Source organism: Cydia strobilella, chromosome 10 (assembly GCF_947568885.1).
Source record: "Cydia strobilella chromosome 10, ilCydStro3.1, whole genome shotgun sequence".
NCBI classification, from domain to species: Eukaryota; Metazoa; Arthropoda; class Insecta; order Lepidoptera; family Tortricidae; genus Cydia; species Cydia strobilella.
The window spans coordinates 9,722,861-9,794,949 of NC_086050.1; the positions used below are offsets into that span (position 1 = coordinate 9,722,861).

General features: G+C 35.8%; 1 protein-coding gene and 2 long non-coding RNA genes across 4 annotated transcripts; 2 read left to right on the plus strand and 1 right to left on the minus strand.

Annotated features, from left to right (window-relative positions):
• Window positions 1-23,416: 23,416 nt before the first annotated feature.
• Window positions 23,417-24,372, minus strand: LOC134744763 (histidine-rich glycoprotein-like). Of its 2 annotated transcripts, none has more exons than XR_010128114.1 (2): window positions 24,275-24,372; window positions 23,417-23,842 (listed from the first exon to the last, which is right to left on the minus strand). XR_010128114.1 is itself a non-coding variant. In XM_063678677.1 (2 exons), the coding sequence occupies exons 1-2, from the start codon at window positions 23,975-23,977 to the stop codon at window positions 23,601-23,603; spliced, it is 261 nt and encodes an 86-aa protein (XP_063534747.1). In that variant the 5' UTR covers window positions 23,978-24,060; the 3' UTR covers window positions 23,513-23,600. The 2 variants fall into 2 exon arrangements, 1 of the variants encoding a protein (XP_063534747.1); XM_063678677.1 differs by lacking the exon at window positions 24,275-24,372 and adding an exon at window positions 23,959-24,060 and having other exon boundaries at window positions 23,513-23,842.
• A 762-nt stretch (window positions 24,373-25,134) lies between these two features.
• On the plus strand, window positions 25,135-25,326 carry LOC134744770 (uncharacterized). Its single transcript, XR_010128118.1, has 2 exons — window positions 25,135-25,224; window positions 25,264-25,326. It is a non-coding gene; the product is annotated as an uncharacterized LOC134744770 (long non-coding RNA).
• Window positions 25,327-37,165: 11,839 nt separating this feature from the next.
• On the plus strand, window positions 37,166-37,947 carry LOC134744764 (uncharacterized). The gene is made up of 2 exons (XR_010128115.1): window positions 37,166-37,233; window positions 37,353-37,947. It is a non-coding gene; the product is annotated as an uncharacterized LOC134744764 (long non-coding RNA).
• The last annotated feature ends 34,142 nt before the right edge of the window (window positions 37,948-72,089 follow it).

Below are 72,089 nucleotides of genomic sequence, written 5' to 3' on the forward strand. Positions count from 1 at the left end.
TTGACGTGAATGTGAGTTGTTCAAGTGTATGTAGTGAGAGCCATAAGTTTGTTTTATTTTCGATACCTAACATTCTTCAACAAGTTCAATAATTATGTTTAACTATACGTGTTTTTAAAGTATACTTATATTAACTGATACCTCATTTTGTGCCAATATTTAGGCTCTAATGACGGAATCGATGAACTTTTCAACTTTTTATGCAACTAGGGCTTTTCTATAAATATGTAAACTTCCAACTCACATCAGTCTTACAATAAAATTTCATGGGTTTCACTTAACTTATCGTACAGAATATCTTGCCATATACCGGATTACCGTATAAAGGCTTTTAACGAAAATGTCTTTAGAAAGTAAATTTACATGATTGCTGGTTTTTGTATTAAGGATGGACTACCAATTAAGTAAACAATATCCGTGAGTGGTTAGTAAAATTTGATTGTGGGTTTCACCCACAAATCCTTTGTACAGCCGAGTTCTAAGAACAGGAATAGCAGCAGAGTGCTTAGCTGCGAAGTTATAGAAACAGGCTATAACCCAGCCATAAAACGACGCGCCGTAGGAGGCTTTTACTGTGATATATCCTGCTGTTTCCCGCACCTAACATATTAAATATTAAGGCGTAAGAGGAGTATCACTCCAAACTTCATTCATCACACAGACATCTCCCGGAATAAATACCGAGTTTATTCGAGTATTTTAATGATGTCGACGGATTGAAAGTAAGGTCATTAAATAAATATCTCTGGGCTAAAACTTCTTCAAACTTTATACGGAGATACATGCAAAAGAATACATGAAAGGTGGACTTTTTGTAAGATTGTCGCTTATTACAAAATCGATTTAATTCTAAACTTCACTTTGATATCTTTGATATTCTGAACTTAGAATTTCTTTCCTTCCCTTTTCAATTTTCTTTGCTAGTTAATTGGTCATATTTAGATACTAATAGGTAAATAAATTTATTTAAAGAATATTTAATTTTTAACTCCACAAGATTTTATTGTATTTTCAATATTTTATTGAATATACCTGTATTACCTACAAGTTGTTAGTTCTGCAGCCGTAGAATTTAAAGTTTTAAACAGACGTACTAAAATATTTAATCATTAAAAAAAACTTCTAATCTAATATAACTATTATTATTTCTGTGTGAAATATATGGTATTTTCTAACTAACTACTTACTTTAATTATTTTTTCGAAATTCATGATTCATTCGTGGATGATTGACTCGCAAAATGCTATTGAAACACAAATTCCAAGTCTAAATTGATTCCACGTTCTAAAACCAACTACTAAAATGGAGCTTTCCCAAATCCACAGCAAGTCAATTACTACAGCAATCGAGCGCTACCTGTATAGCTACAGAAGGTTATAACACCCTAGAATTTGCTGGTAAGATAGTACCTATTGGTGGTGGATAGTGGAGCTAGCTATCAGCTGGCTAATTAGTCTCCAAAATAACCTGTGCTATTAAACATTCACTCGGCAAAGTGCAGATCGGTGTCGCGAGTGCAGCTAAAATCGGCTGCAGGCTGTCACGGGCGTCACGGCTGCCCCGTATGTCTGGCCCTAGAATAGACTGCGCCTTAGACCAGGAGCTTTGTTGGACTAATAGAGTATGGTTTAATGTTAACATATAAGTCCTCTCTGTCTAGCCCTGGCTATAGCTTTACGAGGTGTTGTTATACGAATAACGTTTGGAGGTAAGATATTAAAAGTAAAAAAGTAGCTCGTACTTCAACTAGTCTAAAAAAAGGCCAATGCGACATAAGAAATTTGAACCAAAAAATTGATTTCGAGAAATTTTCCGTGCTTTATTTTACCAACTAACCTAGATACGTAAACAGATCTGCAATAAACTGGTATTTTCTACCGAAAAAAATAAAAAATAGGATTTTTACAACCAGAAAAATAAGTATACTTACTAATTACTACGGTGACGCCTGGCCGAAGTGAGTCCTGGCACTCCTGGCCTCCGACACCAAATCATGCCATGCCTCTCGGTCTTGCGATAACTCTCGCCAGTAGCCATGGCCGAGGTTGAGCAGGCAAAAATAAGTATACCAATTTAAAATCCTAAAAACACTTAAGTAATGTAACATCTTTACTACCATAATTACATACTACCTCCCGCACTAATTTCGAGACAATACAGACTAAACTGAAAATAGCGGGCTGTAAACGTGAAAATTGATTTTGACACATCATGCTATATCCGTGACTGAGCGCAGACCCGTTTGGATAATGCAAAACCTATTTCCGGATTTCAACCGTCTAGCTTTCCGGAACTTATGACAATTGAAATATTACTTTCGTGTTGTGGGCAGGTTGACATTTTGACATGAGATTTAAGTGGCTGCGGAGTTCAAAATAGACGCCATCGCGCCATTTGTTGAGCCACTTTACACCGTTTTAAATTAAGAAAAGAGCACTGAAATTTCATTTTATAATTTCATACTTTCTAATTTGTATCAAGCAGAAAAGTCTGCGAGTGATACTACATTTTTATCATAAAGGAAAAATGGAAAAATTCACCACCTCCGGCAAGACTCGAACTTGCAACCTTTCGGAACACCGGTCCGATCGCTGCTACCAACCTTCATTTCCTTCCTTTCCTTTATAATAAAAATAAATACTTTTACCGGAAAATGTAACGGAAGATATTCTGAAAGTGGCCCATTAGGTGTCCAAAGATTCAGCCTTAATCGAGAGTTGTGACACGAAGGGTTGAGTTGAGTGCCCTCTATGGATTAGCACTGGGAACAACTCAAGCGCAACAAATGACTTGTGCAGGTAATATTGCCGTGACTTTTAGAATTGTGTGTAAAGTCAGCAATACTATTAGCTTAGCACCTACAACTTCTATGATCTATGATATTCAAATATGATGTTGAATGAAATATTCGTTACAGTTTGTCATTTTATGTATGTTAGTAATACTTGTGATTATATGGCACCGTTTTAGCAATAAAGATAGTATTTTTTTCCAGAACTACTTTTTCCCCCGTAGGCCTTTAAGGCATCTAGTCCTCACAACGTTTATGAAGTAAGTAGAACCCAGTATTATCGACTGCTAATGGCTTCGAAGTAGGTTTTAATACCGAACTTCGCGCAAACTGCCAAGTCATTTAGTATGCATCTTAAGCCTGTCTGCCTAATGTCTCTAACTGCTTCTAAATTTAAGTATGCATCCTAAGAGTTTTGTCTATCAAGCATTAATTGTCAATAACACCGAAAAAAAACCTATTTTAGAAATGTTCAACCAACTTTTGTTTACTTTTGCCTCATCCGTTTATAATAAACGTGATAGACAAACAGTTGATGAACGGTTAAAATTGAGTAAATCTTTCATACCAAACCATTAAGTAGGTACCTACTCGTACACTTGTATCGTTGTATCTATCCGTTTACTTACTTAGTAACTTAGAGTTTTGCCTTGCCTTCAATCAAGATCAAAAACAAATGTTTTGTAAGTATGTATAGGTAGTAAAGGGCTCTATTATTAGTCATGGTCATTTTTTCAGACGACAGAAACGAATGACGATAGAAGCATGCTTAAAATCTCATTTTAGTAGCAAAGCATGTCAATCCGAAACAGCAGTGCTTAACCCTACCCCGTACCCCCCCTACCCTACCCGTACCTATGAATAACTTTGACACAAGCGTAAGGCACAACTTCCCCGCAGCTCGCAGTATTGTCCCAACTTGGGCGCTAAGAACTTAACTAGTGCCAACTCCGCGCTCGGCTGCAAACATAGCGGCAAGTCATTCGATACGCATCTAAATGAAGGCGTAATATTCACAATAATGTGGTCTACTGCTTGTACAGTCTGCGTACGACTAGAAAAAATTCAAGTAACATGTATGCAGACCGTCATTAAATGAATTGTAACGAATAAGTACAGGTACCATACAATTACCTGTTTTTGATTAAGTAATTAATCACTTATTTAAATATAGCACATATTTACTTTGTAGGTACTTATACTGACAAACATCAGGGGTAACTAATTTTCTGAGTAACCTTTTACAGTCGCGTAGATAACCGTAAGAAAACATAGCTACATATTAAATTTTTGTATGATGTACATAACTCTAGTATTTATACAGTGTTTATGTGTTGAAAAGTAAATTTAATTATTCCGCGCAATGAACAGGCTCTGCATTCCAATCGCAGACCGCGTGCAGTTGAGCATTCGCCTCACAAACAAGCATGTCAGCGTGTTATTTCAGTTTACATGTAGTTGCTACGTAACTTGAGGCTACTCTCATAGTAGTTTGTCTGAGGCAAACTCGCATATGCTTGGTGAGTAATGGGAATAAAACGCTAGTTTTTCTATATGTTTTCGCGTGGTGTAGCCGGTGTAGGTTGCGTGCGGCTTAGTTCTGTTTACGCTGATTTACATAAGTAATTAAAATGCTTTTTACGGCTGCTACGCTAGCGGTTATTTTACATTAGTAGTATAATAGTAATTAAAGTTGAAGTTTGTTTCAGTTCAGAATTCGGGGTATGTAATATATAAGGCAACCTAGCGCTGTTGTAACTTTAGTTTTTATCTTGTTTATTTATTTATTTGTTTGAACTTTATTGCACTTAAAATTATAAGTACAAATGGCGGACTTAATGCCTTAAGGCATTCTCTACCAGTCAACCACTGGGCCAAAAAGAGACGGCTGTTGTTGGTTGTTGTTGAATGTGAATTTGTGGAAAGCGACTTTCGTATGTAGAAATCAAACTTTATCTGAACAATAGTAGCTGTTAAAGCTGTAGATTACCTTCGGTAATAAATAGATAATGTCTTGGACGAGGCACTGTCTGAATTATGTGGTGCTTCTAATACTTGTGCTCGTTTTATTGAATTATTTTAAAAAGAAAACTGTTTATTTTAATAAAAACCACCGGTGCTATCTGACGATTTAATCTAAGATGAGGCACTGGCTGGAAAAAAATTAATCTGTGCTGATTCTTTTTTTAGATTTTACGGACCTATCTACTTACAAAGAAAATCGACACAAACGCCGATTTCAATTTCGCAAAATTAAAAACAACAAAACGGAATTATAATCAAACGAGGGTCACCACGCGTCGTGTAATCCCTCAGGAGCTGGCACCGCCGATAATTCATCAACGGATACCCATTGACACGTTGTACTGAATACTGACAGCGGTCGTTTCCGGACTTATCCGCATTATACCCAACAATATGTCCACCCTATTCCAAAAAATAAAACACCGATTAGGAGATTAGGTTTTAGGGGAATCTGAATAAGATTTATTATTGCGTGTGCTGTAAAAACAGCTATGGACAATCATGAAAGGTTGAATTTTAGAGGAAAAAGTAATTTATATCTTATTTAGTGGGCATAGGAATGAATTTAAAATGCAGGCGTCATAGGATTGCAGCATTCTGATATTAGAGGGCCACTATTAGACTAAGCAATTAGAAAGCATAGGTTAATTAATCTGTCAAAAGGGAGTTAATTTAGCAGGTATAGTATGTAATATGAATCTTCTCAAATGATTTTTACGCCTAAGACCCTAATCTGTTAAACAAAAGCCATTGTTTCTTTTATGTGAGCGCGTGGCCATTATGTCTCAGCGCGTGCCACAATGCGTATATCCAAAACGATACGTATAGTAGTGATTTCGTACTAAATACCTATAATTCAATTTCAGTTTTTAGGGTTCCGTACCCAAAGGGTAAAAACGGGACCTTATTAATAAGACTCCTCTGTCCGTCTGACCGTCTGTCTGTCTGTCACCAGGCTGTATCTCATGAACCGTGATAGCTAGACAGTTGAAATTTTCACAGATGGTGTATTTCTGTTGGCGCTATAACAACAAATACTAAAAAGTATGGAACCCTCGGTGGGCGAGTCCGACTGGCACCTGTCCGGTTTTTTACAAATAATGTAGCAAGCGTACCCTCCATTACATATTATACATATGTGGTCTGGCTTTTTAATGCAAGTACATACGGCTACCCCCAGTTTGACACTGATATATATACTTAAATAAACAGTACAGAAATATGGATATGGTGAATACGATAAATATCCGTGCCTAAGTATCCCTTAAACCTACCTCACGCAAACATGTCTACTTTGTTTGTTGTTAAAAGTACCGTGATGTTAAACCGACACCAAATCAATCAAGTTAACGGTACCGGTAACTTTACTACCGAAACCATCGCTAACAAGAATTGACAGCCCACTGCTTACGCGGCTCTCAAAATAGCTCGAGCTCTCCCGAAAACAGGGATGGCCGTATTGCCATTTTCCAAGCCAGAAAGAGACATATAAAATCCCCTATTACAAACTGCAAAGCCTCCCCATTGATCACAGTAACGCGTAAAGCCTTTAAAAAATCCAGCAATTTATTTAGTCGGTAACAACAGCTTACTCGGCCGGATTGTCTTGAAAATAAAAGCCATCGGTGAACCCGACCATTATTTTTCATGATAGGGAATAATTTATTTTTGTTTAGTTAGTTTCTTATTTTATGCCCATGGCTTCGTCACGTTTAAATTTATTAGGTATTTTAAATATTATTGCAAGATACATAAAAGTACAAAGTACTGATAGAGGCAGAGGGCCACCACCAGTCTCTACCAGTCAACCATGGGCTAAACCAAAAGTTTGACTTAGTACATGGTCATACAGTTAGAATAAAATTAGTAAGATTGTGACACAAAACTACATACACAATGTTATTGTGGTTATTGTGACATTTAAATAATATTAAGTGTTTAAGACCTTATATCTCTTCAAATTTAAGCGTAAGACAATAGACACCTATTCAAGTTACACTGCATGCTTAACTTGTTCACTGTATGCTTCTCTTGGGTTACATTTATCTGAGAACGCTTTAAAGATTTACGAGTAGGTATACTAAGTAAGAGGGATAATAGTGATGTGATGTTTCTGGGAAATATTTATACATTCTTGAATATTTGAATCTGACAGCTGGTTTAACAATTACACCATTTTAACCTAAAGGTGAAGGTATAAATCGTACAAAATATTCTCGGATTTGTGTAGGGCAAGCGCGTTAAATTAAAAGACCAATTCCAGTGCGCTATTTATGGTAGCCTGTACCAGGCAGTCAAATTATTCAGAACAATTGCTTATGAAAATCATGAGGGAACGACTAGAAAGAAGAAGAAATTGTAACACAGCGTAAAGGTGGTTGGAATGATATAGATAGTATTGACGCATCACTATTATGTGCAATATCAATGCAACCCCCATGTGAGGCTGCATGTGCAACTGATTTCGCCGATTCCAAGAATATCCCGTGGCCGGACCCGGGTGCGCATTCATATTATAAAGATGTGATACCAACATGATACAATCTAAGTGCATCTCTATCGCAATAATATATTCGTGTGACTGGGACGCCCTCATATTGACGTTTCCGAAATCAGGATACGCCCCCCGAGTCCTGCGCCATCGTATTTATTTTCCCCATTTTCCGTGGACAGTTAGGAAATGCCACTTGAAAAGGCGAGATTTATTTGAATGTTTGCTTCTTAAAACCCAGTTATGTACGTACCAAAAGCGCTAGTATACACTAAATAAGTACCACAATATTATTATACGCTGTGAGATATTTATAATTAATTTTTTTATAATGTGTATATATCACAAAGGCTAGCTGTTCTTTTAGTTTTAAAAATGAATATCATAAAGCAGTCGTCATATTTTTTTATATTATTTAAACAATCGAATACACGCTTTAGTTTACTAGTAAATCACTGAGTAGTATTAAAACGATCTTTGTAGAATATTATTTCATGAGGGAAAATAAAACCGGCCAAGTGCGAGTCGGACTCGCGCACGAAGGGTTCCGTACCATTACGGAAAAAACAGCAAAAAATCACGTTTGTTGTATGGGAGCCCCATTTAAATATTTATATTATTCTGTTTTTAGTATTTGTTGTTATAGCGGCAACAGAAATACATCGTCGGTGAAAATTTCAACTGTCTAGCTACCACGGTTCATGAGATACAGCCTGGTGACAGACAGACGGACAGACGGACATACGGATACTTTATACGCATACTTTGGGTACGGAACCCTAAAAAATACCTTCCTTTATTTTAGCGCCATAGGTTCTGGAAAATTAGTTAAATAATTAATTATAATTAATCCTGTTATCCTCTTGGCATGAATTCAAATGAAGTAAGTATTTATAATTAAGGAGAAGACGTAGTTAGATTATTATTTAGTTAGTTATTTTGATTTGGTTTCGGCTACCTAATATTAATAGTATTAATTAATTAACTGAATAGGAAAAGGAGTTAATCTCGGTATGAAGTTAGAAATTATCTAGTTATAGTATTTTTCACATCACCAATTCGAAAAAGGGGTTTTTCTTCCCTGCTAGGAGGGATCAAAGTAACACTTTTCTGTTCTAGGACACTATTTTTAAATTTTTAGAACATTATTTTTTTTTACCTTAAATAATATTTTTAAACATCATAATTACCTCATAGGTGATGTGAAAAGCAGTATGTGTCACATAGTAGCAAAATTATTTCCATCTTGGGCGTAACACACTTGAATCCCTCTTTACGCTCAGGATTCTACTTTAGAATCCCTCGTTACTCTCGGGATTCTATAATAAAATCCTTCGCTACGTTTAGGATTCAATGTACGCCCTCGCCGTAAATATGTCATTTTAATATAGTAGATTGTGCTACTAGGGAGCAAAATGATATATTTACGGCAAAATATTATATAAGCTAAAAAAATAATGTGCAAAAAAATGCTAAAATAGTGTCCTAGAACAGAAAAGTGTTACTTTGATCCCTCCTAGCAGGGAAGAAAAGTGCCACTTTGATCCCTCCTAGCAGGGAAGAAAAACCCCTTTTTCGAATTGGTGATGTGAAAAATATTATAAAACATACTACGTACAAATTTGCTTATGAGTAGATAGGTAAGTCAATAAATATTCTGTATCGTGCACCATAAAGAAAAATGAAATATACAGAGATTGGAATACAAGTATTAAGCTAGGTAACAACAGGCGACATCGTTAACAAACGATCACTTCCAGACAACCTTTAAGTATCAGAAGACTTAAAACATAATATATGATAAATATTGTCTACGGTACAGCCTATTTTGCATGTATAGTTAGTTTATAGTTTTAAAATAGCGTTAAAATTTAAAGCTGTTTGTTTTTGTTCAATATTTCTGTGTGTGGGTATTTGCAAATTGTAATTTTGACACAGGTGAACATAAAATTATTTTTCCTCAGTCACCCGTTGATCTGAACGCTGTAAAGGGTTCGAAACGTCGGGATGTATTTTAAATTCATTATACGCGATAGTTATAATCCGTCTAAAATTAAAACTATTTTATAATTGTTGTGACTTAGTTTTAGTTTAGTTTACTTTTTAGTTAATTTAAATGTAAATCGATGAATGCATGAAATAAATCACAAGATGTTTTAAGTTTTAACAAATTATAATGTTATTATGAAAATAAATATGTAAATTTTATAATATGTATTGATTATTTACTTATTTCTCGGAGAATACCAGCAGCATATACACACAAATATACATAATTATGTTTCTATTTAAAAAGTTCGTAAATAGGTATCAAGTGAATCCGAAATTCCATAGTTGCATCCCGCCCAGAGACCTACGCTGTCTACGCGGTCTCTTGCTTCGTATTTACCGAAATTTATGATTTCATTTCGCGTCGCATATTTCAGCGATGCGGCATTTTGCATCGAAACGACCGGCAATATCGTAATATCGTAACGTTTTGCGCTACAAGTTTAATTCCTACGCGTGTGTCACGTGGGGCTAATATTTTACCGTGGTCGATGTTTATTTTACAGGCGTGGGTTTCGTAGAATCAGTAGTGGCTCGATAGTACGACCGATCAGGAATATATTAACCTACATTCATTGAAATTATAGCTGAGTAAGAGTCATTAGATTGATTACGAAATAACCGATAAATCTTTGAAAAAAATTGGATTTTAATGCTAATATTTTACAATAAGCTTCTAAAGAAACGTACTAATCTCATAGGTCAGTCCTTTTAAGTACGATTCCCAGTGAACGGGCGGAGTCCGCGCGCATTTTTCATTTGTACGGCCGCGAGTCGGTCGGCTGCTCGCGGACGCGACCGGCTCCGGACGGACTCCATCGCTTTTGCCATACTCGTACGTAATTATAATTGTATAGGCACATTGAGAATGCGCCGACTCCAGCCGGTCGGTGGGAATCGTACATTAGCGTCATTTGTTCCACGAGGAGAATATTGATATTGATATTTGCATTGTGGACGCGTCTTTCATAGTATAATTGTAAAAAATTAAATAATCGAATTTAAACTGTTGCGAGACATAATTTCACGGGTTAGACGCGAGTGACTAAAAATAAGTGAGTCTAAACCGTAAAATTATTTAAAAATTATATACTTAGTACCTATATGGATCAACTAAACTTAATATAAAGACGAGCTTGCACGTGTCTTATAAGGACCCACCAAGAACTAAGGTTATACTAGCAAAGTGCAACATACCAACAATAATCATTAAATTCTCGAGTGTAACGTCATCAACAGTGTTAATATCAGGCACAGTGAATAAGGCTACAGTCGGCAAGTGCGAGAGTTAGCCTACGGCACGCTAACGTTGGTGAGATAAAGCCGACTGCGGGACATTTGCGTCTTCCTACTCCCACTGTAGTCTGTACCGCTGCACTGCTACCGCAGTGTAATGCTAGCATTCGGATTCAGACTACACCCGCGTTGCTGCTGCAGTAATGCGGTGAGATATTGCTGCCGACCTGCATTGCTGCCGCAAATGTCAAAGATCATCGATTTTAATATAAATGGCTTATATTAATGTGTATAAAACTACCTACTGAAACCCGTCCAGGGCTGTCTCCGACGCAAAGGTGCCCATCACGCCAGCTGAGTTGCCGCGTTGGATTGCGAAATACAATTACAATTATACTTATATTAATTATAATTAGGTACACAAAACTATGACGTTTATCTTGAAATAATAAAGAAACCATTTTTATATCTGTCTTAAAATATCCGAAGACACCACAAAGCCACCACCTGGTTAAAAAGTATGTAACGTTGAGACGGTTACCACCGCACGGCACCCCGAACCGCAAGCCGATTAGCAGTTTACTGGCTTTCTTATTTAAGTAATTATTTTTACGTTTCAACTGCCTCAATTTATGACGAATTTGTAGTATATTTTTGTTGTATTACAGCTTTTCTTGGTGTTTTAGTAGACATCCAGCAAGCGCATCACACTTTCAAAACTATGATCTGATTAACAGCAATGTCGACAACAGTGGAAAACTGCGTTAAGCGCGGCTTAGTTTACTTCTGTGAAACTTGTTAGTTCTGCCTCGCAGCTGCTTACATATTAACTTACAATGATAACATATTTTACAGAGCCTCTGTGCTTAACAGGCATACAACTTCCACATTAGCTTTGGAGAATTCATAGTTTCTTCGCCAAAGATGTTCTGTCAATGAAAAATTAGGTCCACCACATCTATATATAAACAGTAACTACAATACTTTTAATAACAAAACTTCCGTGAGACTCAGATGTATTAAATATATTGGAACGGTCACCCACGTTTCTCCTTGTCTTTATTATGAAGTCAAACATGTCGAATGTGACTGACCTGAATTTTTTGGGTACAAGTTATTGAAAAAACTTAATAACATACACACTAAAGTAAATCATGAATTATTTGGTCCATATTTACGGGGATTTACTTTCAAATTGATTATTGAACATAATACGATAGATAGTTTTCTTAACAACAGCACATTACAAATTATTGTTCACCTCTGGCTACTTTTTTTTATTTTTTTTAAACCTAACTAAAACACGAGAGGGATTTTATTATCCTCTTTTTCTTTCTAGGCTTATTCTAAATCCGTTTCCATTCCAGGAATGCAGACCACTACACCGGATAAGTATTAGAAATATATTAAAATTTAATTTGGTAGAAAGCGCAACGTAACCTAGCCAATGCTTTATTTGGAAATAAAACCAACATAATACCGATCCATCCAATACGAAACTTAGTACGTTGCGCTCACTCACATGTGGCAGTTCATTAGAGAGTGGAATTTTATGCAATTTATTTGACATAGGTCTAATCTAATACACTCTTTTAATTTGTTTCAGTATAAATATAATTTAAGTATACTTACATAACAAACATAGGTTGTCTGGAAGAGATCGCTCTTTAGCGATAAGACCGCCTGTTGTCTACCATAGTTTAAGTGCTTAATTTGTGTGTCATGTTCTTTTCCATATTGGTGAGCAATAAATAATATTTGTATTGTATTGTATAACACAAACTGTTAATATTAATAAGGCTTATGTGTAAGACATACTCGTAATAAATGTACTTACACTGTGTGTACATAGCACTGAAACTTTTAGTATACAACACAATAAATATATGAAATCGCATCTTAAGATCAGGTTCCAACTGAAAATCAGCGCCACTGATTGTCGCGGCACTGTTGAGTGGGGAATTTTTTTAGCGTCCAATGTTTTTTATGTCTGTATGTTTTTCTTTCTTTTTTTGTATGCTTTATGTTGTAGTGTTAAATAAATGTATTTTCTTTCTTTCTTCTTTTTCAAATATCAAACCTAGTGCGCCCATCAGATTGGTATCATATTTTTATTTTATACTGAATCCGCCCCAATAAGGCTTCAGCCACGAACTCGGCACGTAGAGCAACGTAGAGGCTCGTAGCAGCTCGCCCGTAGCTCTGTAGCAATGTAGCGCGTAGAAGCGTCTCTAACCACGAACACTACTCGTAAATAAAATTTATTACTGTATCTTTTCACGTATAGGTACATGTTATTTTGCTTTATTGTGGTCGATATAATCGGAGTAGATTTAGTTGGAGGTTACTGTGAATAACCTTCAATTTTTATATCGTACTGTTTTACGATATAAAAATTGAAGGTCTCCGCCACAGTCTACGCCATTTTTACTTATTCGGATGGCGACCACAATACCGTTACTTTTGTGGTGTTGCAGCACCCAAAATTATAATTCGAGTAATACAGAATTTGTGATTATTACATTATCAATACATAACCGAGAATAAGGTGCCAAACTATAACTATTGATCTAAAACACTAATTTTACGTACGTGATCTTAATACATTTACGATATGTAATAATCCACCTTACAAAGTTATTTTAATAGATATTGCAATCCAATATCCACAGTGGCTGTTCCTCTAGTCATATTAGCAGCGTCCATAGACTACCTTGCATAGACTCCACATTATGAAATCTATGCAAAGACTCGCGGTCCCCACTGTTGGTTCATTTTATAACAGATTTCTCATTGGAATGAAATCTTTAACGCGCGCAGAGGATACTAACGTAGACGCAACTGAAGCAGCCATGCTGCAGGAGAAGACTCCTTTATTATTATGGAAGCGAGAGTGATATGAGTGTTTTATAGAGAGTCTTCTCATTTGCTGTGTCTAATATGCAAGTAATCAGTTGCTGTGTCTCAATTCGATAAGCTAGTTCCATTAAGGCCGAGGAATATTCGTGGGAGTCTACTAAAACTAATATTGTCTATTCAGCAGTTACTTCAGCTTAAAGACTACTGATAAGTTTCAAGAACTGAAGTTAGAATGTAAACTAAATGTTGATAGTTATGTAAGCAACGCTGATTAAACCGAATATATTAAAAAGTACAGTTAGCATTAATAGTAGCGGGTGAGACAACGCGCCAACCTTAGAGGATTTAACCAAACGGAGACGCCTGTCTGTAATTTTCTGTACAAAAAAGTCTGCCGATTTTTGCGGGGGTGGGGAACGTCAAATGTATACGTAACGTAAAAATAGCCATGTCAGATAAACGTCATACATTGTGTATGACCATTGACCGACTATTTTCGACGCAGGGGGACGCCTGTTAATGGCTACTCTGTTATTGGTTATTATCCTCTAAGGCGCCAACAGAACTGCTACCCTGGAATACTTTTCCAAATATATATTTCTACAGTTCACGTTTGTAGGTATCTGTCATAGTTTAATTGTTCTACATAATAATATATATATCTACAAGTTATTAGACACTGAACGAATAAAATTAGAATGACGCCGAGCTCCATCAATGTATAATTAGAATAAGTATTTAAATAAGTTGTTATTAATTTAATCACAAAGTTAATTTTATGACTCATGTATGTTTACTTTATCTAGCCACTGTTATTGTTAATAAAATAAAATAAATACTTTTGACGCGTAGTGTGATCCGATACTTTTGATGCTGAATGCAGTAAAACCTATTCATGTTGACTATTGAGGACGAGAAGATGCTAAAACTATCAAACAGTTTAAAGTAAAGAGTTAATTTTTATACCGAACAACCACGTAGGTACTCTGCTAGCAGTATGGAACCTCATCGACAGAACGAGATCCTTGTTTGCTAAACGATACTAATCATTTTCTTATTCTCTTCCGACATTTAAAGAAAAATGCCAATGTCTATACTATACCAAACATCCACATATTCCTAGCAATATTGAACCTAAACGACAGATCAAAATCCTTGTTTGCTAAACGATACTAATTTAACAGCCGGTACTTAGGGGGCTTAAGGCTGCGCAAGAGAGGGGGGAGGATTTATGGCGGCATTAGATTCGCATTTGCAGCGAATACCGCGCGGAGGGCGGACGTGAGCGGAGCGGCGTAACGTTAATGTTCTAGTTTATTATTTAGTGCTTCCTGTTGGGTTTAGATTTCATAGTTACTGTACGACTTTAATTTCCTTTAATCTCGGTAACAATAATTATTTACGGCTGTCTTGTTCTTAAACATGTTAAAAAACCGATCTAGTCCCAAACTAAGTAAACTAAGACTATTTACTACTACCTAGTACCTATTTACTTTTCTTAGTCGTAGCTGCAGCTCATGAACTAGAGCGTGTCGTGAATATAAGATTTCCTCTGGCGGGATTGGTCCTTTGAAGCCAAAGATGGATTTAAGAAGTGGAGCCACCATGGTTTTAAATAATGAGGATGCTGAATTCATTTATGGTATCATATTGACAGAATTCTGAAGTACAAACATACAAAATATAAAAGTAAACTTTTTTTTTAATTTCTTATCCACGCTGAAACCGCTGAACCAATTTAGTTAAAATTTGGTACAGAGATAGTTTGAATAAATGTACATAATAAATATTTTTTGCAGTACTTAATCAAGAAAAAACTTAAACTCCTTACCCTTAAAACCATAAACGTAAATAAGTTATAGTTCTCGCATGCAAAGATGCGATTGTCTGCAACGGAATATTTTTCAGGGAAATGAACGTCACTCGGTTTAGCATAAAATAATTGCATAGCACCAGCACCGAGTGCATTTCGAGGAACGCGTGGAGTGGACTGTTTCACCTGTAGATGAATTGTTTCTGGCTCGACTCTTCATTTAATAAAATGTCACCATGCTTAACGATGTCGCGGAAAATTGAAGTAAATAAGTTTTTTTAAGTGTTTTAAGTTTTGTAGAATTTCAAATTAAGTGTTTTTCGTGTTCCGTGTCACAAAATAAAAGGTTTGATAAATAAGGCCTACCGGCACGCCTAGTTTTTTGTAGCTTTTATTTAAATAAATGTGCTAACAATCAATAATCTAAGTTGACTTTAAAATTTCGTGGTCATATTGATAATGCAAGGAAAGTTAATTTTGCTGATTCCTAACATTTTACGTCACACAGATCAAACACCTTCATGAGTTTAATAACTGGGTGTCCATGGCCTACAAAGCTAAAGAAGGTAGTCTTCTCGTTACTGTCTAAGTGTATGTAATCTAAAATGTACGTCATTAGCAATACAGGTGACAATAGTGTATATCAACTATTAGGCATTAGCTTGTAAAGGTTTGGGATGTTTATTTTAACTAAGTGGCTTTCTTTCTTCAATTTTGTCACCACAGTTATTAAACAGCTATTACTAAGTTACTGAAGAGATGAGCATCAATAAGCAGTAAGAAAAGTGTTTTTCGCGGCTGCTTAGCAGTTATAAGTGCGAGCAGTACTCGGCGCGGGTGCAGGCGCGGCGTGAAAAATGATTTTATTAAAATTTAAGAAAGCGCGAGTCTTGACAGAGGAAATTTAATAATACTTATTAGATTTCACCATTCTCCGTTTTTAAAGAAATAGTGAAAGTCATCTTAAAGATGATCATTTGGTCGCTTTCTACATATTACCTATCTACTTTGTATTTTAAGTCGGAGTTATATACAGGCGGATTTTCCAATAATCTGCAATATTTTATGATGTGAACATATGTATAGGTCATACTGAGCAATTTTACATACTGAGATTTTTTTTTCGTGATTTCAGTGTTCATCCCATAGTAAAATTTGTTCAGTATGACCTAAATATTCACATCGAAATATTGCAGGTTATTAAAAACAACATTCTGTATATCCAAACTTAATCTAACCCTATAGTATTTAGTTTTGTAACACGTTTTTCAAAGTCTGTCCTAAAAATGTACCTACCTATTTGCGAAACTGACCTCGTTGTTCTAACAATACATGCAGGACTGCGAGCTAAGGATAGTAATTTCAGTAAACTGAGCAAAAGGCTTGCGTACTTAATTAAAAACTTCACAACAGGTTGTTAGCCGGTGGGCGGTAAAAGGGAAGCTCCGCTCTCAAATAAAACCTAAACAATTTTTCTGTATTATGCGTTCACGTAAGAAAATAATATTAAAAATATATTGAACCTGCGCGGTCGCTCTCGCTATTGTAGCGCAACATACGTAAAAGTGCGACGCGCTGATATTTAAGTTAAATTGTTATAAGTATTAAATTTTGTTTCTGAATACGCCCGCTAACATGTACATCTGTACTCATATTTGTATCTGAAGTCTTACTTCCATTAACTACAGCAGCATTCCTTGTTTATAATAAAGCAAAGAAACTGACAACTTTTTATATTGTGTGTAAAAATTACTTAATCGAAAAAATTATAATTTATTACAGAAATAATCTTGAATTTGTTTCCGGATTATGTTTTATCCTTGATCTATTTTCGTACTTCGTTTATACTGAAAAAAAAAACCCTGATCATTTCCTTTTGTTGGTAAGGGATAGCAAAGGTATGCAGCCAGAATTCAGGTCTTGTTGGATTTAATTATTGATTATGTAGGATAAGTAATCCATCAATTGCCATAAATGAATTTAGAACCATAATTCCAGTTGAAACTGTATTGTAGATGCGGTGGACATAACTGTCCCAGCAGCAGTATGCGACCGCAGCCCAGTGGCTTAGCTCTGGTTATTGATCAAACAATATTATTACCACTTACTTAATTACAAATTCCGGGTATAACAGAATTAATATATTCAGTGCTATAGGAAGTCTGTTTGCATTTAATGTGAAGTGAAAACTTTTTAACTTACCTAAATTATGTGCAAACACCCAACTAGGTTGAGGAGGCAGGCCCTGCGATACGTACCTATTTCATTCATTACAAAAGTTATTGTCAATATTTATCATTTACTATCGTCGTGAGAGTATACTAGTTCTGACAAGGCTAAGATACATCACCAAATACCTAATTAAAGACATATTTCTTTAACGATTTGTGCCAATTTTTTTTATAAGTTCTAAAAAGCATTATTTAGTTTTTGCTTATAATATTAGCAGAATCACTAGTAAGTACTTCAAATTTTCTGAGAGCTGGTACCATAAAAAAATGCTACAATGAAAATTACTTAGCAGTATCTTATTTATTTACTAGCGACCCGCCCCGGCTTCGCACGGGTAGTTCAACTAATTTACACAAAACAAATTATACATATAAACCTTCCTCTTGAATCACTCTATCTATTAAAAAAACTCCGCATCAAAATCTGTTGCGTAGTTTTAAAGATCTAAGCATACATAGGGACAGACGGACAGATAGCGGAAAACGACTTTGTTTTATACTATTATGTAGTGATTTAAAAATTTAAAGCAGGCAACTAGGCCCCCATATTACAAATACCTTACATACTAACATATACATATGCTTTTGATAAACTTAAAAACTAAACACTATAAAAATATGCCAGTTAAACGAAGACTATTAAGAGGCCGTAGTCGATTTTGGAGCAAAAATGTAAAATTGATGGATTTAGTCGTTGAAATTATACACGTTTTGTTACGTAATATCTAAATAACAAGTATTGATTTCTATTAGCACGTCTTCTCATCTTGCCTCTTAATAATGAGGTCGCGAGCGTGCGTCACCGGTAATGCATGAAGAGAAGGGGCAGTTTTTTAAAATTCATCAAAAAATCATGGTGGTAAATTATACAAATTGATGTATAAGAATAGTTTCAGCAAATGTTGTAGATTGTTTAAGTATCAAAATAACGTTGAAATTAAGTCGATTTTCAGAGAAATTTTCACTTGTTTTGAAGTAATTTCTGGAGAAAATTGATTTCGTCTAACTTTCATTTACACTACTTCAAAGTCATAATAATAAAAATGTAGTCTGATAAACGTCAAGTACAGGATATGTGTAATACAACATTACCATGTTTAGCAGTCCAAACTACGAAATTTACAAATAAGAGCGACAAAATCATTGCTTTACGCGCGTTTACCTAAACGTCCATCAGAAAAGCAAACATTACTAATTTAGTGAGTCTGTTTTCAAAAAATTGATCTGATAAAAGGTAAGATAAGAACACGTGCTAATAGAAACCAGTACTTGTTATTTCAATCAGGTAACATAAGGTGTACAATTTCACGGACTAAATCTATCAATTTTACATTTTTGCGACTAAAATCGACACCGGCCTCTTAAACACAATCATTTTTTTGTTTAACAAATAACATTTTAAACGATTTCACAGTTAGTTAATTAGAATGTTGGAAACATGCGGAAAATACCACATAATTAGCCCGCGGTCAATATTTCGCTTTTCCGTTTACAAAGTTTGCACAAGATGTAATTCACTGCACCCTGGTGTAACATGCAAATTGCTTTTACCACCGTCTGATACCCATACTGCGCTTTAAGAAATTCAGACAAGCAATTTAAATTCACACTGAGAGAAATTACCTACTCGAAACTCGAAACGCGTTTTGTACATTACGGTCTAACAGTCACTTACGTAAAAGTAACTTTAAAAATCCACTCGAACAAACATCGTCGTCAACCTATACGAGTACTTCTCACATATATGTTGTATAAGTATACGAGTACAAGAGGTATGTATGGGCAGAGCTACAGTTAATATTTTTTAAGAATAAGAATAAGGTACTACCCGTCGGATTTAAATTTGCATCTCGCTCGAGTCTATTAAATAGTGAGATCGCGATGTACTCTTTGTAATATCATACTCGTATCAAAATCAAATCTATAAAGGTTTTTTAAAATCTGAATGCCACTCGTACCTCGTCTTATAAAACTGAATCGGGTAATTCTAATTATAAGTATACTTTCATAAGACTGGATTCTTTCTTAACAGCAATTATGTATTTTATCACTTTAAGATGGTCCTGTATCCTAAAAGTCTGAAAAGATATATCAGTACAACAAGATGTTGACCGTTTTGTAGAACCACGAACTGCTGTGTACCTCACGAATAAGAGAAACAAACTTGAATTAAAGTTGTGCTATCCGCTGCAGTCGCAGGTAAAGTTTAATCTTTAAACAGGGTTATCAAGATGGTACCCGTGTTGCCAACTCGCGTTTAAAAAGTAGCTAAACATATTATTTTAAAGTTGCTTCACTTACTAACTTTACAAGATACTCATACCTATTGAATCTATAGATACAAATAACATCTTCAACGGCCATTGTGGTTGTAAATTGTGCTTATAATTTTATAGGTATAATCTTTGTTTTTAAGCCACAGGACGGCTCTGCTGCAAAAAACTTGGCCGAGGAAGGTAAATAATGAAATAATGGTTTTCTCGAGGGACTACATACATTATGGGGTTCTAAAAAAAAGGAGTGTACAGGCTAGCAATGCGCATGTAACACCTTCGGAGTTGCAGGCGTCCATGGGCTACGGTGCTAATAGCTTACCATCAGACGGGTCATATACTTGTTTGCCATCGTCCTGGTATAACAAAACAGCTGGACTAGATCCATATTCAGACGCATGTAAAGGTTTTGATTTATAGAGTATGTAACTATGTATGTGACTAAAATGTATTAGGTAATTAATTTCGACCAAAGCCTGAGATAGCAACACCGGGCCAGCGTCTGCTCTTATTATTTACCCTCGGGGCTCGCTCGTCTAATAAGATGATGAAACGAAATATTCTTGTACAGTTGATTTTTACTTCATAAAGACAATTTCCCATTCTTTTCTTTCATTTTATTATAGTAAACATTAATTTAACGAGGCAATGAGACGTTTTCTTATTTTTTCCTCCTGAATAACTTCCGAGAAATATAAACGTCCCGGCATTTATTAAGCGGTATTTCACAAATTTAATTTATTTAATGAATAGCAATGTGAGACGATGATATCATATTGCTTTTCGTTTAAAAGTCGAAGTAGTGTCGCTGGCTCAGTAATAATTATATTTATTGTTGACCTACAAAAATAAGAAATAATATTGGCAAGGTATTAATGTAGGCAAGTATTTTGCTATTTTACCCACAAGTATATAAAAAAACTTTACCAGAACCTTAAACTTATAGGTATCAGGAAGAGCATAGCTTAAAAGCTCTTTGGTCAAAAACTTTGGTTTGGTTGGGTTGCATCTTTTCTGTGGACATCATGAAATCAACGTTACAGCCCAATTTTCTTGCTGGTCCCTCCTATTTCTATCGTTTCATGATGAAAGCGTTGGTAGTGAAATGTACCCAAATCTTTAACTTGCATAATGTTCCCCGGAAAGATACCCGTTTTTCCGATTCCTTTAGTTTTCAGGATGTAACATTGTGGTTATTAACTTATCCGTTGTAGTAGTAAGTAATAATCGCGTACAGAACAGATGCGTTGAGTATTCCTCGACGACATGGATAACGCGCAAACGTAACATTACCATGCCAAAATAGAACTTGTACAAAAGGTTGGAGCTGTATTTTGTGACCTTTAGCTGACATTAAGTACAAGTAGGTATCAGATTTGTTAGACAGTGGACCCGCGCCGCCACGATTTCCACGATCATTGAATGTACAAAAAATGTCATGACAAGCATTTGGCTCGCACCGGATATTGGGGGCGGTCACCGGAAGTGAGCTAGCCGCCATAACCGTAACTCACGTAACTACCCACGTCAAAGTGATGTTACGTGTTTACTATTTAGGCCTCCGTTCGGCGGATTGATGGCGATTGGCTGTCGTAAATTGCGATACCGAGTTCATTATTTTAACTCCACGCTTAAAAGACATTTCGATTCGAAATGTATACGTAGGCAGCCCCCCCCCCTAGAGATTTATATTTTAATATTACATATAATGTATGCCCCTCTGCGGCCTTAGCCCCCCCCCCCCCTAGGCCTCCGGTCATATCAACACCCCCCCCCCCCCCTTTAGTTCAGTGGCTGGCTACGCCCTTCATTTCGAATATGGCCGTATAAAGTAAGTTGTGGCGCTGTGGTCGGGCCAAAGTTTACCCACAGTCATATCATATTAATAATCCACTGAGTAAATGTATGCGGGTGCGTGTTTGATAACTACTGCGTTATTATATAAGATACCTACACATTAAGTAGAATTATTTTCTAGGAGCTTCATGTGGGGCTAATTTTTATAGTTACCTAACACTATTTATATTTCGGTCACGGAAAATACCGTGAGAAAATTAGTCTAATTCTAACGAGGACTAGTTACAACTCAGGGTATTATGTTGTTGGCAGTTAATTACTTTTGTAAATATAGTACTGGAGTCAATATATTATTAAGGTTGGGCAAACCGCTGTGCATTTATTCCTACTGTATGAAGATAAATAGATTTAAACGTAAACGTCAACATCGACAATGTGACCAAAGTTTATAACTGGATACATTTCTATATATTCCAATTTATTAAAATAACATGACTTCAAAATAATCCCGTCATTTATACATTTAATCAGGCGTACTTGCCAAAACATCACAAGAAATACAAATCAACAGAGTAGTTAGTTGAATTACGCTCTATAAATTAAATAAAGTTGTATTTGAAACTAGTGCTACGGGTGCGTCTCGATTGAACTGTTTTGTTGCATTAGACACTGGGAAATAACTAAGTAACATTGCTATCTAACTTGAAGAAACCGGGAAAAGGACGTGGGCACTCCAATAAAAAAGGTTACTTTTTTATATTAGGATCATTTGGCAACTTCCCTCTTAAGAACGTATATGGCGAATGCCGACCAATGAAGAAAAGGTATATGAGTATAAGAGTATATGAGTCGGCTACTTGTGCGGGTGTTCTTTTTTAGAATGGCGGTGTATAGGCGCCCGGAGTGGGCTCTTGTACCCTTGATTACTGTCTCAAAACTGGCTGCAGTGCTTGTATTGAATACAAATTCTCGTAAATAAAATTGAATCGTTACTGTGAACAAATAGTCTTACCTTATCAGACTTATGTTTATAATATTATAATAACGAATTACTTACGATAACAGATTGTTTTTGTTTGATAAGGATCTATAATATATATATTTTTTATTATAATATCGTTAAGTACTAAAATAATGCATATATTCAAAACGTTAGGTATCTACTAGTAACGTAAGTACTTACTAGGTTTTATATGTATTAATTGATACTCACAGTTATTAATGTTTTTGCCATTTCATTTAATTTCGTTTTTGTAAAGACATGGTAAAGAAAAGTAATGTGTTATGGTAAAAAATATCAATTTATCAATTAATCAAATCAACCTACCTAAATTAATGGTACCTGAATTAGCACATAGCTAAAAATTTGACCATGACAAACCAAAGAAACATTCGTATGGATAAGAAATTAATACGAACTGCCTTCATTAGAAAGACGGAGACTTAATACAATCCCTGTTAGTGAGTGATCTCTTGGCACATTTGCACCAGGCTGATTATGAAAGAATCTGTAACTCACTCCATTATTCACATGCGCGCAAAGTTGGATTTACCGCCCCTTCATGATATTTGCGCCAAACACTATACAACACATCTGGCGTACGTAATCGTGTTATAAGGAAAAACTTTCTTAATAAGAACGCTGTTTGGCTCGCAGTTATTTCTTCCTACGCTTTAAGAGTAAACGATGAAATAATTACTGGACTGTTGCTGATTGAATTATTAGAAAATAATTGTCTAACTTAACGTTATGATAGTTATTTCTTCTCTGGAGTTAAATCGTAGTCATAACGTCAGTTAAAACTTATTTCACAATAGAGTTCAGTACAAACACAAAATCAGGTTTTTTTTTGGAAAATCGTTTAATACAACAAATAATAAAATAACACAGTAACAGAATCCACTTCAATGTTCAAGAAGCACAATAAAGTTTAAAAACGGAAAGCAATTTAAAATCACACTAAAGAACTCTTCGAAATTAATGATTGATTCAACATTATCATTTATCACAGCTTGAAGATCTTTTCAAAACAGTCTATCGCCAGTGAGGCGGCGGCCCGTGGTGGTGCGGTGGGTGGTGGAACGGTGGCGGCGGCGGGTGATGATGATGCGGTGGGGGAGGGTGGTGATGAGGTGGCGGCGGTGGATGGTGATGATGTGGCGGCGGCGGATGGTGGTGGAATGGCGGCGGCGGTGGCGGTCGGTGGTGATAGCAGTGCGGCGCGCAGTAAGTACCGCAATGCGGCCCACAGGGCATTGCGTGAGGCGGCGGCATCGCTGTAAACATATTATTCCTTCAGTCGTAGCTTTTACAACGAACGCGTTTTATTACTTTAAATAACCGCTCGGTTCAAAATAGTTTAAATATTTTAAATAAAATATCATTGACGTACGTGAAATATTCAACCCCATCGTAAACTGTGACTCAGTGAAGCTGGATCAAGGTTTTTTGATCAAAAGTTTTTGATCGACTCGTTTTAGTACCTACATGACAGTTGAAATTAGTTAAGTTTGTAAATTAAGTACAACAAACTGACGCACGGCAATAATTACATCACATAAATATCTTTATTAGGTTAATGGAATTGTTAAATGAAAAAAAAAATGCTTTTCAAAAACGACGCTTATGATTCCTTTTGACTATCTAGTTATCAGTATGATAACATACAGTAGGTATCGTAAAACTAAATAGATAAAATATTGTTTTACCTTTAAATTGTTGATTAGTCACGAGTAAAAAAATTCACGGGAACAAATTACTTTCTTCGCGTTTAGTTGCTGAATGATAGGCAGGGTATCGATTTTCTTTATTTAACATCGTATTGATAACGTATCAATCACCGCGTCCGCGTCCCCCTAAAGCACTTCGTGGAAATGATAACACCTATCTACACATACGTATAATTTTAGCGAAAACGAAAATTCATTATTAGTTGACTAGAAATTAGCAACTATACCCTATGTATGGTTAGACACGTTTATTCGCAAGATAACTGTCGAGTATCTAAGTTTACATCTAAATCCAAACAGATTTGTAAGCTGATCCATAGCTTTTATTCTGCCAAACTGTAAACAAGTATCACTATTAGCTTTAAGTACCTACATTAAGTTCCCTCAGCCAGAAGGCGAAAAATCTCCTTATATGATCATATTTTTCTAAGAGACGTTGATATTTGTAGACGTGGAAAAAATATATGTAGTTCTTGATTATATTATCTTTAATTTATAAGCTTACGATACACGAATTATGTCACCTCGCTCGATACAGTTAATTCCCAACTTTCTTGCGAAATGTGACAGTGATAGCGGCAAACCGATGGAATGGCCTTAAGTAAAAAAAACATCATCATCATCTTCATCAGTCATCTAGGTAAGTTATTGACCGAGTAGGGGAGAAGTGGCCAGCTATCACTGGAGGCAGCTTAGAACAAATGCGTGTAAAAATGTATTTTTGATGCGATAATGATCCAAGTCCATTTTTGGACTTGCAACATTGACCCGCACAACTGTCACCTGACAGATTTGACGTTCGACAGAACACGAATGAATCAGTATATGGACGGTATAGAAACGACGACAATCTCTTATGGCAGAACTGTTGCAAAAGTGACCAGCTTTCAGCTGTAAATAATAGTTTCTAATCTCTCCGGTGGCGCTATGTAGGCTCTGGGACCAAAAAGTATTGTAATATATAGGAGACTCTATGACATGAACCATAGAGGTATAATAATGTAGAGATGAAATGGGGGAGGGGCAACAAATTACCCGACCAAATTACGTAGGTTGTTTTCGGTATGTTGTCAGAAATGTTAAAACGTGTTTTTAATTATGTCGCATTGCGTATGTTCTGTCCCTCACGGTCGCAAGGGCGCACATCTATATAAAATACTAGGTGTATGGTCTAGGCACTTCGGTGTATGGTGGCGCCCCTTATTTTGATGGACACTTTTCATATCTGCCATTTTCATCCAAAAGGGTACTTATTGTCGGTTGCCAATAAGGCGCTATTTCCATATAGCTTCAATTTGAAATCAACCTTTTGATTGAAAACGTCACATATATAGAGATTTTCCTCCTTTTACTTCTACACTCCATGCACCAGTTTTCTAGTTGTCAGCTAGTTTGTTTTCGATGCTACCCGTTAGCGGTATTTGTGCAGATTTGTAAGGTTTCTCAGGCTGTATTTGAAGGAAGTTGTAAGTGAAACTTAATTTATAAAGTGTAATAGATGTCATATATTAAATAAAAAAGTGACGAAGCCCTCCTGTGGTTTAGGCCGGATTCGAATATCGCGGCCATTCGCGGCTAACGCCATGAACCCCTAGGCCACCTCGCCACGGCAATATTATGTTTAGTGACGAAGAATGAATAATCAGAATTTGCAATGTTTCTGGAAAATAACGTTTATTTTTTTTAATAGGTGTTAAAAAAAAATCTAGTTTTGAAAAAAAAAAGTAGAAGGCAGTTTTGAATAATCATCATAATTTTGTCGGATATTGAAGTAAGTACGTATTAAGGCCGTTCCATCGGTTTGCCGCTATCTTTGTCACATTTCGCAAGAAAGAACGGGAAAGAACATACGAGCCAAGTGTCAATTTTGATCGAATTTTGTCGGTTTTTATTAATTTTAAAAACGTTACCTAACAATATCGAAATTCTAAAGCTATGAAATTACTATTTATGGTAAGATTGTTTTTTCTTCTTTTTTGTTTATAGTATCACATAATAAATAATCGAGTAAAGTAGGATTAAAAGTCCGAGTTAGAGGTTACTTTGGGAATTAATTGTATCGAGCGAAGTGTCATAATTCGTGTATCGGAAGCTATGTTGTTAAAGATAATATAGTCAAGAACTACATATATTTTTTCCACGTCTACGAATATCAACGCCTCTTAGAAAAACAGGATCATATAAGGAGATTTTTCGCCTTCTGGCTCAGGGAACCGCCTTAATCAATACGTATATATTTCGTTCTTGGCATGAATCATCGAGTTTGTATAAGGTACTTGTGTTAAACTACTGATAAAGACTAGAAGTAGGTGTGAAGTGACTAAGACAGAGGGAGTGACGGAGTTATGGACATATTATCGCGTTTGGCAATATGTATACCTACAAATTGATATAGGCCAACTACATCAAGTTGCGTAAGTCAGTTGTGGTGATTCATTACTGAAACACACAATAATATATTATTGTACAGTCAACCGATTCAATTTAAGACTGGAATTTTGAACCTTACCATACTCAAGTTGTGAAAATTATAGGTTTGTTTTGTATTCAATGTGGTCTAGAATTTAAATGTAAGTAGGTACAGGTACAGCACACAAAAAGTAATATTAGTCACAGTGTTAATGTAAAGATACAAGTAAACATAGAATTTTCATTATTATATTATTTAAAACCGGCCAAGTGCGAGTCGGACTCGCGCACGAAGGGTTCCGTACCATTACGGAAAAAAACAGCAAAAAATCACGTTTGTTGTATGGTAGCCCCATTTAAATATTTATATTATTCTGTTTTTAGTATTTGTTGTTATAGCGGCAGCAGAAATACATCATCTGTGAAAATTTCAACTGTCTAGCTATCACGGTTCATGAGATACAGCCTGGTGACAGACAGACAGACAGACGGACAGACGGACAGACGGACAGACGGACGGACAGACGGACAGCGGAGTCTTTGTCCCGTTTTTACCCTTTGGGTACGGAACCCTAATAAAAATCATCATCTTCTTTGCGTTAAATATCCCGGTTTTTTACCACGCCCCATGGGAGCTTGGGGTCCGTTTGACTAATCCCAAGAATTGGCGTAGACACTAGTTTTTACGAAAGCGACTGCCATCTGACCTTCTAACCCAGAGGGTAAACTAGGCCCTTATCGGGACTAATCCCGGACTAATCCGGTTTCGTCACGATGTTTTCCTTCACCGAAAAGCGACTGATTAATATCAAATGATATTTCGTACATAAGTTCCGAAAAACTCATTGGTACGAGCCGGGGTTTGAACCCGCGACTTCTGGATTAAAAGTTGCACGCTCTTACCGCTAGGCCACCAGTGCTTTACATTAACATTATCCTAACTGGTCCTATTAATTATAAAAAAAATATGACGATATTTATATGTGTGATTTATTGACGTAGATAAATAGTGTTATATCATAAAATTGGTAAATTTTTCTTTATCTAACGAGGTTATCAACATATAAAACAAATGATAAGCGCTTGGTATAAAGAGGCGCGTGAAATATGAAACTTTATACAGAACGAAAATTTTGTTTACTGCTTGTGTACTTTTTTATTTGGTAAGTGACATATATCCGTTTATATGTACATAAATTAAAGAGCAATGATTACAGCTTACTAAATGGGGATGGTAACGTTTTTCCAATTGGTTATCAAATAAACAATTTTATGAATTTTATTTAAGTTTTAAGAAAGATATCAAAAAATATATACATATCTAAGAATATTGCTATTTATTTTAAAATTATTGAAATGTATGCCTGCCGGGTGTTGAGGTTCCAAAAAAGTTGCGCGCATTCGTTACGTTGTTTTCACCCATAATAATTTAACAGTTGTCTTTAGACAAATCATGTTATTCAAATAAACATACATTTACATTTATGCCCCAGCGTACTTAGTGGTAGATTTATGATGACGATGATGGTATCCTTTTATCCCTTCTCAGGGACATAGGGCTCTCATAAGGGATTCCCATTTTTTGCGGTCCAGCGCGGCCACAGGCCATAGGTGGTTGTTTGGTCTTCGTAAAACATGTCCTATCCAGCGCTATTTTCGCAGAACTATCTCTTTAGTTAAAAGGTTAAAGCGTAGATTTTTTATAAATAAATAAATATTATGGGACAATCTTGGACCTAGGGATAGCCCCACAGTAAGCTCAATAAGGCTTGTGTTGTGGGTACCAGACGACAATATATATAATAGATAAAGATAAATACTTACTTCGCCATGTCACAATGTCCTTACCTTCTTCTTTTCAGTAATGCCGCCTCCACCCGGACCTGAACACCCGCCCCATGGCCCAGGAGGCCCAGGAGGCCCAGAAGGCCCAGGAGGGCCAGGAGGACCGGGAGGACCTGGAGGACCGGGAGGACCTCCGGAACCTCACCACCCACCACCGCATCCTCATTAAAATGTGCATGGGTGTAATTGTGCATGATTATGCAAACTAAATGCTTTAATAATGTATATTTTAAGCCAGAATAAATAATTGATTAATACAAAATATTTGGTATCATTTTATACATTATTATTGACTCGCATTTAAAAAATTGGTCTACCCTACAGGTACTCTTACGTCCTACATAACCTACATGAGAGACCAATAAAGTCGTCAATGATCGAAAGTAGTCAAATATTATTTTTCATTTGCATCGACTGGATAAATAGGTAATTTTATTATTCGGAGCTTTTAACACGTGCAATAAGTAATGGTATAGTTTTATCACGTGCGACATAATTTCGATGTGTTAATTTTTGGGTATATGTAGCGTAGTTAAAATACCTAATAAGATCAAACGAGATTCTCATACTGATCCTAAAATTTTACGCATACAACATATGTCATTAATTCAATATCATTGCTACTAGTACTATTTATTACTAAAGTTGTACTAGGTAAGCGAATTTAAACCTTAGTTGAAAGCATGAAAGTTATTTTGATAGCTCAAGCTCATCCCACGTTTGATAACGCTGTAAAAATTGCATTGGGTAGGTTGTATCAGTACATACCAAGCTACAATTGTGACAAGTCCCGTACGCTTTAGTTATAGGCGGCTTGTTAACAAGGTAAGACTTCATTATAATTTATAATATTTTGCTTTCGAGTATCGATCTAGAGGCCGTGTAGCCAGTATTTTTTCCACTTTTAAATTTATTGAATTATACTTACCTATATTGGTAAACACAAATGAACAAAATGATGTAAGTAATCCTCAAAGATTATGGATCATAATATTATGTTCATATTATGAGATTAGTGATCTAATATTACGTAATGTCGCACAAATCTGAACGTCACCTTAACGTAGCCAACTTTGGAATCTTAGCGTAAGTATATGTATCAGCGGTGGCTTAGACGCTGTCCCATACAAAAAGCATCGTCACATTTTTGCCACGTTTTTTTTTTTGTATATAGAAATCCTGCCATACATATAAAAAAATGCGAGTGACCAATAGTCCCAGTTCTAATGTTTCTTTTATTTTTCGCAGATATGGGCAACAGTCATCCTCATGGTCCACCCAGGCCACATGGACCGCCAGGGGGTTCAGGCGCGCATGGCCCGCCAGGCTCTCACCACCCGCCTCATCAGCCCCCGCCAGGCCCCAATGGCCCGGAGCCTCAAGGACCTGGGCCTCATGGGCCAGGGCCCCATGGACCGCCACACCATCAGCATTGATATTGAGTCATCAGTTAATATGTTGCCAATTTTCATGGCATACGCATGGCTTTGATTTTTTTCTACGTTTATTTTTTATTTATTTTATTTATTTAAACTTTATTGCACAAGCAAAGAAAAATGTACAAATGGCGGACTTAATGCCAAAAGGCATTCTCTACCAGTCAACCATTAGGTCAAACAGAGACATAAATGTTGGTGCAGGATAGATTCATAAATTATAACGAGAAATAGAACCAAAAAAAATCAAATATTATGTATATATATATGACGAAGCGCCAGGAGGCTCGGCGGAACGCTTGTCATCACTAAGTAACACATCACGAGTGTTGGCATCGTCACTTTTATTTTTATCACCCATCGCGGTATAAGGGTGAGGAAAACGCGGAAATAAAAGCACGTTCTACACGTTTACAACTCACTGATTTTATTTAAATACACTTTATATCAAAATAACATATGATTGACACAATAAAATTGGATTAGGAGCCAATAGGTTAGAACACGTGCACCACCGTGCGCAGCTGTCAACAGAATGACCGCTGCCGATTGGTCGGCGCCATCTTGCTACCCTATTCGGGGGAAACCCGCTCCTATTTCAATACTACCTTCAACATTTCCGTGACTGTCAATGTCAACATAATTTCAAAGATACCCCGAATATTAAAACAATCAACACTCATAATATTTTGACGTTTAACCAATCATAATAAACATAGTTTGATAACTACCATCTTTTACTATAATTTTACGTTCAATTAATCAAAACAAACTACTAAATAACAAATATTCGTAAGTAATCTAAAGATAGGCACAAAGGGGGCGCAATATTCGACAGCGCGCCGTCACGGCCGTCCTGCATATTCACACGTCCTCGTGTGCTGGGGCAGCTGTCTAGTCTTCAGCATCTGCAAACGAGTAATAAATAGTGGTTTACACTAAACTCCACTCGGTCACCCTGACCAACATATGCCACACACGAAATAAAGTTAAACTCGTGCCACACAGGCCCGTTAAAATTACACAAGGTCATGGGTACCATTTAGGATCAGGATGTCACACAGTTATAAGCATTCACGCAGCACAGAGTCATTATTGCCACACAGGCTAATTAGTCAGAGCCACACAGGCAAGTCAGTCAGTGCCACAAAGGCGTATCATTGCCACACAGGCTAGTCAATGCCACACAGGCGCATCAATGCCACACAGGCGAGTCAATGCCACACAGGCGAGTCAATGCCACACAGGCGTGTCAATGCCACACAGGCGAGTCAATGCCACACAGGCGAGTCAATGCCACACAGGTGAGTCAATGCCACACAGGCGAGTCAATGCCACACAGGCAAGTCACTGTCATTACGGAGACCATGAGTGGAATGATTGTAAGCAAAGATAGTGTATGTAATAAAATTACACTCATCGCCGTCATCGGCACATTCTGTCTCAACTTGGTCTTCAGCCTTTCAGCCCGTCACCATACTAACCATCCAACAGCTCTACTACCAAATACATGGACATTAAAATTTTGAATCTAACTTTGTTTGATTACGCTCGTGGTTCTCCAAAAGAACGTGATCACCAACTATAAACTTTTTAACCTTGAGTGTAGTTTTATCGAATGTGTACTTTCCGTAAAAAGCGCTAGCCTATTAGCCTATTTCTCGTGCCGATCGCTCTCTAACAGAATTTAAGTCAATTGCAGTCTTATCTTTATAAAGACTAATCTATGTTTCTAATGTCATAAGGTCTAAAGGTCTAGCAAACCTTCCTATTTATTAAACGCTCCAAGGTATACGCTATTGTTACCCTACTCGTAGTACAATTGATAGCCAGTTAAATATAAGGCAATGCATCTTGCCAAGACCTATTCCTACTTGTTGCATCAAGATGTAAATGTGTAATGTTTTGTGTGCATTTACGAAATAAATGATTATCATTATGATTATGGGCTATAGGACTAATCTAAAAGTAATTTCCTGAGAACCATCTACCCTGCAATTTATGCAATTTTCATATTTGGAAATCAAGTGACAGTAGACTTTTTGTAAGGTGTTTTTTTCAGTCTAAATGCATGATGTTTTCATACGCGTGATTTATTATGGCCCACTGAAAAGCCCAAGAAACTATGAGCAATCAAATATTTTTAAGAACAGTTTTCTGACATATTTTTTTTAATACAGTAACCCACGCCTAATTTCATACATTTTAGCAATATCACTATCGAGTTCATTTATTTCAAGTACCGTAATGATAGATTCGAATTCGGTCGTCTTCATTCTGTTTGACTTCTATTCTTACCAGGAATCTGACATTTTTGTTAAATTATTCGTTTCTGTTCGGCTCTAGTTATCTGCTCACGGCTCGGCAAATGGTTACGTGAAAAGAAATCCGCGTTTGCCCTGCCGGTATTCGATGTCAAAATCAAATGACTGTTGAACCGAACGATTGGGGTCTATCAATTTAATTTCCAGGCCGTAGTCGACGGGCCCTAAACAAAGTTAAGTTACCAAGGAGTAAAGTACATTGTTGTCTTTCACGCCCAATGACATCGCTGTTTAAACTGAAAACTATTTACTCTATACCCTAAACTACAGACCGATACTACTTTTGTTTTACAACTACAATTTTACGCACAAAAATCTCTACCAAAAAGCCTGGCAAAAACAGATCCCTACCCATCATAATGTCATCAGTAATATTTTCGTAACCTTGCATAGCTGATAAAGCTTGGATGATGCAATTTATATTTCCGTTTAAACCTATCAAGTCTTATCTATCAACGTCATTGCATAATACTTTCTTTCTTTGAACCTAAATTTATATGAATTTCATGTTAACAATTTTTTTTTGTACAATAAAGTGATTTACTACTACTACTACTACTACTACTAATTTCGTTTACTGGAGTCTATCTGCTAAGCTTTCTCTTATCAAAGAGCACTCGGCACCAGAATCGAAATAAAATGAAAACTTCTCACCGGTTTCATCTATAAGATGATTGAGATGATCAGTGGCTGCTTTGATGGTACATATGTCCACCCGCCGCTCGACCCGTGTATCGCTGGCCTTAGTGTCCTTACTAGGGCAGTGTGTAGCGATGTGACCTGGTTCACCACATTTGAAGCAGGTTGGAGTAATCTTCTTCTTGTGTTCGTTGTCTCCTTTCGAAAGTTGGGGAGTAGATGCACTTGAACTCTCGGAACCTATGCTAGTGTTGGCGTCACGACTACTGCTCCCTCGACATTCACTAGAGACATGGCCTAGCTTGCCACAGTTATAACATCGTCGAGAGCCATCAGTACGCGGCTTCTTTGCATCCACAAACGCAGTGGTCTTGTCTTGATTAGGAGGTCCTCTCTTTCTAAAAGTAAAGGCCATAAGCTCTTGCTGAAGTTTATTGCGATTTTTAATTTCAGTGGTAAATGCCACTCTTTGAAGTTGAGGCTCGATCTTCGCAGCATAGGCTAGTGTAACAGCGATCGCGATTTGTTCAGTTGTCAAAGACTTCCATCTTGCCAACAAGGCGCTCATAAATCGACTGGTGTAAGCAGATAAGCATTCACCTTCCTTTGGGCTTCCGTTAAATAGTCGCCATAAATTTGCGGCAGGAGTTTCAACAAAATCGAAGCGTGCGAGAAACAGGTCTTTTAACTGGGGCCACGTTATTCCAGGAAAACTAGCCTGTGCTAACCACGCTGCTGCGCTTCCTTTGAGTGCTTTGCTTATGGTCATTATAAGATTACCACCCGAAGGGGATTTTTCTTGCAAACATAAGTCCACTGTTTCGCACCACGCACGGGCATCGCTATCCTGAATATCAGGATTAAATTCAGGCAACGAAACTTTTGATTCAGTGACACGTGGTTCTTGTATAGCACGAATTAACTCCGCCAAATTCCGTTGTTGCATTTCAAAAAGAGATTTCCATCGATCGCACTCATTATTTAGTGAAAAATTTTCATTCTGACCTGTAGGCTGCTCTGGAAATGCACGGGGTAATCCCACTTCTGATGACGAAGCGCCAGTAGGCTCGGCGGAACGCTTGTCATCACTAAGTAACACATCACGAGTGTTGGCATCGTCACTTTTATTTTTATCACCCATCGCGGTATAAGGGTGAGGAAAACGCGGAAATAAAAGCACGTTCTACACGTTTACAACTCACTGATTTTATTTAAATACACTTTATATCAAAATAACATATGATTGACACAATAAAATTGGATTAGGAGCCAATAGGTTAGAACACGTGCACCACCGTGCGCAGCTGTCAACAGAATGACCGCTGCCGATCGGTCGGCGCCATCTTGCTACCCTATTCGGGGGAAACCCGCTCCTATTTCAATACTACCTTCAACATTTCCGTGACTGTCAATGTCAACATAATTTCAAAGATACCCCGAATATTAAAACAATCAACACTCATAATATTTTGACGTTTAACCAATCATAATAAACATAGTTTGATAACTACCATCTTTTACTATAATTTTACGTTCAATTAATCAAAACAAACTACTAAATAACAAATATTCGTAAGTAATCTAAAGATAGGCACAAAGGGGGCGCAATATTCGACAGCGCGCCGTCATATATAAACATAATAACGTAAACTAACAAAATTATGATTAAATACTAATACTTATATGATATACTAAAGATAAACTAATACATATTAGTACATACAAGATGGAGAACATTATTTAAATTCTTCTGACAGAAGATGCTTGCGGAGTAGACGCTTAAAAACAGGCTTGCTTGGGGCTTGTCGAATCGAGAGAGGGAGGGAATTCCAGAGACGGATTGCCTCAACGGCGAAAGAGTTGGACATAAAACCAGTACGGTGAGAAGGGATGGAGAGTTCGAGTGAGCGGGAGGAACGCAGTTCACAGCCTGGACGGGGGGCGACAAAAGTGAATTTACATTTAAGATATCCTGGTGTAGAAGGCTCGAACAAGATGGAAAATAATATACTCAGGATTCTAAGGGACCTACGCCGACGGATAGAAAGCCAGTTGAGCTGACGTCGATAAAAAGAAACATGGTCGTATTTGCGAAGGCCGAAAATAAAACGTATGCCATTATTAATGAGACGGTCAAGTTTATTGAGGTACTCCTGCGAGATATTAGTCATGCATACGTCCGCATAGTCAATGACTGGCAAAACTAGAGCCTGCACTAGGAGTTTTTTGGTACCTACTGGGAGAAAATTCTTAAATTTGTAGAGATTACGCAGCGTCCAACAGACTTTCCGACTAACTTCTGAGATTTGGTAATTCCAGGTAAGGCTTGGATCTAAAACAAGGCCGAGATCTTTCACTTGTTTAGATACTGGAATGATGGTGCCATCAAACAAGATCGACGCGATAGAAACCGCACCAAGCTTCACTAGTTGTTGTTGGCTATATACGTTGTATAAATAAAATACTATACGTTGTATAAATAAAATAAATATTAATAAAACTATGTTGTGTGATTTACTGCAAACATGTATTTAGGCATATACCTAAAACACCTTTAGTATTTTATGCAATAGGTAAACAAGGGTCAAAGTAAAGCAGACCAGATAATTCTAAGACCTAGTTAGAGTAGTTAGTTAGGTACCGTTGCAGACAATACTTTTAACGACAGCAAATTAACTAGACTGAATTAAAAAAAATACTAAAATGTTTTTATTTTCAACGTGTTTGAGGGACAACTTAAGGATGACTCACGTTAGACCGGGCCGTGTCCGGGCCGGAGCTTTCGGCGCTTATTTTTCTATGACATGACAGGTGATCACGTGATGCTTTCCATAGAAAACGAAGCGCCGGAAGCTCCGGACACGGCCCGGTCTAACGTGAGTCATCCTTTAACAACGGAGTGGCAGCAGTGCTAATCTAGGTACCTACCTACCTAATGTTAATGAGATTTCATAATAAATGATTCTTATTTAAACAATATAAGAGTACCTTTAAACTAACAATCTCTATCCATTTTTTACGAAAAAACAATTGCTTATCTAAAAATACTCCTTATGACAGTAAAAGGTTATATTTTTTTCTTGTCTACTGCATCCATTGTGATCATTCACGAGATTTTATTTAGAAAAATAATTTTTAAATTATCATTTAATCCGCTTTTTTGACACTTGATGGCGGGGAACGTTGTGTAAAAATTTTACCCACATTGCCTACGTCACTTTCGTATTGAAAAACAGCTTATAAGACGTTCAAATAATTTCAACGTTCAAACTTTAATATAAAGGAGTAATCTACTCATCCCTTCCAACATAGTTAACTGTGTAAACTTCTGTACAAAATTGGTGGGCAATGTTACTAAGTCGTTTTTGCTCTTTTCCATACAAGTCGCACACAGCATAGGTACAGTAATAGTAGTTAGAGTTGACACTTTGGAGAAAATCTGTTACAATGTTTAAATTTTTGCTGTACTTTTTAAAAGCATAAAAGGCATTTAATAAAGGTACTTTGGTGTACAAACATTACCTACATTTACTTACGTAGTCATCTGAAAATAGCAATCAGATAAGCTGTTAAAAGGGAAAAATACTAATATTTGTTTGTATGTTAGTTTGTAAGGTGTGTACATATGTATGGGCCATAATAGTGCCCATAGTTGCCTGAAAATAGATGGTATTTATTTATTATTATTTATTTATAAAAAATACTTATCAACACTCATTGCTCCTTATATAGGTATATATAATGTAAGTAGTATGTATGTATATGAATTGTCTTATTGTAGCTTGTGTAGTTATTGTTGTATACTTGAATTTTAAACTTTTAAAGGTATTTTTTTTTCTAATGCTTATTTTGTTTTAACTTAGTTTTTTTGCACCTCCTAATTGGTTAATTTATGTGTCATTTCTCCACTACATAAAGGTTGTCTGGAAGAGATCGCTCTTTAGCGATAAGGCCGCCTGTTGACACCTCTGTCTTCATATATTATTTGTGTTTCCATGTACATTTTTTCTGAGGTTGTGCAGTAAAGAGGATTTGTTGTTGTTGTAATACTTTTAAAAAATTGTGTAATAAAAAAACTGCTGAAATATCACTATGATTTATTGTGCTGGGTATCAATGGTTGAAACACGGAACCGGTTTGCTGGAATAACAATATCAGCTTAACAGATAAGACGGTGAAAAATTGCTATGGATGCCGCTATATGAATATCTGGCTGTTATCAGTTCTGTGACAACCGCTGTGTATATCACACAGCTTTATTGTAATCGAGGATTAATTATTGAAGGTAAGAATATAATGTAATAAAGTTACTGACAACTAAGCGAATTTATAATTACTCTTAATTTTTATTTATTCCACGAATTGTAGATTTCCAAAAACTTAAGCTATCGGTATTATCTGTAGAAATGTTCCCGGGTCATCATCCTCCCGGTCCACCAGGACCCCCCGGCCACCATCCACCAGGCCCGCCAGGTCACCATCACGGTCCACCTGGACCCCCTCATCATCCAGGGCCACATGGTCCACCGGGAGTACATTTGCCTCCAGGGCCCCATGGCCCACCTGGTCATTTTGGACCCCCTGGTCATCATGGACCTCCTGGCCACCCAGGACCTCACCCTCGCTAAGTATTAAAAATAATGTCTAAAATATGGTGATTCAGAAAACGCGATCAGAAATAACAAGACGTGATGAAGAATATAGGAGAATATAAATAAGTTGGCATCTACCTCAAATTGAAAACAATACATTTTTAAACAATTTGGTCACCCTACAGCGATCACTCGATCAGTGTTATGTCACTTTCCGTCATGTACGTGCACAAAGTCAAAGATAGACCATAATTTACAAGAGTTGCTAACTTTCTTGAACTAAATACCTAAAACAAAAAAATAACTAGTATTTGTAAAAGTTATGTTTATTATGCCTATTAAACGATATTATGTTAGAATAGTTTATTACTGATCGTATCTCTTAATAAATCATATTATTCAATTTGTGTTTTTGTTTTATTCAGTATATTTTTGTAGGTATTAACACGACATATTCACTGCAATATGTGGCCGGCAACTATTGGTGTCCTTCTCTTACTTACATGTTAGAGAAAGGCACCAATAGTTGCCGGCCACATATGCAGTGAAAGTATGGCCCATCTACAGGCCCCATAACTCGTATTCTTAACCCTTTAAATGCCACACCATGGAAAGACAGCTTTCAAATTTCGATATTGTAAACATCTCTAGGTTACTTTACTGTAACATTACGAATTTACTGACATTTGTCTTTAAGTACGTATGTGTATGTGAATGCAAGATATTGCTGTATTTTGCAGTATTTACGCAATTTTGATGAAGTGTGACAGTCTCTACTGTTGAGTGTAAATATATTTCGATTTAGACGTCATATTTCTGTTGCATACGTAAATATCAACACGTCTTAGAAAATGTTCGAGTTTTGGAAACGATGGTGATAATTCGCAAATTGTGCACAATCACACATCCATCTTAAGCTATGCTCGCGAGGTCTACAGCTCACAGAGCCACTAGTTAGATTATCATCTTAGACGAAAAAGTAATTTGAGAAGATGCACTATACCTATTATGCTATATTAAATGAGAACGTGACTACCTACTTATAAATGTGTAGGTAATTGTCTACTTAGTCAATCACCTATATAATTTTATCTTTGTTATCATATCAATCGTTATTATGTATTAGTCAGACATATATTATGAATTATAATTATCAATTGCTAGTGCGTATATAACACTTATTTAAACCAACATGAAATAACATGAAGCTGCAGAAAATTATATTAAATGGCCAACAATTTAATTCAATTACTTACTTTATTAATTTTCGTCAGGTGACAACCAAAACTAATAACTAAAAAATAATTAAACAAAAATCAACCTTATTTTGGTTCTAATACGGTTCACTATGGCTATGAACTTGTGGTGGTAATTGGTGAGTTTTGGTTGTCACCTAAAGATTAATATTACCCACTAATACGGCTATTTATACGAATTTAACAATTTAAAACTAACTTTCTATGTACTTTTATAAATTTACGCTTTTCTGGTATCATTTGTAGGTACTTTACTTTAAAAAATAATCTATATGTGGCTTTCCATCAGAGAAGGGTTCTTTTGCTTTATCTGTAATAAGGACCTTTCTATCAGAATTTCTGTTGGAATTTCAGATGATAACGTCCTTATTGCACTTAAAGCATCCTTATGCTTAGGGTCTTTGCCCTTCTGTGATAGAAAGCCACATATGGCCATGTAGTCGCCTTGCGATAAGCTGTCAAACTTTAAAAAAGCGACATCGTTTGTGCAATTGAGACTAAAGAATACCTTTTCCAAACCGGAGTTAATATAGAAATGAATTGGAAATACGCCCTTTGTTTCTCCACAGGAAAATTCCATTCTCAGAACACAGAACGGAGATCAGACGACACAAACCTAAATACCTTGTAAGTAAACAGCACAATAAGTAAATAGCATTTTCATGAGCCCGCTTCAAACGAGCGGTGCCGCAAACAATTTTAATGGATTGCTATTGTTTGCGATGAAGTGGAATTACTTTAACAGGTGAGGTGGCCCTTTGCGTGCTGGTATGCCCTTGGATTATTTAATTAAACTTGTTACTTATAATGTTTTAATATGTCTACAAAAACGAGAAAAAGAGTTTTCCCCTCACTAGCTCGGAAAGCCGTCTTTTATCCTTTAAAACAAGCGGGGAAAAACGCATTTTATCCACTAGTGGGGAAAGTAATTTGACCTTGAATGGAGCATGTTTAAGTAGCTTGACAGATAACAAAACGTAAAACGCTCTTAATAATGGTTCGTTCGATATTAATTATCATTAAATAAATGGTTTGAGAATGTAATAAAAAATACCAAAAATAGCTTTATTTAATAATTTTAAGTCATAAACCTTAAAATTCCATAAGAAACGTTAGATTTTTTGTAATGATGTTAAATATAATTCTGAATGCACAAGTTGAGTCGATGCAATTTCAAAACGCATCGTTGACATTTCATACGTCAGAACAGAAATGTCAACATTGTCAACAAATTTTTTACTTAAAAGCACTTCTCACCGACTCACGTAAAAAACAGAATTTCCAGTGTTTTCTGTTATAATATCGTACAAAAATGTACAAAAGTGCAAAAGTGATTCCAGTGATGAAGATGATCTAACGCCTGTGGATGTTGCACTTTCCTCGCTATAGTGAGGGGAAAAGTTTTGTGTAACACACGGGTGCAAATGTATTTTACTTCTTGTGTGTTGAAACGCTCGCTACGCTCGGGATTATATTTTAGAACCACTCGCTTCGCTCGTGGTTCAACTATAGAATCCTTTCGCTTGCTCGTGTTTCAATTCCACACTCGCGGGTAAAATACAACTTTGCACCCTTGTATAACAAATAACTATTACGAATTAACACGATTTGTGTAGTCAGTTATATCCTTTCCATGCATTTATTTTTTCGTTATGTATTGCGAAATTTTAAAATTACGAGCTGTGAATGTCCGACCCGAACTTTGGCATTGCCTTTGTCATCTTTCAGAGAATTCCTGTTAAAGCGAAACAAGAGGCGATCCATGAGTGAAACGATGCATTCTTCGAACCTACACAGGCTTGGCAATTTCAGAATCACCTAACTCTCCGAAATAAAATAAAAAATCTAGAGCTCGTGCCCATTATCGAATTTGAATTCCCTGAAATGGCTTCCAGTGAATTTATTTTTGAAACAAAACACTGACATTTCTCGAAACTTTGTTGTTATATATAAAATAAAAAACAAGTAGTTATTTTTATTGAATTTTCCGGAACTTATGTACGGAATGTCATTCATATTTACCACTAGTTTTTCTGTGAAGGAAAAAATCTAGAGTAAGCTTGCATACATCCGCGAAGAAATTCAAAGGTATTTATGGGAAGTCCATAACCCACATTGGGTCAGCGTGGGAACTAAAACCCATGCCTCTCACGCACATAGACTGAATTATTATTGAGCACTAAGTCATTCTTTGGAACTTTTCCATATATGACGATGACGATTTAGGTGACAATGTACACTCCACTATAAAAGTAGCGGATCAGACTATGCGTAAAAGTATCTACCTTTAGTAGGCATTTCAAAAAGAGATATACATAAGTATCTCTCTATAATGTAGATTAATTAGATTGTAACAGATATTTTAGAATGCGAACGCAAGATTGTAACAGATACTTTAGAATGCGAGCGATGTAGAGATTTAAAAGTTTTCCATGGCAACAGATACTTTTGAAGCGTTGTTTCATCCGCTACTATTGATGCTAACTGTACATGTAATGTGTGTGACGTAATGTTTAAAAACCTATATATGGAAAAAATCCGGTACAATTAAGTCCTGTTATTAACCATGATCAAAATTCCAGTCGACACTGTTAGTGATCTGTGATTTAAAGTTTTGGTTTCACAAAAAAAAATACTCTCCCAGATGTGATCGTGGGGATAAATCGCAACCTGTCCAACACGTAGTATAGGAGTGACCCCTCAGAACCTAACCTGGAAGCCCCGAGTACCTGTTCTCCTTCACTCCTGACGCATGGCTGAGAACATTGGACATCGATTTGTGACATACTTACCTGATGTATTTTTCTTGTAATTTTATGTGCCATGCGATTAAATAAATAAACAAAAAACTTCTTCTGTTTTTTCTCCAAATTAATCAAGTCATATATATCATACTTGACAATGACTGGCCAAAGACAGAACGGTTCAATGACAAACGCTGTGAAAAAAAGTTTATTACTTTAGGAAAAAGTCTCCAGTTACAAAACTGTCCACTTTCGTGGACTATCGCCGAAGCCGGACGTAAGACTATTTTACGGATCGGTGCCTTTCGGCTTTCAGTTATTCTTTCTTTTCTCGGATATTCCTTGGGCGTTGTTTCCTTGGGCCTTATTATTTATTACGCAACTAACCCACGGCGGTGAAGAGCGTTGACAATAACCGCCTCTTGATTATGATCGAGTGTAGCAACCGCTTGTTCAGCCGGTTCATGATTAACCGTTTACATATTTATGAAATTATTTTCGTTAATTTGCATGATTTACTTGAGGAGGCTAATCTAACTCATTAGAAAAAAAATTCATGAAAATATTTTGGTCTCATTATGGGATACCTACACTACACATAACCATCTCGGGCCGAAGTACTCGCGTTAAATTACTTTACAGTAGTGACGCAGACGCATGATATTGGGCGGCGTGTCTAAATTATTACTTACACTGCTAGTGTTAAGGTAGAAAATGAAATTGGTGGAGGGTTTTGGCGTTAATTAAATACTATGTACGCAAAATCAGACAACCAGGCGCATTCGTACACTGACATCAGAATGACATCTATGTATTTCGCTCGTACCGATACCTGTTCTGGCCCCGTACATGTACTGGCGCAAACGAGGCCCACGATAACTAAATAATTCAGATATCATTCTGATGTCAGTGTAAATTGGCCTGAACGTCAGAGAAATGACTAATCTCAAGAAATAATATTGTGAAATTCGTTGAAGCATTTACAGCCGTTGTCAAACCTTGCTCGTCTTATATGAAAACATAAAATACTTACCGACTTAAATAAAACTTATCACTAAATGACGCATTTACGCTTCTCAAAATGTTTTATTATGATCTCAACAAGTTCACAAGTCAAGCGAAGACAAAAGAAAAGCCGGAAACCTGTGTTAATGAAAAGCAAAGTTGTCTCCAGTGTTCTGCCGGTTCGGTCAATAAGTACACTCCTCCGGTCTGAAAGCTCCAAAGAACAACCTAATTTCCTCTTTGTTCGTCTTTGGTGTCTCTGAAATTAAATAGTTAGCAAGTTGATTCAGCGTCGTGGCTTGTGGCAATCCCTTTTCAATAAATATCATTAAGTTTTTACTTGGGTTAGACTGCATTATTTAAATAATCATTTGAAATATTTGTTGTATTGGTTTTGACTGAAAGTATTTAAGTAAAGACAACATTGTTGAATATCACTAATAAATGAACGAGCGACTACTCCGCAACCCCAACTTATTTTTTTTGTGTATTCGGGTTTCCAGTTACTTTTATTTTTTAAATTGTTTTATCATATAAATATGTACTCTATTTAAGATTAATTATTACTCTGAACCCTCTAATTCTTATAAATTATTTTTATAAATAATGAATAAGTGTCGGAATAGGCCAACGCGCATGTAACACCTCTGCCTGTAGTTGCAGGCGTCCATAGGCGCTAACTGACTACCATCAGGTATGCTTGTCTGCCACCAAAGTGATGTTAAAAAAAAACAATAAGATGAACAATGAGCCCAAATTATGAACAATTTGGTTCTATACAGTGTGACTTCTGGGTCGTGATCCAGAACCACTTTTGCGCGCGAACTTTTGCGAAGTCTAAGTACTAGAAATAAAGTAGAATTTTACTAATGCTGAATTAAATAAAATTAAATATTATTTGGGGCGATCGAATAAAAGTTTACACTTTAATAATTTCAATGTATTATCTATTACTATATTTTATAATATATGCAATTAAAATTTTGGATATGCCATCTTAACCTTTTAACCGCCATATAATTTTTCATCGAGCGTACTCGTGTCGCCGCCGGTACGAAGTTACACAAAGTTGTGTCTTAGTTATTTATCAGACCGTGGCGAAATGAGCCCGATTTTTTTGTCTCATATATCAGTCTACGGCGGTTAAAAGCTTAATAATATTTTTATACAAACACTGTTTTTGGCGCGAAGCATGTACGCTGCGACCGCTTACGAGTCTCACGACCTCATACGTGGATTTATTGTCTTAGACGTGTAACTAAAGTAAATAAGTATAAGCCTCGGGGTAGAGTTCTAACATTAATCATTAATAAAATCAATATGGTAGAAAGTTCTGAAGGTTGCTGTTTTTTCTTGCTGCTTTTCTTCTGTCTTTTATTTTTTGAGCTTCTCTTCTTTGATCTGTACTTGCTCAGCAGGTCGTACTGTCTGGATTTAGGTAAAAGAAAGTTAAGTTATTATAAAATAACACCATACCGACCCACATTATAATTGGTAGTTGTAGGCAGTGCCACACAATGGAAAAATAAAAATTCGTTTCGCGCTAACAAACAATATTAAATACTTGCACATTTATTTCCATGCACTTCACTTAACAAAAGTCAAAGTTTAATCCACACATTCCATTGTGTTTGTTGAAACATTTCAATTGAGCAGGTTTCATTCGCGGCGGTTATTCGACCGAGCATACAATATAGTCAGCTCTTTTTTATGCTCCACTGGCTCCCGATGAATGAACCGTTGGTATTAGAGTTCACCACATAGGTACATAACGAATAGGTAACCCACATCCTGCATAGGCAAATAAACAATTTCTCGTTTATAACCAATAAAATGATGATACTGCCGCAATTCGCTTATGGCGCCATTTTAAAATTGAAAGGTAAGCGTTCAGCAAACCTATACATACGAGTAAGTCAACGTTTACTTTCTCAAATTAAGTAATATAAGTAAGTGTATTATCATATTATAACTCCGGAGTTATAGAAATGTGTATGACAATACACGTAATACTTATATTACATAATTAAATAAAATACCGGTACAAATATTTGTGCTAGGCTCACAACTAAATATGTGCCACCAGGATTCGAACCCAAAGGCACCAGCATTGCAGACAGTCTGTATTGACTAAGGTAAAGTGGTTAATTTGACTTTATTTTGCTTTGAAATATAAATCCTGGCTTTTGATTGAGAACTTTATTTACACGCCGCGGGGCGATTTCATGTTGACACGAATGTTGCGTTGTATACAGTTAATATAATAATATTCATGAAACTATAAACTTTATTACCATTAATTTCAAGATGAACGGTAAAACCGTATTAGCTTAAATGTGTATTCGTCGCTAACAATACTCTTACCAGAATAAGCGAGTGCTTTACGTATTCTATCGATTTACTGCTTCTCACATACTCACTTACTCCGTTGGCTCAGCGACCCAAAATGAGACTTGGCCTCCGACACAAGACAGCGCCACTTTTCTCGATCCTGTGCGACCTCTCGCCAATTGGTGACTCGAAGTTCGCGCAGATCCGCCTCCACCATGTCGCACCAGCGATACCTGGGGCGTCCAATACGTCCACTCTCTCTCGATCACTCTGTGGGGCTTATCACATACAAAATACAAAATTCTTTTTTTTTATAAAAAACTACATATAATTTGAGGGATGGTGTCTCCCGGTAAGCAATATATTTGCCTGTGTTGGGAGGCACCGCTCTTCCGTGACCACATGTGTATTTGAACTCTTAATAGGCGTATACCTATAAATATACATATTATATATTTATATAAAACATGCATGCGTGCCATGCGCCCGTACGTACAAAATGACACTTCTCTGTCATGACGCCCAACAACATTCCTAACATTCCTCAGCCGTGCACGGAATTCGCGCGCGGACAGTAGTGTGTTTCAAGTAGGTACTTGAAAAACACTAGTTATGGTTTGAAGGCTGTGTTTGAAGGTTACTATAGGTAAGGTCAATAGCTAAGCTAAGGTTACTATAACTATAGCTTAATTTAATGAGAATCCATATAATTTAACAGTCTAAGAATGTACGACGATAACGAAAACAACTAAGTATACGAATAAACAATGACTAAACAACACACGGTAAAAGTTTAATTTCCCTGTCACTCAAAAAGCTTTGCGAGTGTTTGAGCCGACTTCATATCGTCTGCTTTTACTTGCCGACTTTCAGACGTCTGACGTTGACCTGACCCGGCCGACTCTCTCAAACATTATTTATTCATCGTGTACAAATATCACAAGTTGCGGTTCGTATAGGCATAACTAAATTACTGAGGTCATCATCGGTAGAAGTGCCTATTATTATTTTTAGCTTCTACCTCTACTCACCCAATTTAATAATCATAAAACTAAATGCAACTAGAGATGGTTCATCGATAGTGAGTACATAGGATACTTAGGATACTGGATACATATATAGGATAGAGAATGGGTGGATGGTGGTACATAGGATGGGTAGACTAACAGGCCAATTCGAATTCCAATCACAATGACTACTGAATGATGTCTTTTACTTATCGTGCGTTTCGCTCGAGCCAATACATGTACAGACAAGTACGACCGAAATGCATGACAACTGAATGAAATCAGTTAGATGTTATTCTGATGTCAATGTATGTTCACCTATGTACACTTACCCATACGTTTTAAATATTTTCCAAATTATGGCAATAAAAGAAATATAATGCAGCAAAAAATTTACACGCTTCATGCCACGAATATATTTCGCATGCTGTAATGTGAACCGTGGACTTACAGCGCCACTCTCTGGAGACTCTACATCTAACTTACGGTTAACTTAGAGCCTGGCTCAGGCACGTTGGAAGAGCCTCTAGTGGTGCATTCTACGACGTGTGGTGTCCAAATACAATGTTAAAATTTCATGTGTAGTTTTTCGGCTCGCTGTTGAAAACTTGTCGCATAATAAGTAATCCATAAAGTGGATACAGGATTTAACTTCTAAGGTATAAAAAAATGCTCGTTTCATTGAAACGCCGTTAGTAAATCTATTTGTAGTCATTTCCGAGTATAAATCCTTTTAAACCTAAAAAATATAGAAACAAAGTGAGAAAACATTTTAATGGAAATCAATGGACACAGCTTTGCACCACACCGCATGTGAACTATTGAATAGAAAGAGTAAAAATGTCAACTGGAAAATATTTCATGAAAAGAGGAGGGCACGAGTTGTGTCGGGCTCATATCACGTACACTACCTGCCTTGAAAATTCACGAAATAAAACACTGAACAAAGAATACGAACCAGCAGTGCAATCGTAAAATAGCCTGCAGCAATAAAGTCCACGAATTCACTTTGTTTAAATCTGAACACTAGCTAAAAAAATATATCCGCCACTTTGCGAAGTGCGACGCCGTGCTGTCAATTACCCGTATTAATTAGTCAAGTTTCGCGCCAAAATAACCGCCATTAAATATTCAGATTTGGAAGTGCAGTACCGTGTCGCTGCAGTTGCGTGAGCTCTCATGCTGTCAGGACTTGCATTTGGCTTGTCGGTGAAATGAACATGTCTGGGTCGTGGCTCCAGGAATAGCGTCGAACGGGACAGGTCAAACGGAAATAAAGCAAGCTGCACTCAGCGAAGTTTGGACATGTCTGATAGCTTTACTGGCGGCTCGTGAATAAAATAGTTGCTATTTCTGTTTGCCTTTTTCATTCTGTTTCGAGCTCTGTTGCAATCGTCATCCATGCAGGACTCCCTTACGAGCTATTAACGGCGTTTTTCATTTTACATTTAAATTTCCATCCCCATTAGACTGAATGTACTAAGTTCCAATAAGTACCTACTGTTGTCGTATTACTGAAGTTCCGAGTAACATGCACCGAACCCATTTCCCTTCGTTTCATTCATAAAGAACTTTAATTATTTGAACATAGCCGCATTAAAACAGCGCGATGCTTATTAGTAACTAGAAGAGTGGCGCCCAACGTGGAGCAGATTACATTTGCCTAAAATACGATGCAGCTGGCTTCTGTTTCCGCCGGACGAAATCAGAACATCTGCTCGGGATTTAATTATTTTAGGTTGCATAATCTTAAGCTATGCCTTTATGTATTTCATATTCGTAGATAATCTTAACAGAAAGTAAATATATGGAAATGCCAGAGAATAACATAAACTTTTTAACTGGACATCCATTCTCTTTTTTAAGCGTTGTAGAATTCCGTAAACGAAGGTTTCGACCCAAAATTATGGTCGGCCCATAATTTGACAGTTATGAATTGACCTTTACGTTGCGCCGACTATAGTAAAAATTGAACGGACAAGTGCTTCAAAAGTTCCATGACCGACTGTAGTGACGGCACCTGATAACAATTGCACTGCGTATATATTTATCGGTAAGACCGAGGTCATAACAAATATATGAAGCCGAACGGTTTTATTGTGTCGCAGTAAAACGAACTTTGCATCGGGAATCGAACCAGACACTTTCAAAATCGACGATCGTAAAGCGATCCCGCATCCGGTCACAGGGTTCATGAATAAAATGTTGCAACGTACCGCCGAGGAAAGACATGAGAAACTGTGGTCGGCTGTTAAAATATTAAGGCCGCGCAGTATATTGAATTATTTTTTCATTTGGACTCTAAAACTGTAGGTCCGTATGTATTTTCTATCTCGGCAATGCTGGTTTAACGTACGAATAGGATGGGGGTGAAATTTTTATGAAGTGGCCTTCACGCACGCCGTCAGAAAACCCAGTCTGAAGCGGAGGTGGCTGTCACGCGAGAGGTTTGTTTTACTGGCAAATATTCGACGTAAAGCTAGTCGCGAATCCCTTATTTTAAATTTGTCTTACTTCGTTTTTCGTTTCAGTTAGAGTTAGACCAAGAAAAGTCTGCAGAGATTTTGACAGCACACGCAGTGACAGTGTTATTTATACATCATAATTTCACAGAAGTTTGAAGTTTAAAATAACACCTGCACTGCGTCTGCTGTCAAAATCTCTGCAGACGTTTTTTGGTTTAACTCTAGTCTTCTATTAAAGATTAGATTTTGAGTACTTATTAGAATTTGTGTCAAAATTTCAATGACACCCATTTGCCTGTCATAATAGGTAAATTGCGTTCAAAATCGACTTTTGAGAATCCGAGACATCCCTGAAAAGTGACAGTCTGAATAAGCGAAACTTAAAAGTATGTAAATCGTTCAAATCTGATATTTTAGAATCTGGGGGCCTAGCCAAGATGACAAGCGTTGATAAAAAACACCAATCGAAACTCAAATTATGTTTGGAAATAGTCACTAGACTTTTCGTAGCATCTGTCATCTTGATACATTTTTAATTTTCGTTTGGCATTTGTTGAGTATCGATATCTGAAAATACAAAGCTGTGTCGTACAAAGTAATGCTCAAAACATTAGAAAGTAAGATACTAGTTAACTTATATTATGGGGTCATCATTATATCGGGCTTGAGGGGTATGTAAATGTATGTGTAGTTTTTATTTACTAGCGGCTGAAAACTCGCTTTTAGTTTCCTGCCATGTGCTCCACATTAATTTGTTCGGTTGTATTGCAGCTTGGTTTTATTACTACCGAATATATAGAAGAAGTGTTTTTCCCCACACCAATTTTTTAAAAACATACACGGCTGCACACAAAATGAATGTCGAGGTCGCGGTAGGTCGGAGTCACGTTCGGGCAATATTTGCTCAATAAAATTCAGCGACTGTGGAGGCACTGCAGCATTTTTGCTTCCCTGCCAAAAATTACTGCTAATTTTAACATACACTACACGTGTTTAAAGATTTTAAAGTATTGCTTACGGACAATACGCCATCACGGTTCATAACATGCTATTGTACATTCTTGTATGTACGGCTGTTGTAAATAATTAACGCGTTTAACTTGTTTAACTAACTTTATTATAATAAAAAATAAGCAAGTACATAAGACTGAATTATGTCGTGTCACGTATCGGCGTTAGCAAGGACTGACATTTGTGTACATGTATCAATGCGTAGATGCGTGTTTGCTCGACGACATTTTCAGGCGCTATGATTTGCATTCCTTCCATCAACGGCCCACGGCTACTCTCGTATCTTGGCATAAGCATCGTGTTAAATTGTTTAATTTGTCCTGACATAGAATCACACATTTTCACCGGTCCGTCCAAATAGCTTGCAAACGTGCGTAGCGTGCTTAGAGGGTTTTCGCCTTAGCGTCCTTAAGTGTTGACCTAATGGACCTATGACTGGCCCGTTTCAGGATATTCTATAGGTTTACTTTCAAGTTGCATAAAAATAATAGCTGCCATTTATCCAGCAGAATGTTTTAGCACCTTTATATAAACTTGCTTTATTACTGTAACAAAGAGTCATAAAAACTCCAACAAAATTGAATTTAAAATCAGCTATAATATGGCACCAACAACGCGGGTCTGAGTGAAATTATGCCGATGAGGGTAATTTTAAAGTTGATATATCGCCAGAGGACATTTTGAGTCATGTGAGTGGACAATGCAAATTTGATATTTATTTTGCGGCTTTATGATTAAATATTCACGCTAGAACGGTCCGGGTCCGGAGCGAGGCGTCCTTATGCTGTGTACTTTATTTTCACTTATTAATCACGTTTATATTTCTAACCGTTTTTGAGATACAGTTTGTTAAACATTAGTGCAAAAATCTGTGTTTCAACCCTAGCAAGTAGAATCCTATGAATGACATGACATGTGTCAATTAAAAATGTAAATAACTGTAGGGTTGTCACTGATATAAAATATTTAATTTTAATGATTTTGGTTTACTCTGTAATCTCGCTTTACGATTAGGTATAATAACTTGATTGTAGATCACTTAGATAACACTATCCTTTCAGCCCAGTCTTTAGAAATGTTCCAACCTGTATACATTGAACCAAGGTACTGTCATAGTAAATTTTGTAACCCCAGTAAATTCACTGGCATCTGTCGACACACTTTAAAACTAAAAATGAAGATTTATAAAAATACGATAAAATGTATTTAAATATAGATAAATGATTTTTTTTATTTGCATTAATTATTTTTATGATTTTGACCCATGTTCTTTCACTGATATGCGTTAAAATTGTTAAATAACAAACGAAACCGTCAACGCCATCTATACGACAGTAGGCCAAAGCTAGTAGCGCCCTCTGAACGTGAATCAAATTTTCTTGATTTTTGAGGCACATTTTTTCCTTAGACTGTATCCATCTATTACGGAGTTATATCTATCTTTGATTCGCAGTTAGCAAACTAGTTAAGTACTAGCATGCATCCATGAAAATCAAAGAGGCTTGTTCGAAATTTCACCTCAATTTGTTATTGTTTGTGCACTTATATACTAGCCGTAAAAAAAGTATAATCTCCTCTTAATTTTTTATATGCGAATGACACTCCTCTTAACATTAATTATTGTGACAACAGCGCACAACCTCAACAAATCTAGTGTTTGGTTTGTTTAGAACACATAACTTTTTCTGTTCCGTCGTCGGTAAAAAATAATATTATGAACTCAGCACATGACTGTAGCGGCCAATAATTCAGGGGTGTCAGTCACGTTGTAAAAATATTTGCGGAATGTCCGCCTGCTTATCAAACGAATCGCGGCACCCCTAACCACATTTCCGCCGCGCGGCAGGCGATAGCCATACGACATCGCACATCTTGTGAGAATTACATTTCACATGAGACAGGTCATTATTCCATAGACATAATTATGCTATCACTTAATGTTCAATTGAAATTATAAATACCTATTTTTAATCGTACAAATTAATATCAATATACAAAAGTATGAATAGGTACATATAGATCAATATCAGATTCCATTTTAGTTTAGTCACACAAGGAAGTTCGACACATCAAACTAGCATTATCAAATTAAAAAGTTGTTCCCACAGATGGCTCTATAGCGTAGAAACTTGATAAATATTTCACCCATTTTGTTTTACAAGTAAAACCCCTAATGATTATCGGAAAGTCAGAGATAATGTAAGATATATTTATTATTACAACACCCTTTTAGAACAGGTGAAGGTAGAAAATGTAGAAATATCTTCTTCTAAAGTATTTGTAAGATAACATTTTCAGGAGAAAGTAATGAAATATTAAAAACAAAAAAATGCAATCAGTTAAGTGCGATTCGGAACCCAGATATTGTGTTGAATTACGAGGTCAAATGTACATAACTAGCCTTTATAAATATATAGGTACCTACTCTTATGTGCGCCTCAACGATTGATAGTCAAAGCGGCACACTAAATAAAGGCTTTTTCAGATAGATACTTTTCAAATTGCATAAAAATGATACATACTATGCTTGACACTCGCGCAAATAGTTAATACATGAGAGTAAGAGCGACTTGGCTGAAATTAATTTGTTTTCATATTTTACGACGTTGCAATACGCTTCCTTTAGGAGGTCTTGTGAAAACATGCCGTTTGGTAGTTCATTAAGCGCTGTATAACATTAAATATCAGTAAATAAATCAGTCCTTAAAGATACCCACTTTTTAGCTTACACAAATTCTACAAAATAATTAGAGGATTAGTAATGGAAAAAAGATATTTTTTCTCAAGTCGAGAAAACAAGTCGTAAATAATGTTTATCCTGAAATTATATCGCAAAACATGACTATGACAGCGTTCATTTTCTGCTTTTTTTATCTTCTTTACCTGAATTATAGGTTTGATATTTGATAGGTAGGTATGTTTTAATTGTTCTACATATAACATACATACATTGGGGTTTCATAGGTAGCTTTTAAAATAGATGACCTTGATAATTGGGATTAATTTGATCTGTATTGAACACGGTACCCTGTATAACAAATTGAAAACAGTGATAAAACAAAGATTTGAACCTACCTATCTAATAACTTTAGAAAGGGGGAAAAAACGATTTAAATAATTACTGTACTCTATTTCAAACAAGAGCTATGAAAAATAAGGAAAAAGGTCTGTTCATCAATAAATCAAGACTGTATTCAGGGGACGAAACAGCGTTATTTTAATAAAAGGCAGGAATAATAAACATTACGTCTCAACTTTAACCTTTTGTGATGTAGTATGAATCAGGCTAATGATGAAATATTATACTAATAAATGATGACTCACGCTACGCCGAGCCATACCTAACCTGCACGACTGTTGTCCGGGTGGCTAATTCGAACGTACGCTTTGATGTCAAAATGATGCCTTTTTGTTATCATTCGCCCGTAGGTCTTGTCAAGTAATCATAATTTCGATGTCTAAATGTAATTTTGATGAATTGGCCCTCGGTGCTGGTGTCCTAGTATATTTTCCCTATTTTTATTTTTTATCACAAAGTACACAATAATTTTCTAACAATTATATACCTCGTCAAACTGCGATTGCAGTTTGTTGGCGAGATAGCGCTCATTTTCACATTTTAAACATACAATTATGCTAGTAATTATGAAAGTAGAATGCTCTAGTGCGAAACGTATCATTTTCTGCACACTTTTGAGAACAACAACGACCCACTTACAGAGCATGAGAAATGAAAAGTACCTACATTTATTTTATGATTTCCCTGTGGATAAAGCGCAAAACCTTAACTCTTATATACTAAAAAAGTTTTTGACTCAAATATATGTACATGTGAATTATGTGAAATGTTAATGTAATCACACTCGCAAACACAGTACGGGCTCGATTCGGTGTAACGTACCAACATCCTTAACCCGAAATCCTATAAAAAAGCAAGCTAAAGTAAAACGAACTATGATGGATTGCGAGCGCTGCACGCCATGAAACGATTGACCCGTAAACATTTACTAGGTAATTACATAGGAAAATATTTATTATTTAAGGTCGTTAAAGCTAAAATGAGTTTATTATCAAGCAAATTACGATTATAATCTGTAGGTTACTTTAATAATGAACTCTTTATGCTTAAAAACTGACGAAAAAGCCTTGACAACATGTTTAGATATATTATTATAATATTGTTTAATACACTAGCAGCTGAAAGCTGATGCGTGTATATCACTGCACTTGTTTTTACTATTAGGTATATGTGAACTCTTTTTTTGTTCCTATACATCTGGACCCTGTTTCACCTCTGTCACAATTGTCATTTAGCACCTATTTCCTCAGAATAATGACTAAAGCAAAGAAGCCGGGCAAAAATAAAAGCTTGGTAAAAGATATCGTATTCACAACACGTTATTACTTTTTGTCTATGAGTGAGTGAGACAACAATCCGCAAGTTCTTTCGTTTTTTTCAGTATTGTCATAAGATAAACTGAGGGAAATGTCAAATGGTCCTATGTGGTTCTATAATATAATCCAGCCAAATAAAATATATGTTCGTTATTTCACAGGTAGGTGTCAACTGTAACAACTTGACATAGTCGTATTATTTTAGTTGAAATATTTCGGGATGTTTCAGCGGTCATCTTGGTTTATTTTAATTATATTTTTGCTATTCCTGAAAGATTGTTGGAAAACGTGCTGAGTTTTTATTTGTAATGGTTTGAAGTTCCCTTTGTGATAATGTCTTGTGTGATCGAGGGCTGTAAATCGCATACAGGAAGAAAAGAAAATACGCACGAACCGATAACCTTTAATCGGTGAGTTTTGTTCAATTTTGAAGAAATTTAGGACCTGACCCTAAACATAGAAATCGATATGTTGTTTATGTAATTATTACTTGCATTCAAGTCTATATAGATTTTTGCATATATTTTCGAACTTTTCTGCTAAGTATGAAAGGTTATATTTTTGGCATAGTGATGTATCGACCTCAGATCAATAACCTATCGACATTTACAGCTTTCTTATAGTTTGGCCCAGGACTGTCTCATTTTAATTGATGAGCACAGTCAAGGGCATAAATATATATACATTCCCAAAGTCTCAAAAATATGTGTACGCTCATACAATAAAATCGTGTTCACATATTTTTAAGCCATTTGTCTGGATCGATATTTTTGCCTTCGACTGTACCTATAGTTTTCTTTGTTCTTACTTACTGACAGATTGTGTTTGCCAGACTATAGTTTAATACTAAAACCGGTCAAGTGCGGGTCGGACGCGCGCACCAAGGGGACCGTACTTTTTAGTATTTGTTGTTATAGCGGCAACAGAAATACATCATCTCTGAAAATTTCAACTGTCTGTTCATGAGATACAGCCTGGTGACAGACAGACGGACAGCGAAGTATTAGTAATAGGGTCCCGTTTTTACCCTTTGGGTACGGAATCCTAATAAAAAAGACATTAATGATCATTGATGAATGTTCCTTTTATTAATATTGTTGGTCACAAAACTCAACTTTTTATTTCAGATTTCCAAAGGACGAGGAATAGGGGATATTACTGCAATGTTCTGCCACCAGAGTGCAGCACTAGCTTTTTTAGTGCACCGTAGAGTAACTTATTCATACTGTACCTTTAACAGGTTTTTGACAAGTTTTCAGGGGACCTACCGGAAAACTCGAATCCGAAATTTCGTTATCTAGCTGCCTCTTTATCGCTCGAATACGCAAGAGTGACAGAGATGTTAGATAACGAAAGTTCGGTTTTCTTGTTTCGCGATAGACCCTCAGATTGTGATAGTGGCGCCACCTACGCCGAGTTTCGCGTAATATTCCCTATTATTAAATTAAAAAAAATATTACACGAACGTTTTTTTTTTTCCTATTTGGTACAGTCAGCTGCGAGAAAAGGTACCCCACGTCCATACTAATTTACAGAACTTTGTATGTCTTTTCTATGCCTTTTCTCTGCAGCTGACTGTACATGACTAGAAACTATACTTAGTTTTTTAGCATTAGAAAAAACGGTAAACCATTTCCACGTGTCTTTTTATTGACAAGTTTTTTTATAAATATAACAATATTTTACTTATGAAAGCAAAAGTATGTAAATGATCGTATCTTATATTTGTTGTGACCTATTTTCAAAGTGTTTTTCGATAAAACGACACGTTAAGATCGCTCGCCTTCTTTCTAATGATAAAAAAACGAGAGGTATAGTTAGACGGTTCTGAGTGGTAGACTGCAAATGAGATAAAAGCTATATTAGGTACATGCATTAATCCTTATATCAGGCGGCTCTTTGATTCCAAGGATTGCATAATTTTTATACTTTTTAATGATTTTTAGAATATGAAAATTACAAAAAGTGTAAAAGTTATGCAATCCTTGTATTCCACACATTTCATTTCAACGAGCCGCCTGCTACAGATTTCTTGAAATTGCCGCGTTTTTTCAGGTTCAACTTTCATTAGCCAGACTATTATCAATTTGCCAATTTCGTGATTATTATTTTACACGGCACATAAACTTATGCATAATTTATCGATATAAAAAGTCGACACAGTTACATCCCTAGCAAATTATCAAACTTATGACACCGTACGTAAATGAGAAATAACAAGCATATATGCATCTCTTTTCGGCACATTATCTAATTCGTAAGGAAGTAAAGTACGGGTATACATATTTGCGAAGCATTTTTGCCCGACTTCTATGCTTTAGTCATTATTCTGAGCCTATTTCAGCACGCTGACAAGGGATTATCATGTTATAATTGTTATAGTGGTAATTAAAAAAGTGGATGACAATTCAATGGAGGGATTATTTTTATGTGGATTAATTTTATTAGGTTAGGTTATTAATTATTGTATTTTGGAACATTTTTATTTTGTAATTTTTGATTGTGTGATAAATTGCTCACTTGTTTAAATGAATCGTCGAAACTGAAATAATTGGAATAAATAAATATATGTTTAACAATCAAATATATATTTTTACATACCCGTCAAAATTGTCGGTAATACGTGCCAATTGTCAGCGTGTTGTCATAGGAGTCTGATGGCGATTATAGATAGGTATCTATTTGTAAAGTTTAACTAATGAAGACTTACTCATAAAGTTCGATTCTCATCGTTTGTTACTCATCATTTCAAGTATTTGAACTGGGGTAACATTGGACTTAAAATAATTAAATGGTTAATTGAATACTGTTCGATAAGTAATTTAATTTATGCTATGGCACTTACCCGGGTAACCGGGATAAGAGCCGCTCGTAATTTATTACCAAGTGTCGGTGATTTACAGCTTTCAGGTTATACAGCTCAAAAATATTTAAAAATATTAATGCATGGTATGTGTCACTTTGAAATAAATTTTATGAGGATTAATCTTAAGATTACTACGTGTGGATTTGATCAAGAATAATAACATTTATTCAAATAAATTTATGAAGTTTCATTTCGGACAACTATTTGTTTCAGTTTCCGGAACCCCAATTTTGGAGAATAGTGTTATAATACCCACCCACCCACACATGTGTATGAAAAATCACAAAATATTCAAGAGCAAGGAACGACGACCGGTCCGGCCTAGTGGACGGTGATACTGCCTGCGAAGCCGATGGTCCTGGGTTCGAATCCCGGCAAGGGTATTTATTTGTGTGATAAACACAGATATTTGTTCCTGAGTCATGGTTGTTTTCTATGTATATAAGTATGTGTTTATCTATATAAGTATGTATATCGGCGCCTAGTACCTAGGTCGATCTGTGTAAGGTGTCCTCAAATATTTATTATTATTATTATTTTTATTTATTTAATATGTGCCTGTTAAATGTTACGCGATCATTTGAAGTTAAGTATTTACTTGAAAATATTTTTAGGTAGTTAGAATCACAATATATCTTTGCCTTATTATTATGAATGTAGCAGGACTAAATTTCACATTTATTACATCGTTCTCATCAAATGAAATGAATCCGGGGCGTCTTGCAAAATGAAAATTTTTCAAATATCATTCCTGGAATGTGCGCAATGAGCAACACAGTTATTACGAAATGTGATTCAATTGGAAGGAAAAGAGCATTGTATGTACGGTCGGACCTAACTCATAACCAGGTGCTCGGATTTATATCCGGACAATATGTTATAAAAATCCGACCCATTCTGTTTTACGGACCCTCCAACACGTTACGGTTTTTATTTCACGTCTTTACTCGTATTATCTTTTAGTAATGTTTAAAAAACCGTGTTGGAGTAGGTAGATGTAAGTTACTCTCTATAGTATATAAAGCTTTTTGTAACTTCATTTGTTGATAAATCTTTTATCGGAAACAAAATTAAGTTTGATTGGTACTTGATTAGTCAAGCACTTTTTGTTAATGTACATTAATACTACATACTTAATTTGAATAATAAAATCACAAACGGTTAATTTTTTAATTTTTTAAATGAAATGAAATTAATGCGTTTTTTAATATAATAAATTATGTGACGTTTTTAAAGTTCTGTTCCTGTAGCCAATTCATAAAACGATTTTTAAAAATTGAAATCGTAAATCACTTACAAATAAGAGTATAATATAAGTAAAAACATAATATTGTCTTCGGTTACCGCAATAGTTACTCATGAAATAAAACTATGAAAACGGTTTATATCGCGTATATTGAATTTATAATACATCCCGACGTTTCGCTGTAAAGGGTTCGAAACATCGGGATGTATTATAAATTAAATATACGCGATATAATCCGTTTTCATAGTTTTATTTCATAAGTAACAACAAATAAATCGTAGACACTAGAGCTTATAAACATAGGCATGCCTACAAAGTGACCTCGTGTATTTTTTTTTAACTCTGTAAAGGGTGTAATGTTTGTTGTTGTATGTGTAAGAGAGTAAGACCCACTTGCACCATCCCACTAACCTGGGGTTAAGTGGTTAAACCGTTAACCCAGTGTCAAATTAAACTGGTAACCATGGTAACTCCAGGTTTAACCGATTAACCCGGGTTAGTGGAATGGTGCAAGTGGTCCTAAGCATGTACACGTAGTTATGCAGCTACCGCGACGCTGTGAGTGCACGAGTGGCGTGTCGCTCTGACGCGTACTTCACATGCTAGGTCGTTAGTCAAATGCAAAGGTCAGCCACCTAATTCACAAATCATTTTGTCCCAACTATGAACTTGTGCGAATAATGACATGAGCGAGTGCATAATTCGTTTTTTTTTCTACTTGTCATTCAATGGATGAATTAAGACTTCGTAGACCAAACTATAATTGCATACTTTCACATTGGGCTCAATAATGACTTTATTACGAAACGCTATAGTGAACTATAATGAATTTGACCAATCACGTCTCGCCGCGTTCAAGAGGACAAAACCAAAGAATTGTTAAATTAATTTTTAACAAGCAGAAACGTCTGCGATCGATGCTATTAAGCTTAGAATAAATTTAAAAGTGGAAAAATTACTGCCTTGGGTGAGACTTGAACTCACGGCCTCTGGATAGATACTCCAGCGCTCTGCCAACTGAGCCACCAAGACCTCATCCATAGTCAGCAAATCTTCCCACTATATGGGTCTAGGGGACCCTAGCGACATCTACCGTAAGAGTGTTACACTTCTTAAACGGCCACCGGAGTTCCAAGTCATATTGGAAATTCACCAGTTACGATGTGCTACCCATTCTAAATTAATTTTTAACAAGCAGAAACGTCTGCGATCGATGCTATTAAGCTCAAAGAATTGTTCATTACAAAGAAACTCGTTGATGTCTTTTGTACTATCCTTTTATCTACTGATTTACTTACCTAATTTTGTTTAATTGTTTACAGTAGAAAAATAGAAAATGTATTGTATACAATAATGATATGAAGTATAATCTCGTACCTTGCTTAATCCACTCAGCAAGCTTCGTGGTCTAAAGACGGTATTCGACTGAAGCTCGTATATCACGTTTGTATAAAACACTACTGTACCTGGTCCTTTTGTATATTTGTCCTGTATTCACTAGTGTCGGGTCTAGTCAAAATTAACTAACAATAAGCCTTTGACGTAGAAATGTTTTTGGCAAAAATTTCATTTTTAGTACAAGCTTTTATTGCTGACTGTACTTTTCTTTCCACAGACAACTAATACTCTTCGAGACAATTCTTTATCACAGAGTTCCTATGGCCAATGTCTCCATCATCAGATCAGCTCCATGGCCTCCATGGTACCATAATATTGCATTGTCATCCGACTTACACACGTATGCAAATTTTCAGCTTCATCGGAAACCGGGAAATTGGTCAACTTAAACTGGCAAGATTTGACCCGTACATATACATATGTAGGTACATTGCAAGTCAATAAAAAGCTTGTAAAATATGTGGGCTTACAGTGCTGACGTCATACATGGCTATAATTATCTTTTAACTAGCTGTTGCCCGCGACTTTGTACGCGTGGATTTGTATGTTGGTGGTTATATATTTTACATGACTATGAGCATAGAACATTAAGCAGCAAAAGATATCAGTAGGGACGGTTAATCATTTGTTAATAATTATACAACGTATGAAATTTGTCTTTCACAAACTACGAAGTTTCAAGCCCCTAACTGAAAAAAATTGTTCTCGATATAATCCCTCTCAACACTTAGATTTTCAAGTCCATTATTAAAAAAAAAAATTCGTTCCCGATGCAAACTTTATTAATACAAACTTTTCAAACACGGTGCAATCAGTTTTCGTCTTTTTTAATATAATGCCCTTTTACCAAGTTTCATGTTCCTAGCTTAAACGAAAACTTGTACCACATATAAACTTACATTCCCTTTTTAACTCCCTTAGGGGTTGAATTATTAAGAACATTGTAATAACTTTTTTTTGTAATATTAGACAATGCCTTTCTAAGAAGTTTCAAAGCATTTGTAATGGATTCTAACTTTCAACCCCTTTTTAATCCTTTTAGGGGATGAATATTTAAAAACGCTTTAATTACTTTTCTTGTATTCTAATAATATGCCTTTATACAAAGACTGAAGTCCTGTACTTAAAAAAAAGGTTTGATCTCTATACAAACTTTCAACCTCTTTTTTACCACCTTGGGGGGAGAAATTTTTCAAAAACGATGAAATCAGTTTTCTACTCTTTTAATGAGATACCTTTTTACGAAGTTTCTAATTCCTAGCTTAAAATAAAATTTGAACTCTATACAAACTTTCAACCCTTTTTAAACCCCTTTAAGTGGTGAATTTTTAAAATCGCTGAAATTACTTTTCTTCTATTCTATTAATATGCCTTTATACAAATATTCAAGTCCCGCATTCAATAAAATGTTTGACCTCCATACAAATTTTCAACCCCCTTTTCACCACCTTGGGGGACGAATTTTTAAAAACGCTAAAATTTGTTTTCTTGTTTTTTAATATAATACCTTTTCGCAAAGTTTCAAGTTCCTAGCTTAGAATAAAATTTTGAAACTTAAGACAAATTTCATCCCCTTTTTAACCCCCTTAGGGGTTGAATTTCCAAAAACGTCGAAATCGCTTTTTTTGTAATCGGCTATTATGCCTTTCTAAGAAGTTACAAAGCATTTGTAATGGATTCAAACGTTCAACTCCTTTTTAACCCTTTTAGGGGATGAATTTTTAAAAACGCTGAAATTATCTTTTCCTGTATTCTAATAGTATGCACATATACAAAGTTTCAAGTCCTGCACTCGATAAATTTTTTGATCTCCATACAAACTTTCAACTCCTTTTTCACCACCTTGGGGGATAAATTTTCAAAAACGCTGAAATTAGTTTTCTTGTATTCTAATAATATATCTTTTTACCAAGTTTCAAATTGCTAGCTTAAAATAAAACTTGAACCCCATACAAACTTTCATCCCCTTTTTAACCCCCTTAGGGGTTGAATTTTTCAAAATCGCTTCTTATCTCTTGTACACTTTATAAATGCTACCAGGGGTCGTAGCACGGTACGCTTATCACCATGCCTGTCACGTTCTAACAAGTATGTGAGTGCGAAAGCGACGGACTTAGTGATAGGGGAACCATGCTGCGCGGGCGAGTGCAAATTTCAACTTTCTAGCTATTGTGGTTTCGCCTCTGCGTTGATGAGTCAGTCAGTCAGGACACGTGCATTTATATATATATATAAAAGATAGAAGATAATAAGTTGGATGGGAGGTGTAGTAAGTTTACTCACTGAAAGCTTACTTCCTATTACTTATTTCTTACTATAAATAAGTCTTCGCAAAGCTCGCTTAAAACTTATTATAAATAAATGTGTTTTATTTATTGTATGGTGTGAGCCCTCTAAGCTAACTTATTTCTCTATGCATTTGATAAAAAATATAATAACAAGTAATTTCAAAAGCTAGTTAATGTACTATTTTTGCATAACATAGTGTGTTAAAGTTGAATTCTCGTGTTATCGCAGTAGCGAGCTCGGCCCCATGAGCCCGAACTAACCATGCACCACTAAGACAAACACCGACTTGCTCGCGCATTCCTATTGAATACCGAGCTCAGACCAATCTACCATCCATACTATAGTGACTTCAAGATCCGTTATAAATATACATGATCGGAGATCCCACTAAATTGGTTCTATTAGCATGTGCTTAGGAATAAGCTTGTTCGCTAACTTGCCGCGCTGTTTAAAACAGAAGAGTTATATATTTGTCGTGCTTTACTCCGTGGGGTGTGCAATGTGTTCATTTATGTAAACTTGCTAAGTAGAACTTTGTGAATTTTTGTTGACCTGTTCGAACTTGACGCTTCTATCTACCTACTAACTATAAAGTTCGTTTTTTATAGCATTAGAAAAAAGGTAAACAATCTTGGCGTGTCTTTTTATTGAAAAATATTGAAAAAACGCTTTAAAGACATTGTTTATATTACTTATGAAATCAAAAGAATGTAACAGATCGTATATGATTTAAAATTGTAACATATTTGCTGTGACTTATTTTCCAAAAGTGATTTTTAATAAAAATATACGTCAAGATCGTGTACCTTCTTTCTAATGCTAAAAAAAACGAACTGTAGGTTCCATGATAAATATTTCAAAGTTTAAATTCAACAAATTAAATATTCATACTTGATAGATACAATAGTACCTATTAGATACGACATAAAGTATGTAAGTATCATAATTTATTTATGACATGCATGATGTATATTATGTTTAAGAATTTATAAATTTCAAACTTTAAAATATTCAATGATCCTTTGTTAATAAGACCAAACTATTCAACTAAAAACAATTCATACTCATGGCTCATACAAATAAAAGCGTAATACAAGAAATGATTAATGCCAAATTATATCCGAAAACGTCATCCACTTAAATATGAACGAATAAATGTCTCCCGCAGGCTGGCTCACCCTTTCCCGTCATATGCCGTTGCTAGGTAACGGATCCTTCCCACCTGTTTTGAATTATGAATTACGGTGATGTTGCCAACCTCCGTCCGCCGAATTACCCCGTCTGAAATTAAATTACCCTACGTTTTGTGTCAAATTACCAGACCATGATACGTAGGCGAATGACGAAATATTTTGTTGAATTATTTCTACGATTCTTTACGTATCTTAATCTTTTGTTCGGTATTTCAGAAATGTTGAATTTAACATTATGATTTGCTTATTAACTAACTAATAAGGGATATAACTCATTCATAGCCATGAATTGTGGAAAATATACCTACGTACAAATTTCAATAAACATCTACCAACAATAGTTACATGAAGTATAAAAAACCGGCCAAGTGCGAGTCGGACTCGCGCACCGAGGGTTCCGTACATTACACAATTTAAACAATGTATTTTTTATGTGAAACGTGAGTGAAAGGAAAATTGCTGTTTACGATTTATGACGTATTAAAAAAAACTAATTACTAGATCTCGTTCAAACCAATATTCAGTGGAAGCTTGCATGGTAATGTACATCATATATTTTTTTCAGTTTTATCATTCTCTTATTTTGGAAGTTACAGGGGGGAGGGGGGACACATTTTACCTCTTTGGAAGTGTCTCTGTCGCAAACTATTCAGTTAAGAAAAAACCCCAGACGTATGGGTTTGATGAAAAAAATTTTTTTTGAGTTTCAGTTCCAAGCAGGGCTCGGAACCGGTATTTTTAAAAAACTCCGTAATAGCCCAATATTTTGAATTATTTTATGCTCATTACGTAGGACTGAATCATGTATTTAGGAAACAATTTTGCATTATTAAAACGTCCCATTAAAAATGAAATTATAAACAAAAGAACGAAAAAGAAGGTAATAATACCGATATTTTTGTATGGAGCAAATACCGGTTTCCGACCCCTGGTTCCAAGTATGGGGAACCCCCAAAATTTATTGATTTTTTTTCTATTTTTGTGTGAAAATCTTAATGCGGTTCACAGAATACATCTACTTACCAAGTTTCAACAGTATAGTTCTTATGGTTTCAGAGAAAAGTGGCTGTGACATACGGACGGACAGACAGACAGACAGACAGACATAATGAATCTATAAGGGTTCCGTTTTTTGCCATTTTGCCACGGAACCCAAAAAACCAGCCAAGTGCGAGTCGGACTCGCCCACCAAGGGTTCCGTACAAGTTATGGTATTTTTTTACAAATTTATAGTTTTCTGATTTTTCCCAGTACTTATAGTGTAAGACGATATTACTTGCCAAATTTAATAGTTTTAAGTCAACAGGAAGTACCTTATAAATTTTGATTCCCTTGAGAGTGTCGAAATATATGTTTTATGCGGCATAAACGCCCGTACCTTTTTTTTGCGTTAACTTAGAAGTTTGATTTTTTCACAGCTTCAATAGGCAGTAGGAGTAGTAGTAGTAGAGTAGTGTGTATAGGTATGGTTTTAATTTCAACTCGATACCTCCACGCGTTCCCGCGACAAAGGGTCTTTACAGACAGACGTACGGACGGACAGACGGACAACAAAGTGATTCTATGAGGATTACGTTTTTTCCTTTTGAGGTACGGAACCCTAAAAATTATACAGTATGGTATTTTCCAAATAAATTGGGAAACATGTTAGTGTCAAAACTTGTTTGTAACACACACTTTTATTGCTGTCTTCTTATTTGAATGTCTATCAAGTACTTATCGAGACCTTTCTAAACTCGATATGTTTGTTTTTTACACGGAGCTAACCGCCGATAAACCTAAAACATCGCAAGTAATAGCGTTTAATTGAAAAATAAAATACAAATTTCCGTGTCCAGAAAACGAGGCACGGAAATTGGAAATCGTAATAAATAAAACTGTCTAAAATCTAATTTGCATTTTTAAGAAAAAAATACTTTAACCCTAATGAAAATATACAAAGTTCCTTCGGTTAACGCTCCATTTTGTATGTAGGATTATTATGCAGGTGTAATTGCAACTACTACTAGAATGCTACTCGTATGATTTTCAGCTCGGACTATTTATCACTTTACTTGATAATTGTGTTCTTTTCAGTTTCGTTATTATTAAACATAAATATACATCAAAAAAAAATATTGTGTGGTTTTGTGAAACCGCGATGCAAGAGAAACTTTTGTTCGGATTGTAGGCATTTTACTGAAAAGTCTCGGAAAATTATTCGATTTAGGGTACTAAAATCGCGTTTTTAATCGTAACTTAATTATCTTACAAAAGCTGCTACTCAACACGAAATGGCACTGTAATTAATTATTAAAATCGCTTACTTATCATATACATCATACGCGAGTCAAGGACTAAAGAAACCGGTGTAAGTGAGCTCTCCGATTACGCATAGATTGTTACGGATCTCACGGTCACGTTACACTGGGGTTTTCGAGATGTCTACACGCTTGCGAGTAGTCAACCATTGGGAATTGTTTGACTGAATCGTGACGTCCGTGACGTTCGAAAACAAAAAGTCGTATGTGACTGTAAACTTCCTATTATGATATGACTAATTTACCATTCACCGTAGAATTTGAAAGAGTTTGACGTATTAAACCTATTTAACCTACCATATTTAAGGTTAATAAGGTCTGTTCTTAAAATGTTGTATGAAATTACAAGAAAATATCAGCCTTCTTGAATTAAGCATTACAGTAATACGTTTTAAACTTAAATACTTTTTAAAGTATTGGCTCTATTAGGGAAAACATAAATCAATTTTTCAATTACACAAAGGAAGCTCCGGAAATAGGATCAAGAAGAACAAGGTACAAAGCGAGAAAGAATCAACGGTATGTTTTACGAGGTACAGTGGTCCAACTGTTCAGACAATGGACGATGTTTTCATTAACTTTGGAATTGGTTGCATGCCGTCTAAATCCTTAGAAACTTTACCATTTGTTCTAAGTGTGTAAATCCTTAGGCAATAGAGTTTAAGTTCATTTAAAAATGGAGTTTTATCAAACTACGTTCTGCTAGTTTTAAAAATAGCTATATTTTTACTTTTATAAAACTTCCCGGCTTTATCTATTTTATGTACCTAACTGTATAAATTGAGACTGTTGTAATATAGATAAATCAAAAATACATCATTATAATTGGCATTTGCGTCTATTGCAGACGATTTATGGTGTAACACCCGAGAGACCGTTTTTGGTGGCTGAATAGAATACAATCGAGTTTATAATCAGGTAAATAATATAGATTCAGAATTCCAAATGGTTTTAAATTAATTAATTTAACAAATGCATTTTGTATGTAACAGTAAGTCTACATTAAATAAGACAGTAACAAGACATTAAGTGTCCATTTTCCATAACAGCGCCCTTGGGGACAAAATGTAACTTTATTAAACACACATGTGGCATTAAGTGTCAAGGTCACACGCGACACTAATCCCTGAAGTATAAGAACACAGTGTATAAAACAACATATTAATTTCACTTAATGTCACAATGTGTTGTTTAAAAGTGGCACAAAGATGGGTGCCACATATTGGAAGTACCAGGCCGCTAGTGCTTTAGCCAAACCGGCTCTTCCGGTGCGAGCTTCCGCACAATTTCCGGTATACTGGAAATTTTCAGACATTCTTTCATTTTAGCGCTCACGCTCAAACGTGCTTAATACGTACTGAATATAGATTCAGATGTTAAATAAGACTAAAATATGATATCTTAAGAATATAAATTTACTGTCAATTGATTTATTATACTGCTAGAATCGTGAATCGTATTGTTCATTAAATATATGTATTGTAGAAGTTTTTTAGATTTTGATTTTGACGTACAGTACTCTTTTTATGGTACCTACTCAACTTATAGAGAACTGAATACCTATACCATAGTGATTTTGCAGCGTAGGTCTTCTTGCCATTGTTTTAGTATACCTAAGGTCAACCATATATATTTTGTTGATTTAAGATAAAGAACCTAGATAAACTATTCGTTTTATTTATTTTTATTTCTCATGCCCTAAAAGTGGCTCTTTGTTTATATGTATGAAGCGGGTGGAACGTGATACGATTCAAGTACTTATGTTTTATTCGATTTGCAAAAAAATAGCTATTGATTTTAGTATCTATATTTTTTGATTCGATTTTATTTATTTAATTGTATTTTATTATGTATTCAGTTATTATTCGTGGAAACCAACAGCCGTGCTCTGGACGCTTAGGTTCTGATTATATTCTTTTAGTAATTTGATTTTAAATATAATTGATGCAATACTCACCGCTGGCTGGATGGGCGAGAATCATTTAATATATTTTTTTAACATGATTGGTTGCTCAAATTATTTTGATGCGTTTTTCGACACTGACACTACAGAGACAAACACGAAAAGAACAGCCAGTATTCTGTGATTTTGAGGTTTGTTAGCTGTTTGTTTTATTAATTACATAACTACTTTGTTTACAATTTAATGTATACTAGCTGTTGCCCGCGACTAGTACGCGTGGATTTGTAACATTATGCAGCAAAAGATATCAGTAGGGACGGTTAATCATTTGTTAATAATTATACAACGCATGAAAATTGTCTTTCACAAAGTACGAAGTTTTAAGTCAATAACTGAAAAAAATTGTTCTCGATATAATCCTTCTCAACACTTAGATTTTCAAGTCCACTATTAAAATAAAATGTTCGCTCCCGATGCAAACTTTATTAATACAAACTTTACAAACACGGTGCAATCAGTTTTCGTCTATTATAATATAATGCCCTTTTACCAAGTTTCATGTTCGTAGCTTAAACGAAAATTTGTACTACATAATATGTCTAAGCCTCTAATTTCCACAGCAACGCCCCGTCGCATAGCCCCGAATCGTCCGGTTCACAAAAATTTAATCCAACCTTTTATCATTTATAAAATTAAGAAACAAGATATGCATCGTGATTATCACCCATTTTTTGACAGCTTGAATCATGTAAACAACCTAACTTCACTGTAATTACTTACTTAATAAAGGAATGCAGGAGAAAACCAATGACAGTCCATTATACGATTGTCATCTGATATTTGACTGTTGAATAAGTTTATAAGGGGATGAATGCTGATGGACGGAGAGCGGATGGTAGACCCAAAAAATGATGGATGGATTGTCTGGAAGAAAGGAGTGAGTGCTGAGGTGACCAAAGATAGAGGAGACTGGAAGAGAAAAACATGTAGTGCCGACCCCACATAACGTGGGATAAGGGCAGGAAGGAGAGAGTCCTTAAAGAGATAAGACTTTAAAGGTAAATAGATTTTTATCGTTTTTCGTATATATGTATATTATTTGATTACTTATTGGGCTGGCAAATAATTATCAAATCAATTTAAATGAGTTCTAGGTAAACATAAATTTAGTTCAAAGGTATTGACTGAAACAAATTGATCATATATGGGTTTAAAGTAATAGTTTAAATAAAAAAAGTACGTAGATTATTAATTCACGATTAAAATTTAATTATATTGACTTAAACAGCATTTTTTTCTGTTTTATTGATCGCTCACATAATTTTAATAAATAGCTATGTGACGATAAAGAACAAAAAATGTATAAGGTCCTTAACAAAGAAGATCCTAAACCATGTGATGGTAAGACACTTAGAGGTTATTTATGACCCAAAAAAAACTCGCTATGTAACATATTTATGAAAAAGTTTTTTTTTTTCATATTATTAAAACTGAAATATCTTTTCATGTAAATCCTTAATGTACGTTAAAGTTCAAATACTTTTGTCATAAAAATATTGATTTATTTATGTCCAATAATTATCGAAATAAACAGTTTTTTGTGTCTCCTGTAAAGTAGGTTAAAAACACATGGCGACTTTTGTACGCGCAGCGACGATATAAACTACATCGTCTTTTTAACCCCCTTAGGGGTTGAATTAATAAGAACGTTGATATTACTTTTTTTGTACAATTATACAATGCCTTTCTAAGAAGTTTCAAAGCATTTGTAATGGATTCAAACTTTCAACCCTTTTATTTAAAAACGTTAAAATAAACTATTAACCTCTTTTTTACCACCTTGGGGGATGAATTTTCAAAAATGCTGAAAGGTTGAATGGAAGAGATCCCTTATAGGGATAAGTCCGCCGTTGTACATTGTATATATTTCTGTTCTTTTATTGTGTTTGTAATCTGTCTTATGTACAATAAAGTGTTTTTACATACATATAAGTTTTCTTCACTTTTTAACCACCCTTTTTAACCACTTTACGGGATGGATTTATAAAAACGCTAAAATTACTCTTCTTGTATTCTAATAATACGCCTTTAAACAAAGATTCAAGTCCCGCACTCAAAGAAATGTTTGATCTCTATAGAAACTTTCAACCCCCTTTTCACCACCTTGGAGTATTAATTTTCAAAAACGCTAAAATCACGTTTCTACTCTTTTAATGATATGCCTTTTCACGAAGTTTCTGATTTCTAGCTTAAAATAAAATTTGAACCCTATACAAACTTTCAACCCCCTTTTCACCACTTTGGGGGATGAATTTTTAATTACGCTGAAATGAGTTTTCTTTTTTTTTTTAAAAAACGTCAAAAACGTCGAAATTTTTTTTTTTGTAAGCGGCTATTATGCCTTTCTAAGAAGTTTCTAAGCATTAATATTTTGTAATGGTTTCAAATTTTCATCCCCTTTTTCACCCTTTTAGGGGATGAATTTTTAAAAACGCTGAAATTACTTTTCCTGTATTCTAATAATATGCCTATATACAAAGTTTGCATTTGATAAAATTTTTGATCTCCATACAAACTTTCAACCCCTTTTTCACCACCTTAGGGTATGAATTTTCAAAAACGCTGAAAGTAGTTTTCTTGTTTTTTAATAATATATCTTTTACCCAAGGTTCGAATTCATAGCTTAAAATAAAACTTGAACACCATACAAACTTTGGACCCCCATTTCACCCCTTTGGGGGATGAATTTTGAAAAACCCCTTCTTAGTGGATACTAACGTTATAAAAACTACCTATTGTAAAAAAAACAGCTCTAGGTCCAACGGTTTGGGCTGGGCGTTGATTTAAGTGAGTCAGTCAGTCAGTCAGTCAGTCAGGACTTTTACGTTTATATTATAGATGTATGTATGTTCAAAAGAATACACTCACTCCAAAGTCTGGTAAATTTGAATAGCAAAATATCTAAAAATAAAACTTCCCATCTTTGCCACATGCGGAGCAGAATTAGCAAGGAATCGTTATATCGGAAAGGAAATCAAATAAACCGCTTAAGAAATCTCAACTTTATTTCTAAGGGATTAGGTAGGAGTTGGCATAGCTAGCTTGGTCATATCGATTGCAGCTCGACGCCTGACGCCACGAAATATTAAAGTTCCAATGCGAACTAATTATTTTCTTGCGGCATTAGCCGCATGTAAATTAATTTCCGTTTGCTTTTATTAAAACGTTTTGTTTACAAATTGGCAGTGAAATTATAACAGCTTTTGTAAAATTGTCTCAAACTTAATAGCAGCCATAGCAGGTTCCTCAAGATGACGTGTTTTACTTAGTAGGAACCAAAGTATTAATGAGTTTTTCTTTTTAATTATTTTGTGCCATTGTGCCAATATTTTATTTTTCTACTCCAGTACTCTTATTAGTCGATTAAATGACTGCCAGTAAGATCGAAATCAACTTTTTCTACTCGTCGAGTATAATCTGTGTATTACAACTTCACACGCAATACTACAACCTTACTCTTTTCAACGTTGTATAGTCTATGGCACTTCCGACTCAAGCATAAGAATTTTATCGATACGGTTTAGTCAATTATAAAATTTTTGAAAATGGAACTTCATACATTTTGATAAAATATTTCTTAATATTTTCTTCGGTTACCGCGATAGTTACTCATGAAATAAAACTATGAAAACGGATTATATCGCGTATATTGAATTTATAATACATCCCGACGTTTCGAACTCTTTACAGCGTTCGTGGTCAACGGGTGACTGAGGAAAAATTACAAAATGCAAAAATACCCACATACTAAAATAATGAACAATCATAGACTACAAACTTTAAGGCTGGTTGTACATGCAAAATCGGTTCATAAGGCTAGTCATACACTATAATTATTTTTCAAGTAAAGATATATATATATACGCGATAAAAAAAAAAAAAAAAACTATGCCGGCTCCAACCCTACACCACGGACCCGAGAAGATTTAATTCCCTCCTAAATTGTAGGAGGGTATCCCAATATGGGACCGGCAACAAACTCGGCGGGACACATCTTTTCAAAACACCAGAATGTCCAGCATCATCCAACACTACGGTCTCACAGTCTATGTCTCGCTTGCTCCTTTATCAGGTGGACTACAGGATCCCAAGCTGGTGGTAGAGAAAAGCCATCTTCCCTATTAAAGTTTGGATATTTCTTAATCTCAATGGCCTCGCGCAGCATTCTGGGTATGTAACGCTTCTCCTTGGCAAGAACCAGAGGCTTATCAAACTTGATTGAGTGATTGGCTTTATCCATGACATGCTCACAGACAGCAGACCTAGGTCGACGGTGCTTGACATCAGCTATGTGTTCCTTCACCCGAGTGGAAATGCTCCGTTTCGTCTGCCCGACATATGATAGGCCACACTCACAGTCCAGCCTGTACACTCCTGCAGTCTGTAGAGGGGTATTGCATTTTACAGGCCTCAGGAATTGTGACATCTTCTTCATTGGCTTGAAATATGTTTTTATAGAAGCACGCTTCAAGATGTGGCTGATCCTGTCCGTGACCCCCCTGACAAAAGGCAGAATGGCAGGCCTGCGCTCAACTGTGGGGATCTTAATGTGGGACCTCTGGTTGACCCGCGGTATCCTGAGCTCGTTTGCCTGGAGCGCGCGCCTGGCATGCTGGAGCTCCGCGGCCAGATGCTGGTCATCACATATCCTCTGGGCTCTCTGAAACAAAGATTTGCCTACTGTAACAAGTTGACTGGGATGGTGATGCGATTTGCCATTTAAGTACCTATCAGTATGAGTAGGTTTCCTATACACAGTGCGACCTAGGGTGTTATCAGGATTTCTTTTTACCAATACATCTAAGAAGGGGAGAGAACAGTCTTTTTCCAACTCCATAGTAAATTTTATTTTGCTATGGATGGAATTTAGGTGATCCAAGAAAGTTGAAACACTACTTTTTGGAAGTATAGTAATGTGGCTGGACTGTGAGTGTGGCCTATCATATGTCGGGCAGACGAAACGGAGCATTTCCACTCGGGTGAAGGAACACATAGCTGATGTCAAGCACCGTCGACCTAGGTCTGCTGTCTGTGAGCATGTCATGGATAAAGCCAATCACTCAATCAAGTTTGATAAGCC